The sequence below is a fragment of the Cucumis melo genome, chromosome 8 (assembly GCF_025177605.1).
Source record: "Cucumis melo cultivar AY chromosome 8, USDA_Cmelo_AY_1.0, whole genome shotgun sequence".
NCBI classification, from domain to species: Eukaryota; Viridiplantae; Streptophyta; class Magnoliopsida; order Cucurbitales; family Cucurbitaceae; genus Cucumis; species Cucumis melo.
This window is the reverse complement of record NC_066864.1, coordinates 30,917,118-30,988,008: the sequence shown is the minus strand read 5'-3', so window position 1 is coordinate 30,988,008 and position 70,891 is coordinate 30,917,118. Positions and strand designations below refer to the sequence as shown.

At 31.6% G+C, this 70,891-nt stretch overlaps 8 protein-coding genes and 1 non-coding gene across 12 annotated transcripts; 6 read left to right on the top strand and 3 right to left on the bottom strand.

Annotated features, from left to right (window-relative positions):
* Positions 1–6,893: 6,893 nt before the first annotated feature.
* Positions 6,894–9,629, top strand: LOC103490118 (uncharacterized). Of its 2 annotated transcripts, none has more exons than XM_008449487.3 (2): positions 6,894–7,141; positions 7,661–9,629. In XM_008449487.3, exon 2 carries the CDS (start codon positions 7,838–7,840, stop codon positions 9,350–9,352), a length of 1,515 nt encoding a protein of 504 aa, XP_008447709.2. In that variant the 5' UTR covers positions 6,894–7,141; positions 7,661–7,837; the 3' UTR covers positions 9,353–9,629. The 2 variants fall into 2 exon arrangements, with proteins under 2 accessions (XP_008447709.2, XP_016900697.2); XM_017045208.2 differs by having other exon boundaries at positions 6,919–7,141; positions 7,781–9,629.
* Positions 9,630–10,959: 1,330 nt separating this feature from the next.
* LOC103490108 (heat shock cognate 70 kDa protein 2) lies at positions 10,960–14,137 on the bottom strand. Its single transcript, XM_008449477.3, has 2 exons — positions 13,608–14,137; positions 10,960–12,958 (listed from the first exon to the last, which is right to left on the bottom strand). Exons 1-2 carry the CDS (start codon positions 13,819–13,821, stop codon positions 11,229–11,231), a joined length of 1,944 nt encoding a protein of 647 aa, XP_008447699.1. The 5' UTR covers positions 13,822–14,137; the 3' UTR covers positions 10,960–11,228.
* Positions 14,138–31,384: 17,247 nt separating this feature from the next.
* LOC103490100 (uncharacterized) lies at positions 31,385–35,870 on the top strand. The gene is made up of 3 exons (XM_008449468.3): positions 31,385–32,137; positions 33,506–33,673; positions 33,950–35,870. The coding sequence occupies exons 1-3, from the start codon at positions 31,595–31,597 to the stop codon at positions 35,678–35,680; spliced, it is 2,442 nt and encodes an 813-aa protein (XP_008447690.3). The 5' UTR covers positions 31,385–31,594; the 3' UTR covers positions 35,681–35,870.
* Positions 35,871–37,884: 2,014 nt separating this feature from the next.
* Positions 37,885–40,135, top strand: LOC103490091 (uncharacterized). Of its 2 annotated transcripts, none has more exons than XM_008449460.3 (5): positions 37,885–38,457; positions 38,793–38,880; positions 39,025–39,236; positions 39,327–39,503; positions 39,884–40,135. In XM_008449460.3, exons 1-5 carry the CDS (start codon positions 38,263–38,265, stop codon positions 39,959–39,961), a joined length of 750 nt encoding a protein of 249 aa, XP_008447682.1. In that variant the 5' UTR covers positions 37,885–38,262; the 3' UTR covers positions 39,962–40,135. The 2 variants fall into 2 exon arrangements, with proteins under 2 accessions (XP_008447682.1, XP_008447686.1); XM_008449464.3 differs by having other exon boundaries at positions 37,898–38,457; positions 39,644–40,135.
* A 1,281-nt stretch (positions 40,136–41,416) lies between these two features.
* LOC103490064 (kinetochore-associated protein KNL-2 homolog) lies at positions 41,417–45,025 on the top strand. The gene is made up of 10 exons (XM_008449442.3): positions 41,417–41,622; positions 41,710–41,795; positions 41,912–42,056; positions 42,158–42,305; positions 43,309–43,371; positions 43,543–43,721; positions 43,886–43,970; positions 44,066–44,124; positions 44,634–44,697; positions 44,783–45,025. The coding sequence occupies exons 1-10, from the start codon at positions 41,545–41,547 to the stop codon at positions 44,818–44,820; spliced, it is 945 nt and encodes a 314-aa protein (XP_008447664.2). The 5' UTR covers positions 41,417–41,544; the 3' UTR covers positions 44,821–45,025.
* A 561-nt stretch (positions 45,026–45,586) lies between these two features.
* Positions 45,587–46,820, bottom strand: LOC103490081 (ATP synthase small subunit 6, mitochondrial-like). Of its 2 annotated transcripts, XM_008449453.3 has the most exons (3): positions 46,584–46,820; positions 46,404–46,446; positions 45,587–45,923 (listed from the first exon to the last, which is right to left on the bottom strand). In XM_008449453.3, exons 1-3 carry the CDS (start codon positions 46,702–46,704, stop codon positions 45,920–45,922), a joined length of 168 nt encoding a protein of 55 aa, XP_008447675.1. In that variant the 5' UTR covers positions 46,705–46,820; the 3' UTR covers positions 45,587–45,919. The 2 variants fall into 2 exon arrangements, with proteins under 2 accessions (XP_008447675.1, XP_050945226.1); XM_051089269.1 differs by having other exon boundaries at positions 45,587–46,446; positions 46,584–46,760.
* Positions 46,821–48,343: 1,523 nt separating this feature from the next.
* Positions 48,344–48,417, top strand: TRNAV-AAC (transfer RNA valine (anticodon AAC)). Its single transcript has one exon. It is a non-coding gene; the product is annotated as a tRNA-Val (tRNA).
* Positions 48,418–57,880: 9,463 nt separating this feature from the next.
* LOC103490056 (cation/H(+) antiporter 20) lies at positions 57,881–64,595 on the top strand. Its single transcript, XM_008449429.3, has 4 exons — positions 57,881–58,172; positions 58,268–59,296; positions 61,221–62,180; positions 62,953–64,595. The coding sequence occupies exons 1-4, from the start codon at positions 57,987–57,989 to the stop codon at positions 63,349–63,351; spliced, it is 2,574 nt and encodes an 857-aa protein (XP_008447651.1). The 5' UTR covers positions 57,881–57,986; the 3' UTR covers positions 63,352–64,595.
* A 2,803-nt stretch (positions 64,596–67,398) lies between these two features.
* Positions 67,399–70,228, bottom strand: LOC103490047 (pentatricopeptide repeat-containing protein At3g53700, chloroplastic). The gene has a single exon (XM_008449420.3). It carries the CDS (start codon positions 69,820–69,822, stop codon positions 67,522–67,524), a length of 2,301 nt encoding a protein of 766 aa, XP_008447642.2. The 5' UTR covers positions 69,823–70,228; the 3' UTR covers positions 67,399–67,521.
* Between the last annotated feature and the right edge of the window lie 663 nt (positions 70,229–70,891).

Below are 70,891 nucleotides of genomic sequence, written 5' to 3'. Positions count from 1 at the left end.
AAAGTCTTATGGCGGAATCACCGGGTGGAAGAGGCTACATGGGAGCGAAAAGATGACATGAGATCCAGTTATCCCGAGCTGTTCGAGGAATAAAACTTTCGAAGACGAAAGTTCCCTAAGGAGGGAAGAATGTAACGCCCCGAAGTTCGAGGAAAAATTTTAGCATTTTAAGTGAATTGTTCGGAAATTTGAGTTTTGGTAAAACGATAAAATAATAATATAATATTGATTAGATTATTATTATCGGGAATTTTTATTACAATTTTTAATGTTAATATTTTCTTTTATTTATTTAAAATAAATATTAATATTTTTATTAATATTATTATAATTAATTAATATTAATATTTTATTTTGAATTTATATTAATTTTATTCAATTTATATATATATATATATCATTATTTATTTTTATTATATTTAATATTATTATTATTATTATTATTTATATATATATATATTTATTTATTTTCAAAAAAAAAAGGGAACCCTAGCATCCCGCGCGCCGCCCCCCCCCATCTTCTTTTTCGCTTTCTTCTTCCTCACGTCGCGCCGCCGCCCTCTCTCCATTTTCTCCTTCTTTTTCGTTTCTTTATCTGCCGACAACCATCCACTCGATTTCTCCTTCTCCTTCTTCGTCTTCAGCTCGCACCTCCATCTCCGTTTCCGTTTCCATCGTCGGCAGCTTCAAATCTCCACCGTCGTCCGTCGCGGTTCCCCATCCATTTCCGATTCGCTTCCAACCGCCGGCAGCCGATAGCCCTCCCTCTTCCTCCGTCTCTGTCACCGTCGACGGCCCCACTTCTGTCTGTGTTCCCGACGCAGCCCTGAACGCCGAGGAAAGCCACCCACGTCCGCCGTCGACGTCTCTCACTCGAGCGTTGTCGGGTGGAGCAAAAACCAGACCCGAGCCACGGATCCGATTCGAGCAAGCCGCGGCTGGAGCCGAGTGAGCCGGGTGAGCCGAGCCGAGTCGGGTGAGCCGAGCCGAGCCGAGTGAGCCGCGTGAGCCGAGCCGAGTGATCCGCGTGAGCCGCGAGCCGAGTGAGCCGAGCCGCGAGCCGAGTGAGCCGAGCCGCGAGCCGAGTGAGCCGAGCCGCGAGCCGAGTTGAGCCGAGCCGAGCCGAGGCCAAGCCGAGCCGAGCCGAGGTGGAGCCGAGCCGAGCCGAGCCGAACGCCTTCAAGCCGAGCCGAGCTCCTTGTTTCACCAAGCCACCTAAGCCTTCCTTCCTCCGCTCCGGGTCACGGTGAGTCTTCGGTAAGGATTGTTTTCGATGAATTCCTTAATGTTGCTACATCCGATTAGAGTTTGAATATTGGAATAAGATATGGCCCTACTTTTCCCCCTTGAAGGTAGTACAGAGTTGACGCTTGAGTTCTCGGGTCTCGCGGTAGGCTTGTTTGGAGATAGCTTTCCTTTCCTTGGGTAAGTCAACGGGTGTCGATTCGGACCTTTTAAAATGACTTCTACTAAAGTCATCAACTAAAACCTTCGTGTTTTCGTTTTAGGTTGAGCTGTTGAGCGTGGATTCGATCGAGGGGCATAACCGAGTATCAGGTAAGGGTTTTCCTACTACTGGACCTCGGGTCGAGGCCGGAAACGTAGTAATCCACAGGGGATTACACGTTAGTGATTATACTGGATAAGTGTATCTATGTTGACTGTTAAGCACTGTTATTATGTTTCTGTCTGATGTAACTGAACCGCAACCGCTAATTGTAGATTGAAATTTTAGATTGATGGACGTTGATCATGGGATTAGACGGGGAAGGACAGTGAGTTCAGTTGGTTATTTAGTTGTTTGAGTCTTGGGGCTCTTCCATAATGGTATACGAATAGTTGACGCGTATAGCAACTGAGGGTGTAATGGTTTAAGCTTATACTACCTGGCCAGTAAAGCCTTTAGGGGAATTGTAAATGATTGATGATTGTGGTATGACTGTGGTAGACGATTAAGTATAGACCGAGGGGTAACGGTTAGCTTCATCTATGGGGTAGTGTGCCTTACTTATATGTGCATCCTTCGGAAGCACTAGACTGATGTGTGCACCCTTCGGGAGCACTAGACTGATGTGTGCATCCTCCGGGAGCACTAGACTGATATGTGCATCCTTCGGGAGCACTAGACTGATATGTGCGTCCTTCGAGAGCACTAGACTGATGTGTGCATCCTTCGGGAGCACTAGACTGAGATGTGCATCCTTCGGGAGCACTAGACTGATATGTGCGTTCTACGGGACCACTAGACTGTTATGTAGGGTACCCCCGAATAGGAAGTTAACTGTTGTCCCCTAACGGGCCCAGTAGTGGGTCCCTTACTGGGTATGTTTATACTCACCCTTTTCTCTTTTTAAACTTTTCAGGTAAGGGCACAGCGAGGGGCAGACCGACGAGAGGCAGGAAGGACGCGTGAAGGCCATATGGACGCGTCTGGTTTTCTTATCGCTTCCGCTATGTATTTTGTCAGAATATTTGGTTTGTGCTTTTGGAACTGATGACTTGAGTTTTTTTGTTTGAGACTTTTTATGATTGAATTTAAAATAGGGCCCGAAACTGTCTTTTTGTAATGTTTCTAATGCTTTTAATGAATCGTAACTGGTCCGTTTTAAATTTTATGTTGAATGGTCGAGTTTTGGTATTTGGTAGTGACCTCAGCTTAGTCCGGAAAGTTGGGTCGTTACAATTTTAACTTTTGACCTTCCTTTAATTAGTCAAAATTTCCCATTTATTCCATTTGAAAATGCACATTTTCCCCCTTAAAGATAAGTCATATGGAAAAATGATAATAAGTAATAATACTGAATGAGTCATATGGCACATTGATATTAAAGAGTGTAAAATATCTATTGGGGGAAAATACTAAGATATTTTTCAAGCCCAACCCATTGTCTTGGCATTTAAATTTAAAACCTTGTCAATGTCATTTGCTTTCAAAGCTTCTTCTTTATTTAGCAATTTGGATTGATATTAATATATATATATATATATATATACAATCATAAAATATTATCCAATAATAGTGAAAAAAAGGTCACCATATATAAAATATATATATATATATATATGATGTGGAGATTAACAAAAGGTCACCATTGGGTTTAAAAAATATTATCCAATAAGAGTGAAAAGTTATTTTTGAGCATCACATTGATAACCATCATAAAATATAAAATAAAATAAATACATCTTTTTACCTTCTAATTATTTGGTTATCCACTAACTATACATACACACTCTTTATTTTCTTTATAGAATTTGATTAAATAATTACATACATATATATGTATGTATATGCTTCTTTAGGAAATGTGAATTGGTTGTGTGAAAATAAATGTGAATTAAAGTTTGCCTTTATTTTGATTTTGAAAAAAAAAAAAAAAGAAGTCACATCTTAAACTGGAAAAAGGAAAAAAAATTAAAAAAAGTAAGAGTAAGTGGAAAAGGAAAATATGTCATCCAATGAGATATTTGAGTTTGCAAAAGATTTGGTTCCAACAAAATCAATGGAATGGTCCAACTAAATGGGAGTGGCTTTGCTTTTCCATTTTCCATATGTATAAATTATCTTAGCTTTTTGGATTTGTGATATACAACTTGGAATGATATATAATTACCACTACTCCTCTAAACTAATTGGATTGCTTTTTTAAAAAAAAATTAAGTTTTCAAATATTCATTTTTTATTATCCATTTTTTATTATTATCTTATTGTTTAAAATAATTTGATTTTCTAAAATTGTTTATTTTAGAATTTTGACGTTTTAAATTTAATTCTTGTTATTACGAACTAATATTAATATTTTTTTTCATTTGGATAAAGAAATTTAGTCTTGTATTATGAAATTGGGCTATGAAAGATTTTCTTTTAGTCTTATAGTTAAAAAATTCATCTTTTTTTCTTTTTTTAGATTCAAATCCAATAAAGCTTTCTAGTTTTTAATATTTTAATTCCTGAGTTTTCAGAGTTGTTTCAAGAAGGAATTCTCTTACTCGTTTTGGGGAAGAAAAATAGAGGTGATAGTGATGAAATGGGAGAAAAAAAAAAGAGAAGAGGATGAAATGTTATGTTTCCATACATACATACATACAAAAGACGGAACATATAATTAAATCATTTTCCAAGTCTCAAATTCAAATGTTAAGTCCTTATTTAAGTAGATGCTCGCAAGGTCAAAGTTCGAAATTTAACTTTTCCTGAATAGGGAGAATATGATAAAAAGTTTAAGTGATTATTTAAACTTCAAAATAGAGTATAATTATTGGATGCATAGGTCCGGTCATTTGCTAAACAATTATATGCAGTTGAGTGATTAAACAATAGAAACCTAGACGTTAGTTACCAAATTCAAATCTTAAGAGAAAAGTGTATTTTTCTCCAAATATTTTGAATAATCTTTCATCTATTTTTATCACTATAGCTTGTACATGAATTGAGCATTTAAACATTTGAACTCTATTTGATAAAAAAAAAAATTGTATTTTATTATCTATTTTTAAAACTATTCATATATTTTATAATTTCTAGAGTAATTGTCTCTTATAAATTCCTTTTTTTATTATTATTAATATAAGAAGTTCAAATTTGCATACTCTAAATCAATTATTTTACTAAAAAATGTTTTCAATACCATGTTTGAGTCAAATTTATATAAAAAAAATAATAATTAAAATAAGAATAAAATAAAATAAAAATAATATATTTTTTAAGTCTTCATAAGATGTACTTGAACCACATATATCTAATATTTAATAAAAGAAATTAAAACATTTTTCAACTTTATAAAAATCTTTCTTTTAGGTTTGTAATTGGATAACTTTGTGTTGTTTGTCCTAATTCTTAATAAATTAGGTTTAATTTTTGTTTTCCTTTTGTATAATGTTTCATCTTTTTCCAACCAATCCCACTTGAAGATTGAAGACATCACAACAACCACTTCCAATGCATATCTAACCTCCACTATAACTAATTACCTTCAAAACTCTATCCTTTTTTTTCTTTCTTCTTGTCCTCTTTCTTCAATTATCCAAATTAATAAAAACATTTTCTCTTTCTAAAAAAAAAAAACATTGCTACACTTCTTATTTTTAATACAGATTTATTTATTTATTTATTTATTTATTTATGAAACATATGAGCTCCCAACTAATTATTCCCATCTATATGGAAAATCACTTTTATATATTAATTATTACCTTTCTTAATATTTAAATTTTGTTCATCTGGTCTCAAACTTTTAAGAATAAATGCATTCCGTTCTTGAATTTTTACAATATTTCTTTATCAAGTTGGGTTTTAAAAAATCCTTAAAGCGATTATGTATTATTTTTAATAATTAGATGATATTTTAAATTAATAAAAATAAAAAAAAAAATAGGAAAACTTTTACATATATTATTAAAAAAATATTTACAAAATATATATAAAAAAGAAAAAGATTAAATAAACTACGAAGAGTTTAGTAGATTTTACTCTATTTTGTAAACAATTTTAATATTTTGCTATTTTTTAAAATACTCTAAAATAATATGTCTAAGATTATTTTTTTAATTATTTTCTAATTTAATATATCATATAATAATAATAAATTACTCACTACAAAATTACATTTTGAAAATTCATGTACCAATTTTTTTATTTTCTTTTTCCTTTTCCAAGGGTCTAAAGTTTGAATTTTATCTTTATTTTCTGTCTTTATTGGGCAAGAGCTAAGATTTGGGGTGAAAATGAAAGAAAAGTCCAAGTTTTAAAACAAACCCTTAACATACCCCATTATTATTATTATTATTATTATTATTATTATTATTATTATTATTATTATTATTATTATTATTATTATTATTATTATTATTATTATTTTTCCCTTATATTAAAAAATAAAAATAAAAAATTCCATATTTATCCTTTATTAGTCGAAATATCTCATAATCAATTTGGAGAGCACATACCTACCTAGGAATGTTCAAAACCCCTTCTTTCATTTTCCTATGAAGCACATGTAAAGTTTGGCAAAACCCCCCAACAAATATCTCTCTTATATTTTTAACCTTTTTTCCTTATTTATCAATTTTATTTTTTAAATAATAATTATCATAATAATTGGCTGAGTTTTTTCCTACACGAATAATAATATAATTTTAAGGAAAATGATTGAAATGATATTCTTGGATCAAAATAAACTTTGTTGTACGTAAATAAAGTGCAAATTGTAATAAAATATTTAAACACATTTATCATTTTTAATATCAAAACAAGAAAATTTATGGAATAATCATATTATTTTCAAATCAAAATATTTTCAATATAATAAAATATCACTAATAGATATTAGTGGATAAAAATAATTATTTTATAATCAAAATAAAATATCTAACTATATAAAATTTAAGATAAATATCAACTCTTTCAAAGAAATTATAATTTTCTCTAAATGTTAGGAATCAATTTTTATTTATTGTAATTAAATTAGGAAAGAAATGTAAGAACAAAATATATCTTTTCAAATTTCAAACAATTTTTTCTTAAAAAAAAAGGAACATATATCTTTAAAAATTGGTTTAGTAAGCAAAAATTGAGTAATATGTCTTAACGGCCACACAAATATTATAAAAACGTCCAAAAAACTAAACAAAATAGAATTTATAAATATAATGATTACTTAAAAGAAATTAAAAGGAAAATCTAAAGAGGAAAAATCAGGTGCGGTCGAGTAGATATTAAAGGAAGATCCGGAAAGCATAGAAGAATTACACGTATCGCCGTGTGTCGAAATCTGAAGTTTTGACCTTTCTTTGTGAAATGGCATCGTCACCGTTAACAAACAGCGAAGCAGCTTTTTTGGGTGTCATCCAGTGAAGGTTTTAACCCACGAAGGCCCCCTTCTTTATAATAAGATGCTGCTTCACGCCTCTCTTCTCTTCCTCTGTTCACACCTTCACTTTCCCATTAATTTTTTTTCATCTGGGTTTTCTTTTTTCTTCCTTTTTCTTGAAGGGGGGAGAAGAAAAATTAGTTGTTTTTGGTGTTTTTTGTTGTTGTTGTTGTTGTTTGAGAAATGGTTTTTGATGATTTAATGAAGACTTGCATCATGGTTGGTTATGGAGGTCACTCATCTTCTGTATTCCCTGATGTTTATACCAAAAGGTACTCTCATTGAAGATCCAATTCCATTTTGTTCTTCCTGGGTCATTGGAAATCTAGAAATTACTTTATTCAATTAGCTTAGTAGTTTGTTTCCTTATTTCTTGTGCATATGGGTGAGTTTTTTTGATTTGAAAAGAAAAAGAAACAAGGGTAGTTTCTGGAGATCTTGTTGGAATTTTGGAAATTAGAATGGATTTGATGAGTCTGATTCAGTGTTTTCCTCCTACGTGTGGAGGATATCAAGAGATTTTAGGGTTAGGGTTGGATATTGTGTTTCTATAGCGTCTGTAAAATCTGTTCTTAGATAAGGATTTGTGTTCTACTCTATCCTTTTTTTTTCTTTTTTCTTTTTTTTTTTTTGTATATGATTTCACCTCCTTGTTGACTCTGTTCTGTTCTGTTCTGTTCTGTTCTTTTTTCTTCTTTTGGAATTCTTTTTCTATATGGTTTTTTGTTTGTGTTGTGTTAAATTTCTTGTGAGTTTGTGAGGTTTGTGTTATTTTCATTTGATAAATCTAGGGTTTTGATGGAGGGAAGATATTGTGGGGATTGATATATATAAGCCACAGCTGTTTATAAGGGTTTCTTCTTTCTTGAATTGTGTCTTTGGGAATGGCTATGTTTGATATAACCCATCAGCTTCAAAACTTACTACCACCGAGGAGATGATGACGATGTTGATGATGATGAGCTGAAATGGGAGGTTCTAGACTTACAGCTCTTACAATGGAGAGTCATCACCCTTCCACACTCTTGTCTATGGATTCCAGCGCTTCTTCTCATGATGAATTGGATTTGGAAATGAATCGCCAAGTCGTACTTTTGCGCCCGCCGGATATCAATCTTCCTTTGTCTGCTGAGCGCAGCCCACCGCAGCAGCCGTGGAGTTCTGATCCATGTGATATTTTAGATGTTGGGCTTGGTTCACAGGTTTATGAGACTGAGAGCTTCCTTACTGCCCCTAAGGTCGGCCGGAAATTAGTGAAGCGTGTTGATTCTATATGGGGTGCTTGGTTTTTCTTCAGTTTCTACTTCAAGCCCGCAATGAATGATAAGTCGAAAGCTAAGATCATCAGGGATAGCAATGGGGTTTCTGGCTTTGAGAAGTCTGATCTCAATCTTGATACTTTCATGGTGCAACATGATATGGAGAATATGTACATGTGGGTCTTTAAAGAGAGGCCCGAGAATGCACTGGGGAAAATGCAGCTTCGGAGTTATATGAATGGTCATTCTCGTCAAGGGGAGCGCCCCTTTCCGTTTAGTGTTGATAAAGGTTTTGTTCGATCTCACAGAATGCAGCGTAAGCATTATCGGGGTCTCTCCAATCCTCAGTGTGTTCACGGAGTTGAGGTTGTTCCGTCTCCTAATTTGATGAGCCTTGACGAAGAAGACAGGAAGAGGTGGGCGGAACTCACAGGCAGGGATTTGAATTTCACCATCCCTCCTGAGGCAAGTGACTTCAGTTCATGGAGAAATCTTCCAAATACCGATTTTGAACTTGAAAGGCCTCCCACTCTTAAGAGTGCCTCGAATTCTCATTCTCATTCGAAGAAACTGCTCAATGGATCTGTGCTGAATTTATCTACTCAACCATCAAACCACAGTAACTGCGATGGGATGGATTTATCACCTGTCAGCAGCAAGAGGAAGAAGGATTTCTTCTCGAACGGCAACGATGATGATTGCTACTTGGCTGTGAATAACCATACGTCTGATCGCATTTCCGATATGGAGGTCCACCCAACGGAACCACACTGGTTGAACGACTTTAGCGGGGTAATGAAGAATGCTTATGGGCCAGTAACAGCTGCTAAATCGATATACGAGGATGAAGAAGGTTATTTAATCATCATCAGCTTGCCTTTTGTTGATCTTCCAAGTGTTAAAGTCTCGTGGAGGAACACTCTCACACACGGTATTATAAAAGTATCTTGTGTGAGCACGTCGGGACTGCCCTTCATCAAGAGACATGATAGAACATTCAAGCTCACAGATCCATTTCCCGAACACTGTCCCCCTGGTGAATTTGTGAGGGAGATCCCTCTAGCAACTCGAATTCCTGAAGATGCTAATATAGAAGCATATTACGACGGTCCAGGATCTGTCCTTGAGATTATGGTGCCGAGGCTCCGTGTCGGTCCAGAGGAACATGAAGTTCGCGTCTGCCGTCGTCCCCATCTCGGGGGTAATGATCTTATGTTAACTTGAGATGTCCCATCTGTTTAGATCAAATAACAGTTGTTGCTGGAGGTAGGCATTCACTTCACTGTTTACTAACTAAGCTTCATTTTAGTGTTCTTTTATGGGAAGAGAATGTACTTTTTTTTTTTTTTTCTATCTGTTTCTTTTGTGATTCTTTGCTCACTAAATTTATGCATCATATTTAGAAATTGATTGCAATTTATACTGAGCATATATATGAACTTGTATTTTATTTTATTTTTTCCTTTCTCCATTTATACAAATAACATTCCTTTCTCCACTACGCTTACGCTTATTGGAAAACCAAACTTCTATTGTTCTCAATGAAATGCTTATAACTATTATTTTATATTAATGTTGTTCATGATGGTAATAAATCACCATATGGAAATATATGTTCTTTGTTCGTGATTTGTTGTATCAAATTGGTAAGAGAGTTGGGCGAGATCACGGGAATGCATAATGGTATCCTGATGTTCTATTGACAAAGTTAAATTGGTTTGGTGGTTTTTGTGTAAAAGCCTCATTCTAGCGAAATTTAAAGCAAGTGTAAATTGGGATTTTCTATTAATTCTTGTATGGATTTGATTTGGAAATGGTTGCGTGTCCTTTCAGTTTCCCTTTTCTTAATATTCAAATTTGATAACTTATCTTTTATCAATTCATCTTTTTCTACAGTTTTTACTATTGTTTCTCTCCAAAATCAATCCACATTATCAGTTCCATAAAGTTTGAATATTATCACCGACATTTGACCTTAAAAAAACAATAATTATATAAATTCCATCAAAATTGACTAAATTAATTGAATAATTGCTAAAAGCTAAATGGGATAAGTTTTAAAATTAAAGTCATTGAATTTAAACGAACAGACCGTTTGAACACACCGCTATTTAGTATTTTCCTAATCTTTGCCTGAACTAAATTTAAATTATATAGTAGAAAAACATATTAAAATAGATAAATGAAAGGGTATGTCAAAGATATTTAAAAGGCTCAAGGAACATATTAAAATAGATAAATGAAAGGAGAATAGTAGTATGTCAAAGATGTAGATGAAAAGGCAAAGGCTTGTTGTAGGAAACTTTTCAAGATAGGCAACAGCCACGGTTCAAACTAATGGTGAAGAAGAGTCGAGGTTGGATGGCGCATTAGATAAGGGTTACCACATTTCTAAACCAATTAATAACCTCTCAATTATTCTCTTCTATCAAAAAAAAATATAAAATATATATTATATTTATATATATATATATATTGTTTCCTTTTATTATTCTAAACCATGATTTTGTGGACAGCTCACACCGCGTATTATTATTATTACTAGTTATCTTTTTGCCTGTCTCTTTGACATACTCGTGTGTGTGTGTGTGTGTGTTACATAACAATATGATTCTAATTCATTTTCTTCTTTTCCTGCCCCTTTATGATAAAATGACAAATATTGTCAACTAAAGGGCCCCAAATCGGATATTTATAAAAGCACATCAACCACGACCAAAATACCTAATGGGCTCGATAATACATGAAACAAAGCCCATTCCATATGGCGCCTTCGACCTAGAAATAAAAAATAAAAAAAAAAAAAAAAAAAAAAAAAAAATAGAGATATATGACCACCAAAAAAGTGTATGAGATAATAATTTCATAATGAAAGATAAAAGAAAAGCAGAATGTTTCTTTTTGTGGCCAAAGTAATTTCCACCACTAAAATGTCTTCAAAAACTTAACAATAACAGATAGAGAGAGAGAGAAAAAAATTACGCCGGTAAACAGTGGCTTCCACTACTAATTAAAGCCACGAAATCAAAAATCGATTGTTCCAAAAAAAAAAAAAAAAGAGAAGGTAAGACCCGATCGATACTGTAGAGAGAGGGAGAGCTTAGTCGACTTCCTCAATCTTGGGTCCAGCACCGCTACCGCCGGAAGGAGCACTGTCGTCTGCACCGCCGCCCATATCAGCTCCTGCACCTTGGTACATCTTGGCGATGATTGGGTTGCAAATGCTCTCCAACTCCTTCATCTTGTCCTCGAATTCGTCGGCCTCAGCGAGCTGGTTGGCGTCCAGCCATTGGATGGACTGCTCGATGGCATCGTCGATCTTCTTCTTGTCGGCCGGGGAAAGCTTAGCACCAATCTTCTCGTCGTTCACTGTGTTCCTCATGTTGTAAGCGTAGTTCTCCAAAGCATTCTTTGCTTCAACCTTCTTCTTGTGCTCCTCATCTTCAGACTTGTACTTCTCTGCCTCTTGAACCATCTTCTCGATCTCCTCCTTGGAGAGTCTTCCCTTGTCGTTAGTAATGGTGATTTTGTTCTTTTGACCGGTGGTCTTGTCTTCGGCAGAGACGTTCAAGATACCGTTGGCGTCGATATCAAAGCACACTGTGATTTGTGGAACACCCCTGGGAGCTGGAGGGATACCGGAAAGTTCGAATTTTCCAAGCAAGTTGTTGTCGCGTGTTCTTGTCCTTTCACCTTCGTATACTTGGATCAACACACCGGGCTGGTTGTCGGAGTAGGTAGAGAAGACTTGTTCCTTCTTCGTGGGAATTGTGGTGTTTCTTGGGATCAAAACAGTCATGACTCCACCGGCGGTTTCCAAGCCAAGTGAAAGAGGGGTGACATCCAATAGAAGAAGATCCTGCACCTTCTCATTGCCTTCACCGCTCAAGATGGCAGCTTGTACAGCAGCACCATAGGCAACGGCTTCATCGGGGTTAATGCTCTTGCAAAGTTCCTTGCCATTGAAGAAGTCTTGCAACAACTGTTGGACCTTAGGAATTCTAGTAGAACCACCAACAAGTACAACATCATGAACAGTGCTCTTGTCCATCTTAGCATCTCTCAAACACTTCTCGACGGGTTCCATACACTTTCTGAAAAGATCCATGTTCAATTCCTCGAATCTAGCACGAGTAATGGTGGAGTAAAAGTCAATTCCTTCATACAAAGAATCAATCTCAATGGTGGTCTGAGCAGTGGATGAGAGAGTTCTCTTGGCTCTCTCACAAGAAGTTCTCAGCCTTCTAAGAGCTCTGGGGTTGCCACTGATGTCCTTCTTGTGCTTCCTCTTGAATTCTTGAACAAAGTGGTTGACAAGTCTGTTGTCAAAATCTTCACCACCAAGATGAGTGTCTCCAGCAGTGGCCTTCACCTCGAAGATACCCTCTTCAATGGTGAGAAGAGAGACATCAAAAGTACCACCACCAAGATCGAAGATCAAGACATTCTTTTCACCGACACTTGTTGCCTTCTTGTCAAGACCGTAGGCAATGGCGGCAGCGGTGGGTTCATTGATAATTCTCATGACGTTGAGACCAGCAATGACACCAGCATCCTTGGTGGCTTGACGTTGGGAGTCGTTGAAGTAAGCAGGAACAGTGACAACGGCGTTCTTCACTGTGGAACCGAGGTAAGCTTCGGCAATTTCACGCATCTTAATAAGAACCATGGAAGAGATTTCTTCAGCAGCGAACTGCTTCTCTTCACCCTTGTAGTTGACAACGATCATGGGCTTGTCACCTGGTCCAGGGATGACCTTGAATGGCCACAACTTGATGTCACTTTGGACTGAAGAGTCGCTGAATCTTCTACCGATCAACCTCTTTGCGTCTGTTGACAATCCAATAAGATCATTTTGTAAGCAACTCAGATCAAAAAGTGAATATCAAACAGCAATCTAATAACATAAACAGAGTAGGATTTCAATTCAACGAAACCATACGATTGGAGAAATACATGCTCGAATCAATACAAGAAAACCAAGACTTATTAGACACTACATCAAATCAACAGAAAGACATTACGAATAAAGATCCTTCAAATCCATGAACATTCACGATTAAGGAAATGAATATCACTTGAGATTAAAGATCATACGTGACCGAATCAACAGGTGCAATTATTCTTTCAGATTCATAAATCCATGAAATGAAAAATTAACGATCAACAGTATCTAAATATAATTCATACGTGGTTCCTACGTTCAAATAACTATTCACGTCAATCAAATATAAATGCTAAATAACATACATGACAAATCTCTAACTAGCGGTATAACTAAATATATCACCAGATCCAGATTATAGCTCAATACAAGACTCAGATCCAAAGAACTATCAAGAAAGAAAAAGAACTAGATCTACAGACAGAAAGTATATTCAGAGCCAAACACATTCCTCAAATAATAACAACAAAACGAAAGAAACACAATAGATCCAACACGAAAGAAAGAAATGAAAGCCAAGAAGTTAGATCTCACCAAAGACGGTGTTAATCGGGTTCATGGCGACCTGGTTCTTAGCAGCATCACCAATCAAACGCTCAGTATCGGTGAAGGCAACATAGGAAGGAGTAGTCCTGTTACCCTGGTCATTGGCAATGATCTCAACACGATCGTGCTGCCAAACACCAACACAAGAGTAAGTGGTTCCGAGATCAATACCGATAGCCGGACCTTCTCCCTTGCCGGCCATTATGGAGGATAAGAAAAGTGATAGAGAGGAAGAAGAGAAAAAAGGAAATGAAGAAAGAAGTAGCGGAGATCTGGGAAGAAGAGGGGCAAAAACTAGGTTATGTGAAGTGGAGGTAGAGGAGGGGGAAAGAGATGTATATATAGGGAGAGAATTCAAAAAATTCGAGAAGGTTCGGAACCCTAAAAGAGGTTAAGAGCCGTTGGATTGGAAAGAGGATGAAGGGTGAGATCGGAAGAGACAAGGTCGGCGTAGACTTGAGATTTCCCACTTTCCCTCTCGCTCCATGTAATTTTCCTCAGCCCTTCCCTTGCGCATCACATCCACCGAATCCACAACAAAATATTCATTTTCTTTCTCTTTATTCCCTTCTTTTCATTTTTATTTATAAGTTAATTGTCATTTTAATGTCTATTAATGTTGCTTTCATACTATTATTAATTACCTGTATTTTCTTATATAACACTACAAAATTTTCCTACCATCTTTCTTTTTTTTTTACAGAAAATACATATAATACATATACCTTATTCTGGTGTTGTGTTTCCTAAAAACTAATCTTAACCATTTTTATTATACTTTCTAACCACTTCTAAAATCACCTTCTTTTTACATGTAAATAAATATAAGATTTATTTTATTTATTTATCTATTTTTTCCGTCTAATATTTAAGATCAAATGGTTATCAGATGTTTAAGATTTAAATTAAGACATGCAACACAATGATTCAAACAAATATATATTGTTGATATATTAAGAGAAATTGAATATTTACATTATCGTACTTTGTTAAACTTGAGGAGAAAAGAAAACAACCTCATTTTGTAATAAATTCTTAATAATAAATTATATGATATGTGTTAAGGTTATCGTGATGGATGTGGAATTATCAATTGGTATTTATCATCAAGCAACACGTATTTTCTCTCATTATTGTATCCTCTAAATCACACTACCTTCCACCGTGGGTTTCATTGGGGTTAACTATCTTTCTTTCCAACAAATAATCTTACTGTTGTCACATTATCAAACTTCACCACTAACGAAAACGAACACAACGACTGAGCCCACGACCTAAAATTTGTCTACAATCACCCAAACTTTCGAAATAAATAAATTGCCGTATTCAATTCACATTGACACACATAACACCATAGCTCCTCATAAAAGCCAATAAGCTACAATTAGCGTTGAGTTCTCGCATAGATATGGAGATGCACTGAATTGAGAAGATTCAAGCGACAATATTTGATCAGAAGCTTTACAATAGATTTCATCGTTACTACAAGATGAAATCAATTAAACTTTGTTAGATTTTTAATTTACATTTTCTTCTAATTTCCAAGAACATACCTTAATTTTTTAGTACTATCATTATTGGACTCATATATGTTTTATCTGAGTTTTTAGTATTTCGGGTTTGGGGTAGAATGGACTTTATAAAGTCTCTTTTGATTAAATAGGATTATTATTTTTTTTTTTTCCTATTGGGAGGGTTGAGGGAGAAAATGCATTAAAAATTCATGATATATGACACAGTGTCATCCCGTCCTTTGCAATATTTAAAATAAGGTTGTATGCTAAGAGCATTTTAGGCAAGTTTGTTCGTCCTACTTATGAAGAGTTTGAACTTGGATCAAGAAACTATTTCTCTTTATCCCTACTTCCTCAATCATAGAGTTTCCAAGTCTAATTATTTTTCCCTTTGGATTGTTGTCAAATTGATTAGGGATTTTAGAATTTGATATTAATGATTCAACAATTTGGTACCTAATTTTCAAATCTTGGAGTTTTTATATCACAAAAACTCGATTAGTGTCATTCTCAATTTTAGTAAAATGAAAGCCTGCATTACTCAAGCTCGTGTTTATACTAGTCATAAATAGAGGTTTATCAACAGACGGCTTTAAATGTGCATAATAAATCTTTCTAATTGTAGTTGAAACAAAAACTCGACCAAATATGAAAATTAATAAAGTTATCACTATTTGAAGTTTAAGTTAACAAGAACAAGGGTTTGTGTCACACCCCCTCTCAGAGTCCCTTCTCTAACTCCTAACCTAATCCCAAAAGAGGGTGTGAGGACCGGCAAGTATCACCATACTTTGACTTTGACAACACTCACCAACCAACCATCTAACTTATCTGACTCGACCAATAGTCACAACACAAATAATACAAGCTCAAAAGATATAACATAAGCTAAATGTTTTTGCAAACAACTCGAACTACCAACTACAACCTTAATATAACTTTAGCGAAAACATAGACTTGATAACAACTTACTATTTAGGCCCATAACTTGAAATTCATACTATAAACATACAACCTATGAAAATATAATGACCTCAACTCACAAATAGCGACTAGCAACTATAGGGCATGCTAGACACGATGATTACTACCTGGAAAGTGAAAAAACATTTGAAAGAATAAGTCGAAAGACTTAGTAAGTGACGATTTTATAAAACATGTTTTACTTAAATAGTTATGCACAAATATTTGACTTGAAAAAACATTTAAGTAGTTAAATCACATTCCATGAATATATATCTTGAAACTTTCAAACACGTGAAATACATATCATAAACTTAATTTACTTGATTGTTAATTTATAACTCGTCCTTAACATGAAGCATGAGTGTTGGTACACCGCATCGTCAATGACACAATTCTCTCAACATAGGTATCATTATAAATGTATCCTTCTCCACGTAGGCACAACGAATTGCACCTTCACTACTTATGTATAAGGAACATAGGTCGTCACCCTTCACATTAGTAACAGAAAACCACTATGCACCCTTAAACTGGTCATAGAGAGTAACATAGAACATGCTGGCATTGATTCATGAAAACATACTTGAAATCTTAACTTTAAATACATGCTTGCTTTAAATTTCTTTCAGATCTCTTCAAATATCATATTCATACAATATGTTTGGAAATAATTTATAAATCACGCTTACGTAAACTCATGCTTTTAAACACATTTTTGAACTTAAACTTCTATTCGTGCTTTGCAAAATGTTTACTAAATCAGTAATGGAATATCATTCAGAATTTTCAAACATTCTCGGAAACATTTAGCTTTAAATTCATGTTTGCAAATAAACATTAAAAATCATTTTGTCAGTCACAAACTTGTGGCTCAACTCTTTAGTTCGAAAATCTCCAAACTCCTATACATTTTTATTTCAAAATTAAAAAAATAGAAGAAAGATCGGCTAAAATTCGACAGTTAAAATCTCAATTCAGTTATGTTTTAATTCCAAAACCAACTAATAAAAATACATTGCATTTCAAAAATTCGACTACCATATCCATATACTCCAAATCTAGGGGCAAAATGAGAATATTAAAAAAGTATAGCACGTGCATGGCACACTTCTGTCAAAAAAAACCTTATTTTTACAAAGATGACAAACTAAGCTAAGATGATCCATCATATTCAAGCCCATTTTTTTTTTCTTTTTTCTTGTTTCTTGTTTCTTTTAAATTATAAATATTCCATTTTTAAAAGAAGAAAAAAACATTAATCTTAAATCCTAAACTATGATACTCTTACTTTCGGTTTATGTACCATTAATATAATGGAAATGGAAATATTAAGATATGTTTGGTTGAAAATATAAATTATGTTTTTAGAATTAGTTTTGGGATTATGTGATCTAAAACAGTACAATTTTTTTAACGTAACATATTTACCTTTTCATTATATATAGATTGAATTTTAATATTTTCAAATGCATAACTACATTAAATAAAGATAAAAACAAATATTTAAAAATACAACATGTCATGTTATAAACTCAATTTACTTTTAAATTACGTAATTTATTATAAATTATATCGTGGGTTGAATAATATGCGATCGGGATTATAATTAATTTTATCGTGAGTCTGAGCTACAAGTAGGATTATTTGTGGATCATTTAAGCATCCACTAGACTCTTAAAACTCTCTCTATGCTTTTTCATGAGTTGGTTAAGCTCCCTCACGAATTCTCATAGCTCATTTTAGACTTTCTCATGAATTCTTCGAGTCTTTACTAGATTCTCAAAGCTCTATTTGTCTGTCTATAAGCTTCCATTTCCTTAGCCTCTAAAACTCAACATATCTCGATAAATCTAGCCATAATATTGTTAATCAACGCAATTAGTTTTAAGAAAAAACTTTACTACTCTTCGTTCTTAGATTTCAAATTTAATTACTGTTCGGTTCATATGTTTTAAAATGCTACTATTTAGTCTTTAAATTTTGAGTTGAATTTCGATTTAGTTTCAAAAAATTGATTGCATGAATAAAGATACAATATTATCTTTGAGATTTGAGTTTCGTTTCAATTTATGAAATTGGTTGCCTCTTCTTTTTTTTTTTTTTTTTTTGTCGATTCTTAATTATCAAATTTCTAAGATGTAGTTTTCCAAATATGGGACGACTATGTAGTTTTCCAAATTCTTAATTACAAATTTTTCTAAATAAATAATTCAATCAACATATACAGTAGGAAGCTAAAATGACATTCTGAGTAAAATTAAATAATAGAATATATTAAACAAGGATAAAGTAGTTTGGATGATTCTTTTCAAATTTCTTAAATTAAAAGCTATAATTGATAGCAACCATCAATAATTAACATTTAACGTTGATAGTTGCTATGACTAATTGTTACTATCAGTTGTTATCATTATCACTAATAACAGTTATTATTATCGATAGCTACTATCAATTATTATCGTTAATAGCCACTGTGAGTGATAACTTATATTTGTCAATTTCAACAATTCTCTTAAATTAAAAGTTATCCTTAGTAACGCTATCAGCAACAACCATTAACAATAGCAATTAATATCTACTATAAGTTACTATCACCAATAGATGTTATTAGTGATAATTATTAATTTGAAAAATATATTATCGGTTGCTATCATTGACATCGATTATCGGTGGTAGCTTCTATCGATGATAGACACTAGATACTTTTATCTTTATACGATAGTTTTAGTTTATTTCCTAAATAAAATAAAAGATAAATCCAAAAAGCTAATAGGAGCAATGGTGACTATCTATGTTGCTTCCCACTAATTGGGTTTGAGAAATGGGCCGTAGAATTTGGGCGACATTATGTGGAAGCTGACCCATAAAAGTTGGCCCATCACATCTACTACTCATTATAATGGATTTTATTGTATCATTCAATTTAATCGATAACATATCGGGGAAACCACAAAACCAACATTAAAAAAGAAAGTATTTATTATTAGAAACAACATGCATCAAACAATTACCATGATCATGATGCAAAATCTACCTCACCAAAAGATAGAGCTAATTAGTTAAATTATCGACCGTCAATGATAATCTACTTCATCTTTTGTCCAACGAGCTAACCTTTTACCACCGTATTATAGATAGTCGAACACGATGAAATGGGATCTCTTGTTGTGCTCCTATGTAAGAAATATCTTTTGTCAAACAACACTTTGACTTTAGAAGGGGAGACATGGTTAAGAATTACTTGCAAAAATTGGAAGTCGTTACCTATACTAAAAAAGTGCACCTTCTTTTTCGGTGGCTCAACCATAGGAATTAAAAAAATTAAGTGTGTTTGGCTTAGAGCATGTTGGGTGACTATATGGAAAATTTTCTATAAAACATGTGAGTGAAGAAAGCACCCGTGTTAGTTTATATAGGACAACTTTCACTATAATAAACCTTTAAGACAAACAAGAATTATGATATCAAGTTGCAGAGATGACGCAGGGGAATGTCAAGGCCATCGGTTGCCGAATCCTAGGCCTAGCTAAGGATTAAAAATATTTCACCATAGTTAACATGTCTTCCTCTCTTAACTATAATCGCATTGTTGTCATGTTGTTCGGCCCATGACGGAAGTGCAAATTAGGGTCTATTTTTCATTAATTTAAAAGTGCAATTACTTTTAACCGTCCACAAATAATCTATAACTAAAAGAAATAACATGCAAAAAAGATAACTATACACACACATGCTTAAGGTACTATGGAGTGATATTAGTATGATATTAATAGGGTTAGGGAGTTAGCATAATTTGTAACGATGTTTGAAAAGTTGTATTAGAAAAGAGATAAAAACTTAATACGGTTCATCGATAAGGGACAAGATTGTATTTTCATTTTCCACCACGTAGGAATCTCTACTCAAACTCTAAAAAGAATAATAATAAAAGGTTAGAGGTTAGAAAAAATAGTTTTTTTCAACTAATTAATTGTGTTAGGCAAAACCATTTTGAAGTTAAAAATAAGAATTTTCCAAAGATGGTACGTGAGTCTCGGGAGACATTTGTTGAGTGAGATTTAGAGCATGTATTAGCATATTCTAGAGTCTAAATGGAAGGTTTCGAATGTCTTTTTACTCGGATTATCTTCTATATATTTTCATCTTCATATCTCGATATATTTTAGATCTTATTCCAGTTGAATGGTTGATACCATAAAGATGAGCATCAATGATTTGAATAAGAAAAACAGCCAGAGAAGCTTCATTTTTTAATGAGTTGGGAATGTTTTTAATTTTAGCATAAAGCATTTGATTATGGAGCAGTCCTGTCTACAAACCACCATTGTCAATTAATAGATATGGTTTGGAGATTTTGATGCAATAATATTTTGCCATATCTAAATGAATAGAATAAGGAATTGTGTGCAATAGGCACATCTCATAATGGTAAAATCTTTTAATGAATGATAATTAACTAACTATTTAGGAATTTAAAATTTAACTCACATTTGTTCATCAATTTTACGTCCATCTTCTCTCAACTTTTCTACCTATATTTGAACGTTGTTGTTCGGACTTAATAATCGCCTAAATTATATGCTCCACGATACACCATATGTCATACATTGAGTTTTGTTTTAAAAAATTCTACACATCAATCATACTAAAATAGTAACATCTTTTTCTGTTCTCTAAAACGATAATTCTTAATCAACTATTTTAAAATTTTCGAAATTTACGGTAGCTTGATTTTTTAAAACATTGATAAAGTGAAAAAAAACAACATTTATAAGTTTTTCCTCAAAATTTTTGCTATGAATCAAATACTTAACCGTACAAACGCTAACTTGAAAAATATGAAGAGAAAATTTTTTTTTGCTCTACGTTTACAAGAACTAATGAACAAGTGAAACTCATCAAATTTTCTATACTCGTTACACTTGTTAGTCACAGTTGTTTATAAATAAATAAAATAGAAAAAGAAAGATTAGTACAAATGTAATAATACTATAAATTTGGTGGCCTTTCTGATTATAAGCAATGTCCAAAGAAACAAACTTTGTGTTGATGTGTTGTTCAGCAGTGGTAGGTATCAATAATTATTGTTGATAATGTTTAATGCAATCATGTGTTGTGTGAAATTTGAAAGGTAGATGTCCACAATTCTCAAATAATATCCTTTTGCAATATACAACATAACAACAACAAGAACAAAACAAATTACACTAACACTTTTTCTCAATTTTCTTTCTTCTTTTCTATACGTGGTTGGAAATAATTTTCTCATCGACTAATTTGTGTTCCATGTCTTTTTTTGTTTTTTAAAAAGAAAATCCCTATTTCTGGTTTTATTTTGTTTATTAAAATTTTGGGTTGGGTCAATGTGGAATAATAGAATTTGACTATTTTGGTTGTAAAAATGGCAAAAACGTTTTAGAAGTGGTGAAATGAGTAATAAAAAATAATTAATTACAAATATACAAATGTGATAAATACCTTTGATATAATTAATTGAGGATAATTGAATCACATTACAAATATACAATGTTTACTTTTATATTTAGATTATTAGACTTTAGGTTCATCGTGATATCTAAATTGATAAATAACTAAGAAATATTTGCTAGTTTATTCGATAAGTCTTTTATGTCAACATATAAACATAAGCAACATATTTATCGACGATATTTATTATTTTAATAAACAATGACAAAAATAGTAGAGAAAAAAATATTTGACAAAAATAGGTGTCGAAGTAAAAAATTGCATAAATAGTAGAAAAAAAAAATAAAAAGAAACAAACCGCTTGTGAGGAAATGAAGTACTACTTGTGTTAAGGGCAAAAAAATCACTAAGCCAATGATACCTTTAATTCACAAATTCTATATGGATAGTCCATGATTATAACACCTATTTTTGTGTTATAATAAATTTGCTAATAATCCTATTTTTGTCAATTTTTTAAACAATTATATTATTTTTTAAAAATCCAAAAATTAATTTTGTTCCTTTCTAAGTTTTTTCTTTTCCAAAACTTAGATCTCTCGGCATCTTCGCCACCTTTACTATTTTTCTTTTCAAATTGGAGTCTTGGAGTAAATCCAAAGAACCATTGAATAAAATAAAATAAAATTAGCATATTGACATTAACATCTATTGCGAGGAAAAAAATAAAATAAGTACAGCATATAGAAAATAAACTTTACGAAATTGCAAATAAATATTTCTACAATCTATAATAATTGGAAGGAAGAAAAAAACACATCAATTAATCATAAAATATCATAAACTTGAAACACTAAAAAAGTTTGTATGTTGATGAAATTGTTGTAGAATGTAAATGTATTGAAATGGTGACGATCAAAATCAATATTTTATTTGACAGTTTAGTCATCTGCGTATAAAAATTATTTCATCATTCTACTAAAGAGTTAATTTTATTAAAAAGCAATTAAAAGATGCTATTTTTTAAAATTATTTTATTTATTTATTTTAGGGATGAAAGTAAAAGATATTACAAAAGCTGAATGGAACAAACAAGGATTTAAACCAAAATATAATAATTAAAACATATTTTCAAAGGTCAGCAAAATACATTTAAAATTAAATAGAATAACCATTAGGTTTCCACTTTCCCAATTCCACACCTTTTATTCTTCAACAATGGTCAGTGAAGTCACGTTTGAATATAGATTTATTTTTCGTTTTAATGAACAAAATGCACAAAAAAAAAAAAAAAGAAACAATTAAAACTTATTTGATATATTTATTTTTTCAAATAACTTGGGTAAAAAATAATGATTTTTTTTACTATTTTCTTTAAAGTTTGTTTTTAAAAGTAGTAAAATAGAACGAAAATTATATGAATTCTTTATATTCTAAAAGAGTTTTGAAATCACGAATCAAACGAGAACTAAATCTTCTATTTCTCGATTATCTTACTGTTGAATCCTCCAAACCTAAAGAGCTTTATGAAGTCAATTTCCTCCCACTTAAAATGGAATAATGTTTGCAGGAAGGTAGAGTTTTGAAGATAAAAAGAAATCACAAGGGGAGAAAAATAAGACACAAAACCCTATTTGAAGAGGAAAAGAAATGGAAGACAATATGAGACTTTCTTTCTTTTTAAAAAAATGATTGGATTTAATTTTAACATTCAAAACATTGGGTGAAGAAATTTGGGATGAAAATCAATTATGTGATTTGAAAGATTTTGTGGATTTTAAAATCACTTAAATTAAATTGGATGTGTTGTCTTGTTCAATTTATGACACTTTCTTAATAAATAAAAGAAAAAAAAAAGGTAAATTTTGAGTTCAGAATCCACACAAGTGATATTCAACTTCGACACGTTGAAGTTAAATTTGTCCTTAAAGAGTATTTTGGATAAATATAATTTAATTACCGAAATTTCAAAGTGAAACCTAAATTGATGTATACAACCAATTTCCCTAATCAAATATAAAAAATAAAGTTCATTAGATCTTATTTTCTTTTTCTCTTAAAATACTTAAGATATAATCACTTCCAAAAGTGTTATCAACTACTCAAAACCACTTTTAACAGTATAAAAATTAATTTACTAAAACCTTTTTTTAAATCACCATATGGGATAACTCCAAAATACACCCAAAGTTTAAGAATACGAATATTCAATTTGATACATATACCTTAACTATTTAATTCATACTAAATTCAACTAAAGATAGTAATACAATACTTTTTCTAAAATAGGAATGTTAGTATAAAGCTTTCCTAACAATTTCAAAACTACAAGTTTTATGTATATATATTGGGAATGAATTGCAGTTTTATTAGCTGAGAGCCAAAGAGATGGTGCCACGTAAAGTACACGTGTAAGATGAGTGTTCCCCGCCATCGGCGCAAAGGCAAACTTCCGGAAGGCTGGGGACTCATCTGAGCCGTCGGTTTCCATGAACAATATAAAACTGACCGACAAGTAGTAGGCGACTTGGCATAGAGTGAATGAAAAAGTGACACGTGGATAATGTATCCTATTCCCAGGGGTAGAGGGATTATTTTGCTCCATATATTTGAGGTTGTTACCAATATTACTCAAAAATTAAATTAATTATAATTACTGTGGGCCAGACCAAGGCTCATGTGGGCCTTGAAATAAACAGATCCATTGAACCCATAGAGAGAAGCCACACCACTAATCACACACACAAACCTAAATTTTGCAAAAATCACATCAATCTAATCACTCTTTTACTCCCCTTAAATTTCTACCTTCAAATCATTCAAATTCAATCTTAAAATTTATATAAATTTATATATTTTGAAAAGTTCGAGAACATAATTGTAATTAAAAAGTAAATTATAGAAAAGTTTTGCAATATACGTTTCTTTTTTTTTTTTTTTTATATATAAAGATATCATTTCAAAATAATTAAAAATTTAGAAACTAAGGTCGTTTTAACATAATATTATGTTTTCTTTATATATGTTTAATATTTGATATCTATATTATCGTTATGAGTATTATGCTGAAGATTAAAAAAAAAACATATCAAAACGAAGGTTTTTTTAGATTAGCACAAAAAGATGTTTTAAGTCCAATTGTAAAGTAAGATCTAGAAAGAATTAGTAAGACTGAGGTTTTAAGGTAATTAGTGGTGACTAATTGATATGCAATCTCTTCTTTGAAATTAGAAATTTTGTACCTACAAGTTTTGCAATTCACAAAATTAAAAGAAGAAAAATCATTGTAAACTTTTTTCTTTTTTGGTTGGAATTTGATGAAAATCATTGTACCTTCGGTCGTTAAATTAAAAGAAGAAGAAGAAGAAGAAGAAGAAGAAGTCAACTTCAGCTATTGCTAAGTTCCAAGTAAACGAAATTGAATTGATTAAATACGAGAGAGAAATATTTTAAAACGTTGGGATAATTCTAGAAATTGCTTTTGAAGAGGTTGTTTTTTTAGTAAAAAAATCATTTATGTGATCTTGAATTAAAACAAATTAAAAGTACTTAATATATATATATATATATATATATATATATATATATATATATATATATATATATATATAAAAAGTTTTAGGTTGATGATGAGGAAAATTGACAAAAAATAAGCCTTCACATTAATGTTGGGGCATGCACAAGTGGTGTAGTGCCATTTAATTAACTCAGTAAGTATTTGGCATCTAAATCTTAATTACAGACTAAATAATGTAAATTAATGATACATTCAATACAAAGTTGAAATTTGATTAACCTCATCGTAGATATTTTTGTTTTCTTCTAAGTCCAATCATTCCAAATTGTTGAAATTCCAAAAGTAAAATCTTTTATATCAACTTTTATTTATTTATTTATTAATATGTCATTGAACTCATATTCAATTGCTTACTTACTCTTCTAAAACTTTCTGTAATTTTTCATGATTCAAATTTAATTTTCTATGGTTTTAACTACATTGAATTATTTTGTATTCTTGTTCTCATATAATTATTTATTTTGAAACTAAGTCAGCAATTTTAAATGAAGATTACCGTCAGATTAGAAAAAGGATAGATATTTCGTAAAATTCAAAGACGAGAATATAGTATTGTATTACGTAAGTTAAATTATAGACATGACGGAAGAAATTTACTCGTTAGTGTTAAAATTAATTAAGAAAATTAAGAAAAACCTATTCATATGCTTTATTTTATATTAATAATACTGAGAAATATTATAAGGGTGTGAGAATTTTTTTTTTCTCTTCACAATGTATATATTTATTTTTTTAAAAAAAATTACAATCAATTTATAATAAAAAATAGTTTATTTTATTTTTCCCAAGAGAGGAAATTTTATAAGAAGTGTATTTATGAAAAAGATGAGTTGAAAATGAAAAGTTATTAGTATATTTGATATTATTATTGTCATTTGTGTATTTGTACAAATGTACTTTTAATTAGTTGCAAATTGTAACTTTTCTTTTTATTTTATAGTTACGTTCATGTACTCATAATCACTTTTTTTTCATATTAATAGTCGATATATACTTTTGTGTGTGTGGGAGATCTTTTCATCTATTTATTTTAAATATAACAATGCAATTAAAAAGGAAAATAGTTTGCCATAGATAATTAGATTCAATATAATTAAGTATATAGTAATATTTTTAAAAATTTACTAAATATAACAAAATTGGTCAAAATTGATAGACCATGTTGTAAATATGGGTCTATCACTAATAGATCATAGGAGTCTATTATCATCGATAGATTTTGCTATATTTACAATTTTTTTTTAATATATTCCTATTTACTTAGTTATTATTCCTAAAATTGTTATATAATTACCCTAAATTACTTTCTAGTCATCCTCTTTTTTTTTTTTTAACAAATTGTGTGAAGTGATATATTTGTTGAATTCTTAGTTAAATTTTTTAAAAAAAATTTCTAAAACCTATTTTTTTTTTTAGTTTTTAGATTTAATTTGGATGACTTTTTTTTAGACAATTACCGAAAAGTATACAACAAATAAAAGATTTGGTGATAAAAAAAACAGTGTTTATAGATTTATTTTTCAAAAATTGAAAAAACTAAATGGCTACCAAGCGTGATTATGTAGTAGTTGAGCTTTCTAAATGTAGAAATTTTTTAAATTTTATGAATAGATGCATTTACTATGTAAGTTTTTTATTTTTCTTTTAATATTGGTGTTTGAATTGGTTATTATAGTTTGTACGTTATAATACCGTGTTTTGGGTGCTAGATTATTTTATTCTATAGTTATAATAGTTTGTAATTTGTGTGCAAACTATTTTGATATGAGTTGGAAATAGTAAAGGCTCTAACAAAGAGAAATTTGAAACAATAATATTATTAAAACTTGAAAGTTACTATTGTAGTTGGAAACACAAACTAAACTACTATAATTGGAGCCACATATAAGAACTATTTATTCCACCCCACTTGAAAGTTGGTGGACCAAACATCCTTTGAGAAGGTGTTTGAAGTAAGAAGTGAGTTATTATAGTTATTGGTTATTGTAGAATAGTTTCTATTTGTTGTGTATGTTATTTTAGTCTGGATTATAATAATATATGTTTGTAGTATAGATTATTTTAGTTTGAAAAGGAAATAGTAAACAATGTAGTAAATAATAATAAATATCAAATAGTAAAAACCATAGCAAATGATAAATATTGTACTAAATTGGAGATTTTAAAATGGTGTTTATCGTAGTTAATGGGAGATTTTTAAATAGTATTGTTTACTGTAGCTAAAGATGATTATAATGAAGTCCCGTAATATTCATCTCAAATGACCTCTAAGTTTTTATGAGTACATTAAATTATGAAAACTCAAAGAACAACAATTATATTTATTCTTACATATTTCTCAAATACAAGAAGTGAAACTCGAGATTAAAAGCACAACTTTAATTTATATAGCAATTGAATTATATTTATATTGACGTACGTTACTCCATTATGGCCCCATTATGAGGAAACTCCATTTATTTAGAGAAGAAAGTTGAAAAATAGTTTGGTTATATTAATGGTTGTTTTTATAAGATTGGTAACAAAATTTATTGAGAGAGTGTTCGAAACGTTTATACAATGTTCGTACTTAATTGTTTAAACTAATAACTCCCTTACTTAGGCAAGTGGTGAAAGTGCTCATTGATACGGAGGAAAAACATACAAACCACAAATTATTTTAGTCAATAACATATATGTTTTAATTAAGTTGAGTTATCATATCCAAGTTGACAATTAACATATATATATATGTCTTAATAAAAACAACTTTAGAGACGAGGAATCAAATATTAAACCTCTAACTTAATATTATGTAAATTATCATTGAGTTAATAATTTTTTTTCTTTTTCTAAACTAAAATAAATCATGTAGTAAGAAAAAGAACATTTGTAACCCTCAAACAAATCCAACCCTACATTAGGTGATGTAAAATAATTCATCTTTCTAATATATGGCTACAAATTTACTTTCTCAATCACATAAGTAAAGAAAAAAAAACTATTAAATGATCTAATTATTGTGGCTTGTGAGAGAGTTGCATATAATAAATCAATTATTTAAGGGTGAGGTTTATTTATTTATTTACAATAAGTGGGACATTGTATTCATGTGGTGAATTACCTTTATTCATATCAATTTCCCTAATTACTCTCTTTTATAATTATTACCGACTCATCTTTAAAAATAACCCCAACCAACCATGTTTGGTTGAAAAAACTTTAAAAATTAACTTCAACTAGGTTGAATATTTTATACGATTTTGATGGATGAAAGAGAAATTGAAACTTAATTAGATGATTTACATATTCCAATTAATCTCTTTAATAAAGAGGAGGTTTCTGGAATAAAAAATATTAACGTCAAACTAACAAAATTTAAGTTCACCTAATAAAAAAATTCAAAGAGAGAAGAATACATTCAAGTCGACACAAACTAATTACTTCTCTCCTTACTTTTTTCTCGCTTGAAATTTTAAAAAAAATGACAAATTTGATAAAATATTTATAAAATATAACAAAATTTTAAATTTTATTAATAATAGATATCGATAGACGTTTATATGCATATTGATAGACAATAATACAAATGTATCCGTACTTATCATGAATAGAAATCAAAATTTTATTCTATTTTATAAATATTTTAGTTTATTTTCCTAGATTTGAAAATGCCATTTTTTTTCTTCACTAAACTCGTGAGGTAATTTGTTTAAGCTCAAAGAAAAACTAACAAAGATTGTTTAAAACTAATTGTTATTTCAAATGTTTCCCTTAATTCCCCATTAATATAGAAAAGAGAAAAAAAAAAAAAAACAAAATGTATCATTTTAAATAATTATTTAACGATTATAAAAAATTAATTATAATTTATTTTTATGAAAAATTAGTATAAATGACACATCGTTGAAAATATTTACAAATATAATAAAATATATTATGATTGGTCAAAAATGAAAAAAAAAAGAAAACAAACTATTTACCATGACAAAATAAAATAACTTTTTGTCCTTAGTGGTTTTTAGCCATAAAATTTATTATTCTTAAAAAAAATCATTTCATATTCTATAAATAATATAAATTTATAAATATTTTGATTAGTTTTGTTATATTAAAAATATCCTTTAAATATCTAAAAACACCCTAAAATATAATTTATTTATAAGTACCATAATTAACTAAATAAACTCGAATTTACTCCACTCTAATTTAATTTGCCTTTGTTATTACAACTAGTTTTTTTTTAATAGTTGCATGATAGCAATTGTTTAAAAATTCCACCAATAAATTATCAAACTACTACTTTATAAATAATAATAATAATAATTCTTAATAGATTTTAATGTAATAGTAAATCATAGAGAAAATAGTAATAAAAAATCATCAAAATATGATAAAAATCATGAATAAATGTAAATTTTCTATCAAAGAGTCAAAGTTTGAAGCAATAGTGAAAGATTAGAGAGCAATGAAAACAATGATTTTTGTTTGTCTTTTGCAACAAAAAGAGAGAAGTAGTTCACTACAACAATTGGTAAGTTTTTGCCACATGGATTACAATTGCAATGTTATCATTTTTTAGCTTCTCAAGTAATCAACAAGGGATTTTAAAAAGAATTAAAACTGTGTATTCACCAATCAAAACAAAACCAAATTAATTCATGATTCATATAGATACAATTTAGTTAAGAGCAAACTAGTTTTAATGTGTTAACATTAACAACCAATTCCAACATGACTTACTATGTAAATACAAAAAAAAAAAAAAAAAAAAAAGACATTCATAGATAAATATATAAATTATCATTATAAATATTTATTGATGTTCAACAAAATGGTAATTATCTATTAGCGATCATTGTCATTTGATTTTTGTCATTGATAGACGGTGAAATTTAAATGTACTTGTAAATAATTTAACTTAGAACTCATCTAAATACAACTATTTAATTGAAACCCAACAAAAATCGGGGCAAATTTCTTAGCAACAACATCGCAAAAAAAGAAAAAAGATTAAAAACAACAATTTACAAAATATAACAAAAGGCTTAAATAAGTTAAAAAGTGTTGTAGTAGTAATGTGTAGGCTTTGGATGTATGAGAGTGACAACTATTTCACACATCCTCCCTTTAGTTCAATTTTAATTACATTTAGTGTAAGGGGTTGTGACATCCATCCATCATTAATTTAATCCAATACTTTAAGAAGTTTTAATAAATTTATAATTAACTTTAATTGTATAGTTATGTCTATATAGTCTCCTTAATTATACTTTGAAAAGTTTTTAATAATTCTAAATTCTTGTGACATGAGACACACCCTTAAATCTATTAGCCTTTAAGTTTTTAACCCTTTAATTTACACGACAAATTGGAGTTAGGCTAAAATTAAATTTACCTGCTTTATATCATATTATCCTTAAAAGTTATAGAGCATATAGTTAAGTACTGTGAAATAATCATGATATGTAATTGTTTTAACATAAAAGTTTGTATTGTACAAATATTTATTTGCAAGGGTTGATGGACCAAATTCTAATTACATTTACAATTTGGGTTTGTGTTTTCTAATTTATGATTCATTCTTTTACTACAATCATTTAGTTCTCCATAATTTTAACTCCATACTTTGGAAACATTTGTTTAATTTCATTTACTTCTAAAACTGACTATTTTGCCCTTTTATTCTTATTCTTTATGAAACTTTGTAGTGTAAAACAGTTAAAATTATTTCTAAAATATAAAATAATTTTAGATTTTATCATTTATAAACATCGATAATAGTTAACTATGGAATATAATATAAATTTTTGTTATATTTTGTAAATAATTTGATTCATTTTGCTATATTTAAAAATGTTAATTTTTTAATCTTTTATCACGTGAATTTGATTATCATACTTTGTACTTCATTTACTAAAACTTTAAAATATAATCATAAATTTTTACGAAGATTTAAGAAAATAAACCAAAACTATATGGACTAAACTTGTAACATCTAAGGCTAAAGCTAAAGTTTACGATTATTATATAGAAAAGTTTTGATGGATAACAAATAATTGAAACTATTTACAAAATTAGATAGATTTTGATATATTTTATAAATAACTTTTAATCATTTGTTATATTATATAAATATATTAATAAATTTCTCCAAGTCTTTGGTCTTCCTCTACTGTATATATATACATGAATCTTTAGTTTTTTTAAAGAAATTAAATGGTAAATATATTTATATTCCAATCCCATTATTCTCCCAACATGTAGTTATAAAATCTATGTAAGTGTGTATTCCCCACTCTTCTTCCATTGTGCCACCAAACATTTTGCCTTATATATTAATTCCAAAGTTAAAATTTTGTGACAGACCATAATCTCATATCTCTCTTTCTTTTTACAGAGACCTAAAGTTTTGTCAAGTTCTTCCCTTTCCATCTTCATCTTCTCTTTCTTTCAACTACATTTTCCCCCGATCTTATATACAATACATAATTAAAACCGCCTATAATTAAATGGCGGTCACGGCGGCGACCATGATTGTGTGGCGAATGCGCCTAGGCTTAGCTCTACGAGCGGCTTTGGCATGTGGCATAGTCGGCGCCGTCACGGTTTTCGGCCCAGCACCTGTTAGACGGTTACTGGCCTTCTCAGCTTTCTCCTACTTCACCACCATTTCTATAGTACTTTCCGACGCTGTTTCCCTCGGTGACGCTGTGAGGGGTGTGTGGCACGTGATGTGGGCAGTGGTGTTTGTGGTCGTCTCGTCTCTGCCGTGCTTGTGGCTGATCGGACCGGGACGGTTCACCAGTGCGGCATCGGCGGCGGTTGCAGTGGCTGTCAGTGCGTTTGTGGTGGCCCTGCCGGAGCGGACACACTTGCTGACGAAGCGAATCGCGTTTGGACAGCTGGTGATTGTGTACGTTGGGACAGTGATTCACGGCGGTCAGATCAGTTTTGTTAAGCACCCAATACGTGTTGCGTCTAGTACGGCTGCCGGAGCTCTGGCCGCCGTCGCCGCCATGATGATTCCCTTTCCACGCCTCGCTTTCTTCCAGGTAAAATCAAGCCTACGTCCATAAATAATTTTCATAATTACAACAAAAGATTTTGTTAAAATTTTAATTATACATACATGCATATACAATACATACATATATACAGGACAAATAATAATGGTTATAATTTCCTTGTTGGTTTTGAGTATTCATATTGGATTTTGGTGTGATAAAATATCTATTATATCACTATTTAATTTTAATTCTTTTGGAATACTTTGCATCACAGTTATGAAAGCATGTTGTGAACTTTTTAAACCGTATCCAAATAATTTGTCTTTCAAATATGAAAAACACATTTATACACTTTCGGTTGAACTCATCTTTACTTCTTTTTTTCTTGGTTAATCCTAATTTATCAAGAAATAATCTCTTTTCATAAAATATTTTGTTTTCTTTTTTTTTTTTGACATAGTTAGAATGGAGGATAGAATGATAAGTATAACTTAAGATACACTCCTATATTAAAGTTTAATTGGTGTGAAATATGAGTAAAGTAAAGTAATTAAATAAATAATTTCTTCTTTTAAAAAATAAAGTGATATAGACTATGGGAGACATATAACTTAAAAATATTAAATATTTTTAAAACGTTTGACTCTTTAAAATCAATTTTGTTTCATCTCAAAATTAAATTATTTTAGAGGTAGAAAATAAATCAATCAAACATGGTAAGATTAGAGATCACTATAAAAAATATAATAATTAAATGAATAAGTATGAGTAATTAAATTATATTGTATAGTTACTTAGTCTTGGTTGTTAAAAAAAACCCACGACAATACTCAAATATGTACGATAAAAAAAATTAGTTGATTTTATTTTAATAAAGTCAAGAAAATAAAACAAATATATTTGTCAATAAAAACATTTTCAAATAGAGTAAAAAAAAATCAAAATACTAATAAAATTACTATATTTTATAAACATTTTAAACAATTATGTCATTTACAACTATTTTTCAATTTATAAATAAACACATAATAAAACTTTGGAAGAAAATTAGATAAAATGATTTAAAGAAGTTTAGTTGATTTTACCTTAACAATTGGTGTAATTCCAATCCAATCCGTCAAAATTCATCCCATCTAACTACAAAATTCAGCGGTACATTTATCTTCACGTGTTCTTAACTTCAATTTTGTTTTGACTATAACGTTTTCTTTCATTTCCTTAACAAATATAAGAATAGGATTTGACACCTTCGACCCCGATAAAAAGAAATAACTTATCACACATAAATGACGATGAACTTATTAATCGTCCATGGAATAAAATAAGAATATTGTAAAAATAAAAATAAAAGAGAGAATATTATATTTTGATATATATTGTATATATGTTTTTAAATTTGGGATGTGGATGCAGATAAGGAAACTTAGTAAGGGTTATTGTGAGAATGGTTGGAAGAGAGTAGAGGCAATGGTGGAAGGAGTGGGTGCAAAGACCAAAGGAGAGGCAGTTGCATTTATGGTTGAAGCCAAGTCTCTATCAACCAACGCAACTAAGCTTCTTCAAACTATCAAATCCAATATGGTATCATTTCTCTTCACCTTTTTTTTTTCTTTTCATTTTTTCATCAATCAAAATCAAATCTTTAATTTTAGTTTCAATCATACTATTTTCTTTCAATTTACTTTTCGTTTTGGTTTTTTTTCGTCTTGTATTTTTAGATTAATTTTAATCTTTTAATATTTTTCTTATTTTGTTTTATGTGAATGGTGATGCATTGCAAAAGATGAGTGATGTCTCGATGGGCATTCAAATTTTTAATTTTTGTTCGAATCATGATCATTTTTCTTATGAACACAGAGAGGGGTGATTTGGGAGAGACGACAAATGGGCTTCGACGTTGAAGAAAAATTGGAAGAAATGGAAGTTGCAATGAAAGGAATGGAAGCCGCTTTAACTTCCCCTTCCATGGTCTTCGGATCAATGGACGAACAGCTCTCCAATTTCCTCAACAATCTCAAACCCAAAGCCATCTCAAAGCTACAACAATTCAAGATCACCGTTCCTCCTACTTCCACCACCGCGCCGGAGACAAAACCCACCTTCTCAACCCCTTTACCTCTCAATATTTCTCCCATCACCCCTCAGATTCTTCCCACTTCCTTCTTCTTGCGCTGTATGGAAATCCTCCTATACGACTCAACCGCCGGCCGGAATCTCGTTTCCGACGTGGAAATTGGTCGGAGAGTCAACGGAGAAAAAGCAACTCAGTTGGGAGATCATTGTACCACAAAAACTTGTTGGGGCACTTTGTCGAACATGTTGCCTACAAACCAGAGTTTGTGTTTTGCGCTGAAATGCTCGATTACATTGGGGCTTGCTGTGTTTCTGGGATTGACTTATACAAAACCAAATGGGTATTGGTCAGGATTGACGGTTGCTATCAGTTTTGCAACGGAGAGACAAGCTGTTTTTACCGTTGCAAATGCTCGAGCTCAAGGGACGGCCATTGGGTCAATCTATGGAGTTTTATGCTGTTTTATTTTAAAGAAATATGAGTATTTATGGCTCTTACCTCTTCTTCCTTGGGTTGTTTTTACTAGCTTTCTTGTTCATAGTAGAATGTATGGTCAATCTGGTGGGATAGCATCAGCATTAGGCGCATTGTTAGTTCTTGGGAGGAAGGATTATGGCGTTCCATCTGAGTTTGCAAATGCTAGACTCACTGAAGCTTGCATTGGATTACTCTGTTTTCTTACAGTGGAGATTATATTCAACCCAACAAGAACAGCTACTTTAGCAAAAACAGAATTCTCAACAACTTTGGTGGCACTTGAAGATTTCATCAAAAGGGTAATCCTTGTTCCTCAAAAGAACTTGAATCATGAAACTTCTAATTTCGTTTCATTGATACAACACCACAAAATCCTGAAATCCCATGTTAGTCAATTAGAAAAATTCATTGTTGAAGCTGGGTTTGAGCCTAATTTCTGGTTCACACCTTTCCAAGGTGGTTGCTATGAGAAAATTTTGAAATCCCTTCAGAAAACATTGGATATCTTACAAATTATGCTGCATGAAATAAAGTTTCTGTCTCTAGAACTCAATAGTTCTGGTCTTATTGTGAAGGAACTTCATGATAGTTTAACTGAAGACATGGAAATTTTCAGCAAAAAACTTGGATGTTCTTTGAAGTTCATGGAGATGTTGAGCTCAATAAAGTCCTTAAAAGAATTGCAGAACAAAAACCAAAACCAATGTCTAGAAATGGAAATGGGGAAGAAGGGTTCAAATGATGGATGCAAAGCTTTTGCTCTTATTGAAGAAGATGTTGAGAAAATTGTGGGTTCTTTCAGCCAACATGCTAATGAAATATTGAGCAAAGCTTACACAAACGACGAAGTGGAGGGAAATTTGAAAGGCCAAATGACACTATGTTTGAGTTCAATTGGGTTTTGTATGGAATGTTTGATGAGAGAAACAATGGTGATGGAGAAAGAAGTGCTTCAAGTGCTGAAACTGGAGAATCCATCTATTCATATTAATTTGCAAGAACTTTCAACAAGACTAAACGCTTACTGTACAAAGTAAACTGACTAGAAATCAAATCTATAGTGATATACTTATAAAGATATACTGAGTTTACTTTGCAGCAATTCAGCAAAGTTTATGGTCTGAGTTGGTGCAAAAGCTTGACATCCTTCTATGTGTACTAAGTTCAAATAAAATAATTTAAATGCCTTGATTGTTTTTTAAATCAAAAGGCAAACAACACATGACATGAACCGTCGTTTCTGACATTGAATTATCAATTTTATGGTCTGAGTTTGTGCCTTCTAAGTTGAAATAAATGGTTTTGAATGACTTTGATTGTCTTTTTTTGTTTATTTTTTAAACCAAATGGCAAACAAACATATTATATCTAATGTATCTTGATTTGTACATAAGTTTACTTTATTTGCCGTAGTTGTGTTATTAACAAAAAGAAAAATTGTAAGTCTCATGATTACATATAGCTTTTGGTCCATTAATCTTTATTAGAGGCAACTTGCACCGCAGCAAAGTAGTAATGCCAGCGTGTGCAAAGCCATGCATACTTAAATGTACAAACTTTAAAAGGTGCCTACTAAATCTTGAAACTTTGATTTTGTGTCATAATTAAGTCATTGAACTTTTGTAATAGGTTGGGGATAAGTTTTTTTCTTTTTGGAAAGGACTTTTAATTACGACTTGGAGTGGTAGGATTTGAAAGCGTGACCTCGTGTCTTAAGAAACATACAAATGTCACTTAAACTAAGCACATGTTGACTGTTATTAATAAGTTTAACCACAAGATAAAATAACTTTTAAAGAAAAAAAATGTATAAGTGTATTTTAAAAATATTATTATAATTAAACTAAAAGTATATTTAGAACAACTTAGATAAAGGATTTTAAAAATTATTTAAAACCCTTCTTAAAACACACTTTTTTATGAAAGCATTTGTATATATAAATTTTTTCGTTTGTTATATATACTAAAAATATTTTTATTACAATTTTTTTGAGACTGATAAGTGGCGACAGTCGTAGTAGTTGGTTGTCAAAATTTGTTAGTAGATTCACCAGTTCGTGGTGGTTGGAGATTGGCCGACGACGGTCACCGGAGATTAGCCTAAACCCTAAAAATATGTTTGTTAAAAAAATTTTAAGGTTATGGTAGCATAGAAGATGGGTTGGCAATGGTCGCCATAATTGATTTTCGGAAGTTTGTCGGTAGAGTCACCAGAGGTGGTGATCAGAGATCGAATGAAACAGTCAACGAAGATTAGTCTAAACCCTAAAAATATTTTTATAAATAATTTTCAAGGTTGATCGATGGTGATTGGAGGTTGGTTGGCGATGGTCCCGGAGTTGGTTGTTGGAAGTTCGTCGGTAGAGTCACCAAAGGTGGTAGTCAGAGATTGGTCGGGGATGATCACCAGAGGAGGCGTCCGAAAGTTGGTCGACGAACGTTTCAAGACTTTGAAACAAATACCCTAGAGTTGAATGACTTGTGAGTTGTTTTAAATCATAATCTTCAATTAAACCTTGCTTTAAACAATAACTTATTATATTATAACCCACCCTACTTTGCTCATATAGTCAGTCATATGATACCCTTAACAAAATCTACTTCACTCGTATTATAGCCACTCTATGCACATGTCCAAATATATCCTTAGTTCTTAAGGCACATGAATGCTTGTAGCTCTTATTGACTTCAAGTCGACTAACTAAGTCCATACAAAGATAAAAGTTTAATAACTTGCTAGATAACAAAAATATTATGTTTAAATGACTCATAAATTTTAAGAACAAATTGGAATTCTTTTAATCTTGTATTAAATTTTTGTAGACATATATATATCGATATTCTCAAAATTCTTTTTAGAATATTTCTATGTGTTTGATATCTGTAGGTGAATTGTCATTTGTGTTAAAAAAATTTAAGATAAAGGTAAATCTTTTATTTTTCTTTAAATAAGAAGAAACTAATTTCATATTTATCGTGTCCATATCAATATTTTTATCAAAGGATCATCAAACATTCTACCAAAATCCAACCCTTCAAATTTTTGTCAATATTAAAAATTTATGCTTTCTATCAAACACAAAATTAAAATAAAAAATAAAAGAAAGAAGATTAAATATTAGAAAAATAAGGAAACAAAATTTGTCATCTAAACTGCATGCAATTTTTAATAAAAAATAATTAGTAAAATAATGAATTTAGGATCATTTGTTTAATTGGGGTGTCCACTATGTTGTGCAGAGGTACTTTATCTTTTTCTTGCATCTACCGTAACTGTAAACTTCAATGGTGGAAATATCCAAAGATTCCAACCCCCATTAAACGCCAAAACCTTCTCTTCTTTCAACCTTCTCCTCCTCCTCCACCTCCTCCCCTCCTTCCTCAAAACCCTATTCCTTCAATTTCACCTCCACATTTCTTTTCTCTGTTCCTACCTTTTCCGAACACTTCTTTTCAACCACCAATTCCACTCGCCCTCTCTGTTTCCAGATCCATTTCAATTCCTTCGCTTCTGATTTCCCAAGTGGGTGGGGTTTCCCCCCTTTTTGCCTATTTGGGTATTTCGTTTTAGGGTTTTTGATCCCATAATTTTTCTGCGTTTAAGAAGATTCGGCAACCCATGTCGGCTGGAGTCTGTGGAAAGCGTGTGGGGTTTGAAGAGATCTTTGGATCTTCTTCTTCTCCGACGGCCTGTTCTTCCGCTAAGAGGTCTCGTTGGTCCACTTTCGGATCCCCGACCCGATCGGACTTCGGGTCTGGACCTGACGATTCTGCTTCGGTTTTGCTTCAAATGTTCCCTGGAGTTGGTGCAGAGGTTCGTTGATAGGATCGTTAGTTTTTCTTTATGTTTTATGAGTTCTGTTTTTAGTTTCTTTTGGGTTTTGATTGCAAGTTTCTATAGATATGTTTGTTTATGTTAAAGGAATCATTCATGAATAATGCTACTAGATGCAATCAGAAAGGAATTGCATTAGGATAGTTTGATTTCGAGACATCCATAAGAATTATAGTTAAACCATGTTGTTATTCATTTAAAGCTCTTGGAAGATCTGGTTATCCTTTGTATGTATGTTTATCAGGTCTAAATCGAAACTATTATTAGGACTCATAACATGAAGATTAAACTAAAGATGCAATTATGTTCTATAGGTGCCTTCCTTCGATGATTTTAGTGCTCGTGGTGACTCTGCGACGATAGGAAATTGTTCTACTGTTCTGGATGAGAGAACAGCTACATGTAAGTTGTTATTATGCATATGCTTGCATATCATCTGACATTAGTTTAAAAAAAGTTTGATCATTGAAAACACATACCTGGCCTGGATATCTTATAATACAAGAGAATGAGGGGGTTTTGTTTTGGGGGGATTTCTGAAATTAGGCAGCCAAATGTCACATGAGAAGATCGAAGAAGCTAAAGATGTTAGTTCGGCCGTTGCTGAAGGGAATGGAATGCATGGGTCCAAATGGGTTGACATGTTTGTGCAAGAAATGGCGGGGGCAGTGGATGTTGGCGATGCTAGAATTCGAGCTGCAAGGATTTTAGAAGCTTTTGAACATAATGTAACTGTGAATTCAAGAGAATCGGAGGAGGTAATGTGGAAGTATCATTCATAGATTTTTCAATCTCCTTTCGATGAAGTATCAAAGGTAAAATTTGCGTTTCTCCATATTGTGTTGCAGTTAAAGCATGCTTCTTTGAAGGAGCATTTGCAAAGTTTGGTAAATGACAACCAAATTTTAAAGAGAGCGGTAGCCATTCAACACGAGCGGAATCTCGAGCAAGAGGAGAAGACAAGAGAAGTCCATCAGTTAAAGCATGTCTTATGTCAGTATCAAGAACAAATTCAAAGTTTAGAGGTAAGCATACTTGCTCATTCATAGCTTGCTTCCTTAGAGTAATCACAGGATGCACCAAAATCCATGTGATTTTTAAACCTTATTACATCATTATCTTCATGTTTGTCAGTTTTTACGTTTTCTCTCACATCATGTTGCAGTTAAATGTATAGATTAGAACACCATAGCTCGGGAATCTTATATACCGACTCGATGAAGATTTAGAGAAGTTAGACTGTTGAATACACAGCTAGCTGTCGGCTTATAATCTGAGTAGTCGATGACCATCCTTCGTTGGTTGTTACTCAGATGCAAGATTAAGAGAAGTTGTGCTGAAAGTTTGCTTTTGTAGTAAATGCCACAATTTCTCATGTTGCTATGAACAATTTGTTTCTTTGCAGGTTAGAAATTACACGTTAAATCTCCATCTGCAGAGGGCACAATCTGTTTCAGGACCCTTCCACCAAGACATATTTTAATGTTGTTTTTGTTTCATTAATTTTCTCTCTATACCTTTTCTTTAACCAACGTTGAGTTGATGCCAATATATTATAAAGTCATTTGGGTTGTGATTGTGATATTCTCAAGCCAAAGCCACTTTGGCAAGTTTGTTGTGATGAAATGTTCAATGCTGAGCCCTACTTTGTTTGAAAGTGTTTTGATGCAACTCAAGATGAAAAGCTATGTGTTGCCTTCAATTTAATATGTTAATGCCACTCCTAATTTATGTATTCATATTTGATATTGGCCTTTTCTCTCCTTTGCACAGCAACATTCTTTACCATGGGTGTACGGCTTAGATTTTGCACCTCTCAAGTTGTCCCACAATGTTATTGTCTTGAAACGTTAGATCCTCGTTTGGTAATTATTTGTGTTTTGTCTTTGGTTTCTGAAAATTAAGCCTATCAACTCTCATTTGACCTCTAATTTAATTATTGTTGGATAACTATGTATTTTTTACCAATAGAATTATCTAAACTTACTTTAAAAATAGATGCAAATACGCCTTTACTTATGAGCTTTGAAGGCATCTTTGTCTACATGTTTTGGAGTGTACTTGAATCTTGGATTTTGCCATTGTTCTTATGGACAAATCTTGTAAAATGGACGAAGTAATCCAACTCTTAAAAATGCATCAGAATGCTTTGTATGTTATTCTAATAGTTCATCGTTCGATCTCTTACTTCACATACTACGATAGTTAACAAATAACTAAATAATTTTGAATTCGATTGGTTTGGAGGATATCATTTAATAGAATGTTAAAGTTAAAGTCCGGTAACATTTTTTAGCTTTGGTACATATATTTTTCACTACACTATTGAGTCTTTGAAATTAGAAATTTCACCCAATCAAATTATAATTTGATACCGAGTAATCAATCACGTTACTCAATTAGTACATAAATCGTTCTCGAGCATAACTAACTAACTAAAATTGGCTAATCTAAGTTTAAATCCGAAACTTAAAAGATTTTAGTGAAGGTAATAGGGTAACATAGGACTCTACTTGATTAGACTAACTGATCAAAGTTAAACAAATGGATTAATAATCAAAGCAATCAGTTTTGATCCCATTGACTTGGGTTGATTCGGTTCGTCGAGACCAAAAATCAATAAAGCAAAATTGGTTATTATTTATTATGATAGAACTCAAGTATATTGCGCAACAATGAATTAAAATTGCAAGAGATAAACCGTTGCTTTGATCGTCAAATTAAACCAAACTTTAACTCACTCGCCGAAATAAGTTCTCGCATTAAGCTCCTTCGTTTATTACTAATATACCCTTTATATCTCAATAATACACTAACAATATAGATTACATAGAGAGGAAGATAAAGTTGTCATATAAGAAATTTTGTAAGGGCAAATGTGGGATATGGAAAGGATAATATTGTAAATTTAGGGAACTATAAACTTCACATCGAGCTTTAAAGCATTCCCGCGCGAGTTCAATTTCCATCTTCTTCTCATCTAAAAATTGTCGAAACTTTCCGAAGAAAAAACCTAATGTAAACCAATTTCTCTTTCGAAATCTCTACAGAATTTATCAAACGATCATGGCTTCTTCTCCAGAATTCCGTGGAACAACAACCCCCAACAGCTGCGGCGCTTCAGTTTCTCACTTCCAGAAAACAGTAAGCTCTTCCTCAAACTTCTCTTCAATTACTTTTACTGATTCGATACTGATTGTGTGTCTTATTGGTTGAATCAAACAATTAAAGGTTCGCTTGCTCGATTGGTGGTTAACCAGAGCTGAAAGTAACTCCAATGGGAAAACCCTAGCCGTTGCCGGCTTAACATCCACACCGTAATGACATTTTCCCCTCTCGTTCTGGGGTTTTCTCTCTAATTGTTTCTGTTTTCTTTCACTTTTTGCTGTAGTCTTTCGCCAAATCGCGAGACAGTTTTATCGTTTTGTTTTAGGGGACAACCTGTTCGAGTATTTTCTTCTGCTCCCATCGTTAAGAGACACGATGTTTTCACTCTGGAGACTGCTGATGGAATCTGTGTTGTTCTCAAGGGTTTCATAAACAAACTGCGTACAACTGATAATGGGTTCACGCCTCAGGTTTGCGTGTCAAATAAACAATTTCTGGTCATTTGATTTTCCACTCGTTTTCTTTACTTATTTGTATATTCTTGGTGCTTTGATTTGGGTTTTGCCGACAGGTTTTCAAGCATTTTTTGTTTGGGTTTCCTCCCAACTGGGAAACTCATGCAGCTAATTGCTTTGAGGGAGGAGCTTCTGATAGTACTGCTCCTGGGGGAAATGTTTCTCATAAAGATAATTTGCCCTGTACATCAAAAAGTGTTACTGGTATACTCTTCTACTTGTTGGTTTTGTGTCAAACGCTTTCTAAGCGCGACATGTGCATTTTAGACACCACGTGGATATTTGAATATGATTCCGATAATTGCACGTGCCACCTCTTGAATACACTAACCGCATATGTTTATTAGAATTAGTAAAAGTTGTCGTAACTTCTCAATTATGTTTGTTATTTTGTTAGATGATATTCCTGTTTTTTGTAGAATCATACCTGTCAAATCTTGTGATAAATGGATGTTCAGTCTTAGGTTGTAAATCATCAAATACAAAGAGCAAAGTCTTAAGAATAACTATGTTCAATCTTGGTATTAAGATTGGGCATAAGGAGGTATAGAGTTATCGAGATGTCCAAACAGAGCATGAGTGAAAAAATGGCTGATATTTGGAATTTCCATTGCTCATAGTCTGTGGAATCAAGCCTAATAGGGACAAGATTGCAAATGTTTGAGAGAAGGCCATAGATTTGAGGGTTGGAGACAGCCGGATTTGATTGAGAAAGGGAGGAAGCCATTTCGGCAAGGAAGAAAACTAAAACAAAAGTTGGTCAAGGCAGCTCTGATACCAAGATTGAAGAGTCCTTAAGACTCTGCTCTTTGCGTTTGATTATTTACAACGTAAGAGAGAACATTCATTTATAGTAGGATGTGAACAAGATTTGACAGGTATGATTCTACACAAAAATAGGAATATCATCTAACAAATATGAATTGAGGAGGCAAAACAACTTTTATTAATTCATCATATAGCCAACTTAATGTATAGCTAAATCGACCAAAAAGGTCAAAGGTACGTGGGATTTTTTAAAAATGATGGATATAAGAAATAAAGAAGTTTCGAGTGTAAAAGAATATCAAACTTACTTTTTAGCTGACACGCATCTTTTAATTAATGTCGATTGTATGCAACGTCCTAAAATTATTATCAAACAATGCATTGATGTCTTGTACATGTCCCATTCCTAACATTTCTCTTCAACTTTGAATGGCTGCAGATGCCGACATGAACAACGGTACACTTACCAATATGAATTCTCCATTGCGTGAGATTTCTCCAAGTACGCTTAAAAATCCTAAATATATACGTTTAAATGTTGGATCACATAGAAAAATATCTGTTTGGTTTTGAGTTTTCTTGAATTCTTTGATCATATGGCATTGTGGTATTAGAAATATGCAGTTGATTTCAACTTTATGAATGTAAGATCTAAGAAAAGGTTGTCAATAAGGTAATGGATTGGATCATGGAGATTCTATGGCCGAAGAAACAATGCAGACTACTAGTGCAACTGAAACTCCAGTACCATTCACGGGTGCTAACGTTCAAGATGAAGAAGTTGACAACAAAGGAAAAAAAGAGACAGAATCGCGGAAGAAGGTCAAGAAGAAAATTATTTTTTATTCACCTGTAAGTTATTTCTGCCATTCATGCTGTTTTTCCACTGCTTCTCTAATATTAGTAGTAGCAATCTTCTTTTTGAATGTCTAGATTTTAATTTCTGTATTTGTTTGTCGGATTTCTGTAGTATATTTGGTTCCTTGAATTGTGCATGGATGGTGGTTGTTATTCAGGGAAGTAGTGTTAGTATGAATACAAGAGGAAGGAAGGAGTGTCTAATATCTCCAGAATGTAGGAGTTATGGGCGATCCCGATCAGGTGAGAATAAGATATAACAAAGTTGATTGAGGCTGATGGGGTGTTCGTTTTGTTACGGTTAATGGAATTGGATTAATGATGAATGATGTTTGCAGGGCGAGTCCTTCTGCCGACAATGGAGTTTTGGCGCAACCAATTACCTGTTTACGACTCGGTAACTTATTTTCAGATAGTTTTCTGTTCATTCAAAATTTAATTTTCCATGGTTTATATTGAACCCTTTAGTTAATTTTAGAATAAACTGTTGGTCTCTTAAACATTCATTTTTTTGTCTCACATACGTGTCTGGTATTCGATTTTTGTGAGTAGACCTATTGTACACTTCTTCTTCTTCTTCTTCTTCTTTTTTTTTAAATAACGAATCTACTAAACTGTAAGATAGGAGTTGTTGAGATTCCAACCATAGACTTAGGGGTTTCTAACATATGTTATATGCTAGTTGAGTTGCTTTTATATATTATATATTGGTTGGTTTTTAACTTATACATGGTTCTTCTGGTATGAATTGAAATAAAAGATGTTTTTCTTTTAAGGTTATTGTCAGCCGATTTCTCTCTGAATTCGAATAAGAGGTCAAAATGAAGGGACTAAGATTTATAGAGACGAAAAAAACATATATTTGGTTATTTTTTAAATCGAAAAACTCATATAATGGGACAACAGGATCGAAAGTTAAGAGGAATACGTGAAGATCAGCAGGACAAAAAACAACAATCACAACCAAGAGGTCTTTTTGTTAATTATGTATTCTGTTTTCTTATTAATTAATTTTGGAAACAAGAACTAACAAAAGGTTGGCTTACCTTGTGCAGGCAGGAAGAGCACAGGTGAAAAGAAAGCGAAAAGATAGTTAAAGTGAGAATGTGATCATGGTATCAAATATAGGTTTCTACTTATTCCCAAACTTTGAAGTCCAAACCAAATGTATAATTGTGTTTATATTTTTGTACGTTTTGCCCCTTGTAGTTTGTTTTGAGCATTTGCACCTATGTACTAGTCTCATAATAACTTAATCTACCTAATTAATCATCGATACACGTCCATCTTCTTTCTCACTACATGTCTCGCTTCATTCTCTACTCAACAAAAATCCACATTCAAATAAAGATGTGCATACACGCCCGGTATTTTGTTTCCGATGACTCTCCTTCGAAGTTTTACTAATGAGCTGAGTTCGAGTCGATTCCAAAATTATTCTCACTCATGTTGAATCCAAACTTCTTATTTATCATAAAAGCAAAGTTTGATTTTATACGCACTAAAGGCCTTATTTTGACAATTCAGCAATCGTGTAAAAGAATGTTCTTTGGTTTAATAGAACTGTTCAAAACTCAAAAAGGTAAATTCGCAAAAACATTCTTCAACAGTTGAGCCGTTTCATAAAAAGCTTTAAAGTTATCTGTTAGTACAAATCTAAAAGTTTTAAATTAAGACGATGGCCTAATACAAAAAAAAAAAACTGTTTCAATTTTTTATTTAAAGACACTACCACACTGTTCTAAGTATGAATGTTTAGAAGAGAGTATGAGTACTTTTTCAAACATCACCAAAATGAAATCAAAAAACTACTAACATTTTGCTCTTACGAAAAATAAAATAGTTCTATGAAGAATTCCTTGATCTCAGCCAGTCCAGATGAGAGTTACCCAATCTGGAAATTCATGTAAGCTTTTATACGACAAGTACTAATCAGTACATGAACAGGTTTCTAGCATTCCAAATTAAAGAAGGGAAAAGCTTGCAACCCAGATGCTACGAAAAAAGAATTCATGTTCATATATAAGAAGTAAACAACATCACAAAAAATCCATCCAAGTATTGATACATACTGAGAAGTACCAATAAAGCTTGATTCAAACGGCTGGTAAACTAACAGCAGCATCTGTTATTTTGCACAAATGAAAAACATCTCACATTTTCCAATGCCACTAATCTCCCCATTAAAGGATTCACCTGCAGCAGGCACAGCATTAGCTTGTCAAGCACATTCCTATATTCTAAATCAACAATCTAGAGAACAATTACTGAAAAACCAAATATATCTGTCAGCTGTAGAAATATAAGTATGCTCGAATGTAAAATCTCTAGAACATAAACAATATATGTGATTCTACAATAACATCTAGAGAAAAAGAAGCTTAATTACTACAAGATTATGGTAAAAATGCTCAATTCTCACTAAAAAAGAATAGCCATTAGTGAGAAATAAGCAACATTGAAACAATTTATGACTGCCACACTCATGTAAATGTAGAAACCCCAAATCAGAAATCAGAAACCCAATATCAAAATCTACAATCATCTTCAAAAGATTTGTGGATTTTACATATTAAAAACACAAATCAACAGACAAACGAAACCATATGAGATACTAGATCTAATTGATATGCAAATCCAAGAAGATGTGCGCAAATTAGGGTTCCGAGAAAATACCGATTGTGCCTCTGCACGAAGGGAGAATTCTTCACCTCTTCCTCTGAAAATTAATCCACGAGAGAATCAGTAACATAAAGAAGTGAAGGATTCAAATTAAACTAAACAAATAACCAAAAAAAAAAAAGAACGAAGAATCGAGAAGAAATAACAAGAAAGAATGATAATCGACGATCGTACCAGAAAATCCGGCAGTCATCTTGGTAATTGCGGCGCCAGTTATGGCGAAACCAACAAGGAACGGCCAGTTCCTCTTCCATTCTCGCCTGAAAAACACCGGCCATGGATCGAATTTCCTCATCTTCCTTCGACTGTTTTGCGTTTGTTCGTCTCTTTCGCAAGTGAAAGAAAGGGGATTTCTTCGAAGCTCAGACTCGTTTGCTCATTATAAATAGACGATTCGAAAAGGCCCAGCCCAAACCTCATGGGCCAGGCCCCATGAATCAACAAAATTGTTTTTAAATTAAGGAAAATGTAATTTCCCTCTTAGTTTTAATTTGTTTATCATTTAATCAAAGGTTTTAAAATATTGAAAATATTTAGGTACAGTCGGGTTACAACGATATGCAGTTTGAGTTGCACTCAAAAAATTGTCAGGTAACAATTTAAAAAAATGATTTTTTATAACTTTTTTACGTGATAAATAAGTGGAAAGCACCTAATCATTGCTTTTAAAAAAATCTCAAAATTTTAGATGATTAAATCAATTAGTTGAAACTCAACGTTTAACCTTCAAAGACTAGGAGTAAGCCTTAGTTGTTTAAAGGTATTAGTGTAAAATATGAAAATGCAAGGAAGGAAAATTAAACCCAAAATATAAAAGGAAAAAGGTGATATTTTAAAATTTATAGGTCAAATGAAAACTAAACTAAAGGATTATTGATAAAAGTGTAACCTTAGCAAACAAATGAAAATTATACTAAAAAAGAACTTAGGAATTAAAATGATTTTTTCTTAAAATAATGTTTAAATATTACTTTCGTCCATAGTCTTAATTGTTTTATTTTCGTCCAATGTGCTCTCAATTAAATGAACCACTTTAGTGTAATAAACCCCATGAGGAGAGAGTGCAAAATTAAATGAAAGCACCTTAATAACCACGACAAGGCCATTGGCTTCCACCCAAATATCCAAACCTAACTCTTCAATCAACAAACAACCTTTCAACTGAGCAATAGTTTATGCCATTTTGATTTCAAGTTATCTATTGATGAACGTCCCTTGAGTAACAACAATAATGGCACAAGGATCATGTTGAATCAATCACCCTTCTACTCCGATCCAATTCTTGTTAGAAATTTTGTTCACTATACTTTTAACGGTTAAGACTATTTTAATTTATACACGTGATGGAGACTCTTTAATAAAATATAATGACTACATTTTAGGATCTTTAACAACTAAAGTCTAATACTAAAATTTCGATTAAAAAATGAAACAAATTTATGGATAAAACCATAAAAAAAATCTTAATTTTTAAAAGTACATAATAAAAATAAACATTCTTGAGAGTATATGAAAAAAAAAATGTAATTAATGTCAAATTATTACATTGAAAAAGAAAACCATATCAAAATGTGTTTAGCATAAACTCGACGTATCACTATCAATTATCATTTTAGTAACATATTCCAACATATCCACCCAAATAAATTAATCTCGATAAGTAACAATCAAATTTTGTTTATAACAATTTAACGTAGAACATAGCTTAACCCTTTCACTAAATATAAAAGAAAAGGTTTAACTAAAAAGAAAGAATTGATTTTTGTTAATTAGCATGTGAGTGCTATATTATTGATACACTCAACATCAATTTGGAAATTTAAACCCATAGAAATTGGTTTTTCTCAAAAAAAAAAAGAAGAAGAAGAAGTAGTAGTAGTAGTAGTAATAATAATATTAGACAAATAAAATAAATTTTGTTCATGTATCAAAACGGTGTCGTGGTGTAGTTGGTTATCACGTCAGTCTAACACACTGAAGGTCTCCGGTTCGAGTCCGGGCGACGCCAATATTTTCCCTATACTTTTTTTTACCTATTTATTTAATAGAAAATTAGGTACAATTAAGAATTTAGTTTTATCACAGCAAACCAAATTGAAACTGGAATCGAAATTTAATTAATATGCGATTTAAGATAATTTAAAATCTGATTTCTCAGTTTCGATTCCGATTGTCTTCACGTCATTCAAGAGATTTGACATTTTTCTCTTTTATCTCATCAGCCATCCTCACTCAGATTTACCCCTAATCTCTTAAATGGACTTTCAAGATGTTTATTTTTTTGGAGAATTAAATTTATAAAATAAAAAAACATAAATTATAGAAAGATAAACGCGAAACCACGCCACATCACATAGTGCCAATTTCGATGCAGTTTAAATTAAACATGTGATTTGGTTCGACTTTAACTCTAAATCAAACTGAGCACGAACACCCTAATAAGCCGAAATAAATGTAAGAATGAAAAGTGAGTGATAGCTTAACCTAATAAAAAAAATAAGAAGTATATAAAAAAGAAAACTTGATGACACAAACAAAGAAAAAATTTTCATATGTGTATATATGATTGATTAAAAAACACAAGAAGAAGAATAGTGTGTACGCAATAGTTTTTTCATATGAAATTAACCATAATTAATTATCCAAATAAAACTATATATACTCTTTCTTTATCTTTGTTCATATAACAAACAAAATAGTCATCAATAAATCTTAATTTGGACAAAAGAAAAAAATCAAATCAAATCATATCATGTTCATATCCAACTTCTATATATATAAACTTTGTACATATCGAAAGAAAGAAAGAATGTGTTAAAAATTCCAAAATTTGAAGCAGTTTAATTAGTCCATAAAAATAGGTAATTAAGAATCTCTATTTGAATCATATATAAACGTTTTTGTCTCCAATTACTTTAACTAATTATTTCTTAATCAATCACATACACAAATATTAATCATCATCATTTTCAATGTTGATTTCGTATCAAATCACAATACTTATCCTAATCTTACTTCTTACTCTCATATATAAAATGTTAGTTAATTACCTCTTCCCCACACATACACAGCCACACGTTTTCATATTGATCCCATGAATCTATTAAAAGTTTAGAAAAGTTAATTAAAACATTAAATCGATAAAATCTAGTTTATTCAGATAACATTATCCTCAAAAACCCTTTTCCTCTTCTCCAATCTATTATCTGTAAAGATTCAATTATTTCATTTTAATATATACCAAAGCCACGTTGACAATGTTCTTGATAGAAGTTGGATTTTTAAATTTCAATATTAGATGTAATAAAACCTAAACACATATTATAAATCAAGTTCTACAAATTATTATAAAAACCTACAAATGAAACACATATCACATAGCTAGGGCTGCACACCAACCCAAAATTCTAGTCATTTTTTCAACAAACCTAAACTTCATAAAAATATGACAGTTCTAAGTCATCTGCATTAATTAATAATTAAGTTGGTAATTGACGAGAATAAATTGCTATATTTTATAAATATTTTAGTTCAATTTTACCAAAATTTCTATCATTGTTCTTTTTTTTTTTTTTTTTCTTTTCAAAAAGTTATATGTACAATAAACTCTAAACTAATCATGCATTAAATTAGAAAATCTTTTAAACTTCAAAAGTGAATCAAAATTTATAGAATTATATCTGTAAATTTTAATAGGTAGATTAATTTACGTAGATCCTAAGTTTGAAAATTAAATTGTTCATACATCAATTCAAAGCCACCATTGGAAAAAATGAAAGAAAGACTTTGAAAGGTTGAATAATATAAAGAAAAGGTTATTAATGGGAGTCAAGTTAGGCCACATTCGGAAGCTACAAAAAGCTTAGGCTAGAAAATGTAACCGCATGTGAAGAGCCCAACCACATTTATACATTACCCTTTTATGATATGATATGATATGATATTTGGTACCTTACCATTATTATTCATCTTTTTACATCATTTTCCTCATCTTTTATTATTTATTTATCTTCAAATATGTATTCACAGAATGAGAATATTTGTAAAACAGAAATTCGATTAATTGATATATTCATTAAATATGTACATAAAATACAAAAATCATCATTTCTTAATATATTAAGATGGATATATATATGTCAAAAAGAATATGAGTGAAGATAAATATGCATTCATATATTCGTAAAATTAGAATATTAATATAGATATTTTATTTCTTGATCCAAAAAAACATTTCCTACAAACATGGAAACAAAATAGGAAGGAATAGCTATTTTAATTTTAATTTGTTAAAAATTTTATTTTCATGTAATGAAAATAATAAAACTTGGTGTCTTGGAAACTATAGGAATTGGTTGAATTTTTTAATTCTAATTTATTGGGATGCATTTGGACATATCAACGTTTAAAAGTCAAATGTACGCGTGGGATGGTTTTGTAATAAGTCAAATCACATGTTCTAATTAATTATCCCTTTATATATAGAATTTTTGACTTCAAAAATTAGCAAAATTTTAAAATCTATCGATAAACTTTTATACATTTTAAAATTTTACTATATTTTTATATATTTTCTTTTAAATCCATCCTTCTTAATAATTTCTCTTATTATATATCAACATCTACGTTCATATATATATATATATATAAAGTTGTGTTTAGGTAATTATTTAGTTTTTTACTTTTAATCTTTAAATTTTTTATTTATTTTCTCTCAACTTTTTTTAAAAAATTTTAGCTTCTTACAAGAAAAAAATTATTTGAATTTTTAGGTAATTATATAAAAAAAATAAATTCATGAAAAATAAACAATAATGAAATATTTTATGTTTACCAACAATAACATAACTCAATTGACATAAAGTATGAACCGTAAACTTAAAGTTTAAGATTCATATTTGAGCCCACATGTTATCAAACCCTAAGAAAAGAAAAATCAAACAAAATTGCGTTTGTAAAATTATTATAAAAAAAAAAATCCTAAAATAAATTGAGATGTTATGTTGAATGGAAAGATAATCTCATTGATCAAATTTTAGAGTTTAATCAACTTGTGAGTTTGTTGTATCTTTTGTTATAAATTCTCTTGTTCGTACCATGGACAAACAATAAAAAAAGAAATTGTATGTGCTTAGTATAGTTGAATATTTTGTTTTTCCAAAAAAACGAAGCATTAAGAAGAACAAGAATGAAATTACTCTTTTGAATTTCAAACTTCTAAATTGAATTATATACTTTCTGTTGCATTGCATGTTAGTAAGTTTTATTTTAATTAATTTATGGTTTGTACAAAATTTTGAAATTACCATAAACTATTTAATAAGTAAGATGAACAATTTTTAAAATTAGTTTTATAATAACTTTTATTTCATTTTAAATACAACAACGATGCTGATGGATCAAACCTTCAATTTTTAAAAGGAAAGTAATGTCAAATATTATGAAGAACTAAGTCTCTACTTTTGAAACTTTTTGTTAGTTTAATTAAGAAAATGCACCCAAGTATGGGTATAATTAATATATATATATATATATATATATATATATATATATATATATATATATATATATATATATATATATATATATATATATATATATATATATATATATATATATATATATATAATTTAAGAAATAGAAAAAGTCAATGGTTTTTTTATAAATGGAAAAAACCAATCACATGACATGAGAGTGATGTGTACCCTTTTTCTAGGAGATGCTTTGGCTCACAGACACCTTGCAGTTTCATTGTTCATTGTTCATTGCTTAGTGGCACCCATCAAATTAATTTCATTATTTTATTAACTTTCAAACCTCCACCTCCACCCTCCATTTTCCTTTTTCTTTTTCTTTTCTTTCCCCTAATTAAATAAATATTTAGATTTCCAAAATTTTCAACCCTAACTTCCGATGTTACCGATAAAGCATCGAGAGTTTCCCATAACTCCGGACGTTTAAATAGAGGTGTCGGGAGTTTGCTACATGCATAGTGTTGGACAATATACAAAATCATTTTTAAAATTTTTTATTTTCGCCCGACACCTCATAGTATGCATCGGCCATTTCTTGTAACTTGCGACGACCAAATGCGTCCATCGTGAGTTCGTCCTATCTCTTAATGTTGTCATAGATTCATAGTACTGTTCATGCATGTTTTAATTGTTGGGAGATGAAGTACCTCTTTATCTCCCGATGCAATAACTGGAGCGTTGGAGATACCATATCTTCCGACGCCTGTTCTTTCGATGGTGTAAACTAACGTTGGAAGATCCAGAATTTCTTTTAGTGGGTTATTCTTTTAAGAAAACGATACCTAGGGTTAACAAAAACAAGAGACCTATTGATCAAATTACTGCATTCCTATATTATTGAGATAACTATAAATAACAATTTATATCCCTAATAATTATTGATTGATACAATTATTAGTTTAAAGTTTTAATTAATACAACACTTAAAATTTAGAGTTTTTTTTTTTTCATTTTTAGCTTTCTTATAACATATGAATTGCTGAGAAAAATTGAACATCTAACTTTGAAGTTAAGATAATACAAATCTTAGATTAGTTGAGTTATGTTCCTGTTGGCCCTAAACATAGTTTATAACTTAACATTGTTCGAACGAAAATTACATCTCTACTCTGTAAGATCATTTTTTTTTTAAAAAAAAAGAGGGCTTGATTAGAGTAAAATAGCATTTTCAATAATTAGGTTTGTAAATTACAAATTGAATTTTGAGAAAATAATTAATATAATGTTATGTCCTAAAAGAATGATTGAACATTATTTTAAGAAAACAGGAGGAAGGAAGAAAAGAAAAGAAAAGAGAAGCGAAGAATAGGAATGAAAAGTGGGGAATTAGAGAAGAACAAAAGATTGATCCTTAGATTTAGGAGAAGTAGTTGTCTCTTAGGACTTACACTTGAACTTTACAACTAATAAAGCAACTTGGAAAAACAGTGTTTTAAAAGTTTGTCAATTAATAATCAACAAAATCCTCTTTAGCCTACCTCACATATTATTGTTAACTTCTACCCACATCAACTTCCTCTCTTTTTGGAGAATTTTATTATTGTTATTGTTATTATTTTTTTAAAAAAAAACATTAGTTTGATTGATCAACATCTTTCATGTAAAAATTAGACTAAAATTAGGGTCGAGATTAAGTCACTACAAGAAATCAGAATTTTTTCGACGCCGAAAAACGTCGGGGGAAGTGAAAAATACGTCGGGAAAGGATCTCCCGACGCAATCCATGGCGTCGGAAAAGCCTCGTCTGCTTTTCCGACGCCATGTACTACGTCGGGAAAGCCTCCTCTGACAGACTTTATCGTGCATCTTTGTTAAAGAACCGTTTTGCCGACACTATACTGAAAGCTCGAGAAAAGGCATTTGAAAAGGTTCGTTAAACTTGAGATTTTTCTTGTTTGTCCAATGTTAGGCCAACCCTATGATGCACAGATGCACACATATTCATTCAATCAAAGTTGTTTCAATAAAAAAAATATTCATTTAAGATATATTTGTTTGGAAAGTCATTGACTGACTTAGCTACATGGTGACAAACGAGATTTTGAAAAAGTGAGAATGGAGAGAGAAGAACTTGAAAGACAGCAAAGAGAAGGTTGGCGGCGAGCTACGGACGGAGGAAGGCTGAAGCTGAAGTTGCGGCCGTGGCGACGGACGACAACGACGATGGAACAGACGACGGCGAGCTACGGACGGCGACAAATGTTTCTCTCTTCTCCGAACCCTTTCCCTTTCGCTTTCTGTTATGTGTAAAACAGAAACGAAATAAATATTCAGGGGATCTCCCGACGCACTACTTACGACGTCGGGAAAACCTAGGCCTTTCTCGACGCACTACTTGCCTTTCCCGGCGCATACTTACGGCGTCGGAAAAACCTAGCCTTGGGAACACCCTTTATTTCCCACGTGAGACTTTTTCCGATGCACTACTTATGGCGTTGGGAATATCCCTTATTTCCCGACGTCTTGTGCCCGACGCGTGAATGGTGAGTCGGGAAAACCTCTTATTCCCGACGTCTTACTTTATGCATCGAGAGAACCTCTTATTTCCAACGTCTTTTATGACGGCGTCGAAAAAAGCCTGATTTCTTGTAGTGAGTGTCAGTAGGAAATTTTGATCTTTTAGATATAATATGTAACTTAACCCGTTGATGTAGTATATATTTATAAAGAATAATTTATTTGATTATATATACATATAATATTCTATCAATCTACCTTTTTTTTTTTAGAAAAAGAAAATACTTCCACTAGCAAAAGCTTTGTTTGCCCTAGGATTCTTGTTTTAGTAGTTTGATGAATCAAAATAAGACTTGAAAAATAAAATTTAAATGTTTATTCTCCGAATTAAAGTTAACTATATATCCAATTATAACTTTTAGTTTCATCAATTATAAACTTGGGTTAAATATTGGAATGTTTTAGCTAACATAAAAATCCTCAGAAACCTATACTACCACTTTCAATATAGTTAGAATAATTAATTTATAAAAAAGCTTACAAAATTTAATGAAGCTTTATAGCTCAAATGTTTGTTTTTATTTGGATGATTATCATTTATGTATCAAACACACATATTTTGTAATGAATTTAAAGCACATATGTATGAGAATGGTTTTTTTAGAAACAACAGTTCAAATGAAAACTCAGAAGAGGGTAGAAATTCAAATATTCTTTTTAGTTTAAGATTTATATCTATTGACACACTTATCTAAAATTGTAGTACAATTCGACTAAAAAGATCGATACAACTCTAGTAAAGTTTAGAGGGAGAAAATTTTAAAAAAATTATGAATCAAACTAAACTTCTTACTGAATTAAAATTTTAAATTATCCTAAAAAAAACTTGACCAGTCTTTTCTCTTCTAATAAATAAAACAAAAAGCTAATTACTACGACAAAACAAAATCAATGACAAGTAAAGACAATGTAAATAGTAAAAAACAATATATAAATTTGTTTATGGGTTTACTAATAATAATTAGCTATACATCTGTAGAGAAACAATGAGATTCATACGTATATAGTCATTTGAAACATCATATAACAAATCATTCGAGACGTCACCCCAAAACAAAACTCCATAATTTTATATTAAATTTTGATCAAGATATCAACTTTTTTATATCGATATTTTTAGATATACGTATACATAATCTTTAATAATACAAAATCGAATCAAATAGAGTGACTATTGTTATTTTATTTGACATATTTAGAGAAAAACATATGTACGTATATGAGAGTCTACTACTTTTGCGAACTTCTCGTGATAATAAAAGAATGCATGCATCAAAATATATTTCTCAAAGGCAACTCTCATACTTTTCTTTCAAAAGAAATACTACTTTTCAAGGTTTTCTTTCAATGTTTGCATGTGAACTCTTTTCTCAAATCCCTTTTATGAAAAAGAAACCCACTAATAATTGTTAATCAATTTCAGCCTTTAAAAAAGTAAATTATATATTCATCTATATTATTGTAAACCATGAATTTAATTTCTAATTTTATATATTATTATAATATACCTTGTAAGTCATATGACTTGTATCTATATCATTGAATAAAGTCAAAATTTAGAAAAAAGAAAAAGAAAAACAAAACACCCACTTGGTCGAAAGTGGTCGATTACAATAAAATTGAATATCTATAATCTCTAAATTTTTTCATTTGTTCTATTTCATCTAAATAAAAAATAAGGATCAAGATTAGATAGAATTAAAATTTTCAAAATTAAAACAGTTTTTTTTCTTTTTTTTGAACACTTGAGAGCTAAAATGGATGGGAAAGTAATGGATAATCTGAAAAGAACCAACCTTGCATTAATGATGACAATATGATAAACTTTGTTGGGAACTGTCCCAAATAAATTTTCTCTTTCACTTTTTGAAGACAAGGACAGGAAAATATATAATTTCACTAAACCTTAAACTCAAAAATGTTCTTAGTATTACCATAAATATATATGAACCTAATTTATGCTTGTTAAATTATGATGTGAGCAGAAATTATTGTAAATAAATAAATAAATGACAAGGAGAAAGTTGGTCGTAAAATTGTGGGTAGGAAATTTCTGCCATGGAATTGTAAATAAACTTTTGTTCGTTTTTTAAGATTATAAAAATCAGTTGATTTCACGATTTTTTCAAAAATTAAGAAAATATATGTATTTTTAATTTTGATTTAGGTAAATTAATTTATCGACATTTAAGATAGAAAATTTGGATGTGATAGACCTAATTTTTAAGTGTGTAATATGAAGATAAAAATTATCATAGTCAAAGATGAGCAATCCATCTTCAACTTTATCTCTTACCTTATATAAATATAAATTTTATGAAAGAAATAAGAAAGTAGCAAATGGAAGAAGATAAACATTGAAAAGGGAAAATTGATGATATTGAAGGGTCAGCTATTTAAGGCTTCAAGTTGGTATGTAGTTTTGGGGAAATCATCTTGTAATTGTATGGTTATTATTATATTGATGTACAATTTTCATTAATTATTTTTAATCACTACAATATAGGCTTAAAAATTTTATTGTGAATGAAAATGTTATACAAAAATTTGTCACAATTATAGAAAATTTCCATTTTGATGGATAGTTTGGATAAACTATTCTTTTTTTTTTTTTTTGACATATTTGATAAAATTTCGAGTATTTTGATTGGTTGTATTTGATGTTTAAGTATATTGTCGTTAAATACTTATTATGGTTTTATTATATTTTTTTATTCTTGAGAAATTATTTTAAATAAAAAATTGTTTAAATATATATTATCCAAACCTACCATTTAGTTTAAAAGGAGAGTTTAATTTTAAAATTGAATTATACATATTCTTCCCTTCCTATATTTTTATAGGAAAAATATAATTGAGGAAAGAATAAAAAACCTAAAACCTTATCTTGATTTAATTACATTCCTATATTTGTTTTCACGGTCGTCTTGACCTTTTAATTATATACTTTGAAAACTATATTACTCAATATTACACCTTATCTACTACACAAAGTTCTTTTAGGAACAATCGAAATTAATTTGCTTATGTAATGTGAATGTTTTTCCATTGGATTTATCAGCCTACCAATATCTATTTTATTTAATTCAGAATTTATATGTTACTTGTTGTAAAGTAATTAATTTATAACTTATAAAATTTGTTATTTGTTAGTTTTTTAGTGATAATAATAATAATACCACATGACAAATCATAGTTAGACAATTGAATAAGCTACAAAATGACGGGTAAAACCAACTTCATTTCATCCAAAAGTAATGACAATAAATTAGAAAAATTAAATCAAATTGAAAATTTAAATTAAAAAAAAAAAAAAAAAAAGAGTACTAAGCACCTATGACTTATGTGAGAGAGAGTGAGACAAGGAAAAAAAAAGTGGATTATTTAAATAAATTTTAGTCTCAAAGTTTGTTCTATAAATGGTATCTAATTCAATACCATTCTCTTTGCCTTCCCCATTAACAAATTCAAGAGAATGACCAAATAAAAAACATAGTTCCTTTCTAAATAACAAAATTTGAAGAACATGAACACGAACATGAACATAAGCTCCATCAAAACTGCCTCCAATGGCATATGGCAAGGTGACAATCCCCTCCATTTCGCCTTCCCTCTCTTAATCCTTCAATCCGTTCTCATCCTCGTTCTCACTCGCTTCCTCGCCCTCCTCCTCAAACCCCTCCGTCAACCCAAAGTCATCGCCGAAATCGTCGTAAGTTCATTCCTTTCTCTCTTTTCTGATATGTGTATATATATATATATATCACTACCTCTTCTCTTCTTTGACCTCTAATTTTCCAATTTCAGGGTGGGATTCTACTGGGTCCATCCGCTTTCGGACGTAACAAAACTTATTTAAACCACATTTTCCCCTCATGGAGTACTCCCATTCTCGAATCAGTCGCCAGTATTGGTCTGTTGTTCTTCCTCTTCCTCGTTGGACTCGAACTCGATTTGTCCTCCATTCGTCGTAGCGGTAAACGAGCATTTGGAATTGCTCTAGCGGGAATCTCCGTCCCATTCTTTTCTGGCATAGGTGTCGCCTTCGTCCTGCGTAAAACCGTCGATGGCGCTGACAAAGTTGGTTACGGTCAGTTCATTGTATTCATGGGTGTCGCTCTATCCATCACTGCTTTTCCTGTTTTAGCTCGCATTTTAGCAGAGCTAAAGCTCCTCACCACCCAAGTTGGGGAAACAGCTATGGCCGCCGCCGCATTCAACGACGTAGCCGCTTGGATCCTCCTGGCACTCGCCGTTGCCTTAGCCGGCAACGGCGGCGAAGGCGGATCCGAGAAGAGTCCATTGGTTTCTGTGTGGGTGTTACTTTCAGGAGCCGGGTTTGTGGTTTTCATGATGGTGGTCACTCGTCCCGGAATGAAATGGGTGGCGCGTCGATGCACGTACGAGCACGATGCCGTAGACGAGGCGTATATCTGTTTGACATTGGTGGGGGTTTTGGTTTCGGGGTTTGTGACGGATTTGATCGGAATTCATTCCATTTTTGGGGGATTTATATTTGGATTGACGATTCCAAAAGGGGGAAGATTTGCAGAGAGATTGATTGAGAGAATTGAAGATTTCGTTTCGGGTCTTCTTCTTCCTCTGTATTTTGCTTCAAGTGGATTAAAGACGGATGTGGCCAAAATTAAAGGGGGGAAAGCTTGGGGGTTGTTGGCGCTGGTTATATCGACGGCGTGCGCCGGTAAGATTCTGGCGACGTTTGTGGCGGCGATGGTGTTTTTGATTCCGACGAGGGAGGCGCTGGCGTTGGGTGTGCTTATGAATACCAAGGGCTTGGTTGAACTCATTGTCCTCAATATTGGGAAGGAGAAAAAGGTTAGTTTTCTTTAAATTTATTAAAATAAAACAGAGAAAATGTATTTTTCACTCTCAAGTCTTCAAAATATTATTTTTGCGTTTTTTTCTTTAAAATAGTTAAATATCGAAACTAACAAAAAAAAAAATTCCATCAAACTTTGTATAGTTGATTTAAATTTTTTCTCACTCTATTTTATAAATAGTTTAACTTTTTCCTTGTTATCTACAACAATTTCTCTATTTTTTTTACATATTTTTATTAAAAATATAATTACATTTACTAAATTTTCAAAAGGTTTAATCCTATTTTTAAAAATGAGTTAAAAAGGTTCGCTAATTTATTTATTTTTATTTCATTTAAAATTAGAAAAATTATTTCGTCAATATTTTCATTTGTTTTCCTGTATCGATCATCATTTTTTTCAATATTTTCATCAAAATTTTCATAAAATTAAAACATTGATATTTTAAACAGTGATGTAGTGTCAATTAATCACCGATTAGTTTAAATTTTTTTAAAATTTAAAATTAAATTACTTTCATGTAAAAAAAATTTTATTTGCAGTAATCATTGGATTCGAAACCTCTATCAATTCTTTTTTATATAGAGAAATTTTTTCTCTAAATACATTTTTTTCCTAATATTATGTAAATAGTTTTATCTTTATCATTCACAAGTTGACTCATTAAGATGCTAAACTTAGAACCCAAGAGATTTAGTAACAACTTTTTCAAATAACAAAGACATTAAATTATATTTTAAAAGAATAAGTTATACATTTGAAAGTTTATATATGTTTGGAATGCAATTTTATTTTACAAAAAGGATTGTTAATTAAACACTAAAATAGAGTTTCTAAGCACTTAAAAAAATTAAATTATCATTCTTGATTAATTATTCATTGAAAATAAATCACATTTTAAAATAAAACTTATATTTCACTTACACCCTGTATATGAGATGTTATTTAATCCAATTCTTACAATTAAGTTGAATAATTTGGATGGATCAAGTCATCGATTCATAATTTGAATATCCATACCATAACTAATTATAATAATAATAAGTTTGAAAATTTTAAATTAAACAATAACAATATAAAACAATTTGGACCTTGAAGAAAGTGATGGATATGGAAATGTAGGTCGAGAAAAATAAACATTTCTTTTAAATCAAATTTAAGTTTGTTTTTCCTTGACCTGCATGTTTAAAATATATAATATATAATTTAGCTCATTTTTTTTTTCTCTTAACTTGTATTAAAAAAATTGTGTAAGTGGATATTGAATTAGAGGTCAGACAAAAGGATAGAGTTCCTTGCAAGTAAATGCAACCTAAATTGAAAAATTTTAGGGAGTGTTCAATTGAAACATCTTGTATTACTTTTATTAAGAGAAATATGTTTAGCTTCATAGGCAACTTTATAATTTTAATTTTAGGGGAATTATACTTTGGGTTTTTACCTGTTAATGGTTTGCTTGTTTTTTTTTTTTTTTTTTAATTATTCTTTTTAAAAAAAAACCATAGTTTTATTAATTAATGATTTGATTCGTCATTTTTCAATAAACCAATAAAGTTAAAATATAAAAATAATGTATGATGTAAGACCAAAATAAACGGCAGGTTACATGGAATTGAAAGTAGACATGTTTGGTTTTAAAACTGTTGTGTTGTCCTAAAACAATATTGTCACAAACAAAATGAAGTACAACACCATAAGGGACATACACATGTTCTCAATTGGAGGCTTTGCTTGCTTCATTTTTTAACCCTTCTAAACAAAATATGATCCCTACATCCCTATTTTAATTATTTTGTTTGATAATTATCTCAAAAACCAATTTCACCTTTAACCTAAAATCTAACTTTATTTGATGAGAAGCAGTAAATATGAACATTGATCGATCTCTTTTTCCAATTCAATCCCTTGATCAAACACAGGTTTTAAACGACGAAGTGTTCGCCATATTAGTGTTAATGGCACTATTCACAACATTCATCACCACCCCCACCGTGATGGCAGTTTACAAGCCAGCCCGAGGTGGCTCCACCCCACCTACCCACCGTAAACTTCGAGACCTCTCCGCCAATGACTCCCCCGTCGAGGACGAGCTCCGGATCCTCGCTTGTGTCCACAGCTCCGGCAACGTGCCGTCCCTCATCACACTGACCGAGTCAACTCGCAGCACCAAAAATTCCTCCCTCAAACTCTTCGTAATGCACTTGGTCGAACTCACCGAGCGATCCTCTTCCATCATGATGGTCCAACGCGCCCGCAAAAACGGCTTCCCTTTCTTCGCCCGGTTCCGCAAGGCCAGCGAGTGGCGAGACCAAATGGCTGCGGCCTTTCAGGCCTATAGCCAATTGGGCCGAGTCAAGGTTCGGCCCACTACGGCCGTCTCTTCCTTAGCTACCATGCATGAGGATATCTGCCACGTCGCGGATGACAAGAGGGTTACGATGATTATCTTGCCGTTTCATCGGAATTGGAGGGCATTTGGCGGCGGCGATGGGGCGGAGGAGGAGGTGGAGGAGAATGTGGGCCATGGTTGGAGAGTTGTGAACCAACGGGTTTTGAAGAATGCGCCTTGCTCTGTGGCGGTTCTTGTGGACCGGGGATTTGGGGCCGGTGTGGCCCAGACGCCTGGGCCTGGGCCTATGATTTGTGTGGGTCAAAGGATTTGTGTTTTGTTTTTTGGTGGGCCAGATGATCGGGAGGCGCTGGAGTTGGGTGGCCGGATGGCGGAGCATCCGGCGGTGAAGGTGACGGTGGTTAGGTTTCGGCCGTCGTCGGCGGATGGTATGGAGGGTAGTAATGTCATTTTGCGTCCGACGCACTCGAAATCAAGCGATAACCATTATAGCTTCATCACCACTCCGATCAACCGGGAAAAAGAAAAGGTACTTCTTTTCCCTATATCTTTAAACAATTTTTATATGGAAAAAAACGATCTTTTTTTCAATTTTTAGTCTTTTCCATTTTACATTAATTAGAGTTAAAAATCATTTTTCTTTAGTAAAACACAACAATTTTGTAATTCTACTCTAAAAATTATAACAAAACTTAATAAATTAATTATCAATTTAGTCAAAGCACCTCATAATTTATAATAATTTAAATTTAAAGAAAATTACTATAAATAGTATAAGAAATGAAACTATTTATAAAATCCAAATTTATTATATTTAATAATTTACTATTTTTTTCAATGTTCCATGATTTAATCTTTATCATAAAAATACTATTAAAAATCAACAAAAATAATTTACTCAAGTAGATTGATAAACTAATCAAGGGGTAAGTTTCTTTACAAATTATAAAAATTTGATCGTTAAATAATAAAAATGACAAATAAGTTTGAAAAAGTTTTGTATGAAAACAACTAAAATGTTACACAATTGATTAAATTATTGTATATTAAAAAATATTGGACTAAATTGTTACCTGTGTTAAAATTTAATAGCTAATTTATTAAAATTTTGAATTAAAAATAACTTTTAACAATAACTTTTTAACAATGATGCATATCATACGCAAGATGTTTACTTTTTCAAAACCAAAATAAATTTAATCAAAGTTGAAAGACTAAACCATTAATTATTTAAAAATTTTAAGGACTAAAAACGAATTTAATTGCTGAGTAAACTGATTAACAAATACAATGGAAAACAGGAACAAGATGAAACAGCATTGGCAGAATTCAAAAGCAAATGGGAAGCAACAGTTGAGTACAAAGAGAAGGAGGTCAGCAGCACAAACATGATAGTTGAAGGGGTGGTAGCCCTTGGGAAGGAAATGAGTTACGACCTAATAGTGGTCGGGAAAGGTCGGGTTCCCTCGAGCTTGGTGATGAAACTAGCGGACCGACCAGCGGAGCACGCAGAGTTGGGGCCAGTGGGAGACATATTGGCCAGCTCTGGCAAGGGAATAGTATCTTCAATATTAATAATTCAACAACATGGAGGAGGTGGCCACGTAGAAGAAACTCCAGTTTTGAAGATAGCACAATCCAATAAGAATGAGAATGAGTTGCCTATGTCAAATGATGGAACCTCAATTGATCATGTATAAATAAAATTATAGGTGTTTTCAACGTTGGTATATAGTTAAAATGGTGCATCATAGTTAGTAGTTTATTGTATCAATTCACAGAAAAATATAGCATAAGCATATTGTTATTCCAATTACAGTTCAATATAAAATCGTCAAGTTCCATTACATGGTTTTAGATTGTGTTTATCTTCTTGAAAATGTAACAAGCAAAGTAAATTAGGCCATTCTTAGTTTTTGGTCCTTTGCAAGGGTGCTTTTTTACGAACCAAATTAAAGATAATCATAAACTCAGAAAGCAGATTCTTTAGAATTGTTGGATTTGTTCTTGGATTTGTTCACAAAATCAAATCGCTTTAAGGTCATCAATTAAGAATCAAAAGTATAATAGAAATTAAACTAGACCTAACTATGAAAATATCATCATAAAAAGGAAATGGTCAATATTTGCAAGGTGTGAAAGAAATGCTCAAAGTAGGCCCAAAAGAGGCACATTAAAGGGCATCATCATTGTCGTCGGCCCATAGGCCCAAAGCCCTAACAAAGCAAGCGGAACCAGCCACTACAACCGCGGCAAAAATAGGAGGAACGATCAAATCAATCCCCGATTTTCTAAACAAACGATCCGGAACGCAAAGAACATCTCCCGGAATATCCATCGGAACCCTAACCAAACCATCGGACTTGCACTCGGCAGCAAAAGACGAGGACGGAGAAATAGCCGAAGCGAAGGCGAGTTCGGGCGCGAAGGAGGCAGCGGCGACGGTGAGCGTCAAAAGAAGGGTCCAGGAGGCGGAGAAGACGAGGAGCGGCCACCGAGATCGGAGACGGCGGTAGAGAAAGCGGAGCATGTTTTTCATTGGATTTTTGAGGAGGGAGTATGGGAAAAGAAATAGGAGAAGAGGAAAGGGATTGGGGAGTGGGTGTGAGTGAGGATTAGGGTTTGGTTTAATGGATGAGCTAATTATTTTAGAAGGAAGAAGATGGATGGATTAGGTTTTGACTGATGATGAGGTATTGGTGGTTGAAATGGAGAAGATTTGTGCGCTTCCCATTCCTTCTTCAATCTTACTTTTCCCCATTCATTTTATTTTATTTTAAGTTTTGACCTTTCAACTTTTTGATTTAGTAGAATTACCAAATTTGTGAAAATATTTATAAAATGTAATACCAAACTTCATATTCTATTACGAAGGAATTCACGAAGTACATAGGTGATGAATAGCTAATTCCACAAAAATAAAAACTTCCCTGATTTGTGTCCACGAATTGAATCAATATTTTAGTTTATTTTACTCAAATGGTCGTTAGTCATATCCGTAGGGTGGTAAAAAAAATCACTTTTTCATTTTTATAGTAAATCACTCTCATTTTTATAATTATAGTATTGTGTTTTTTTTAATTGAGAAATTGTATTGGATGACACAGTAAAAATTTAATTTAGCAATATACTACTGATCTTTTCAATTTTACAAATATAATAATTTTTTAATTTTGATTGATATTTCTTATTTTATTTTTTTTCATTATTCCAAAATTGTTTTTTTCTGCCATTTTTGTTTTCTTTATTGTTCTCTTTCGTTTTCTTCTCTTCTATGTCGTTCTTTTTCACCATTTCTCATATTCACTTCTCTTCGTCTTCTTCTGCCTCTTTTCCATCGTTCTTCTTCACCATTTCTCATATTCACCTACTTCTCTTCGTCTTCTTTTGTCTCTTCTTCACCGTTATTCTCTACCGTCTTTCTCTTCTCTCTTCAATTTCGTTCTTTTATATTTCTCCCTCTTCGTCGGTTTTTTTTTATCATCTTCTCCTCGTCTTCTTCTCCTATTCTCCTCATTTTTTCTTCGGGGAAAACAAGAATTATGTATGTATTTCTTCTCATTTGTTGAAGTCCTAATATTATTTCTATGAATTGCTCATATATTATTTATTAAAATTCGGGCTACGATTTGTTCTTCCTCATCTCTTTTTATTTGTTCCGAATATCTTTTATCGAAAGGAACTTCGTAGATCAGTTTGGTTTTATTTAGTTACGTTCAGTTCTGTTTTTTTTTTTTAATTTGTATCAGTTTTTTATATCAGCGCTATAATATACTTATATTATATGTATTAGTTGACTGATATACTTACTACGTGTTTTTTATTTTCTCAAAATTGTTGCAGTTCATTGTAGTTATGGTTAAATTGACAGTAATTGTTTTTCAGAGTGGTCAATGGGATGAGTAACATTACTACATGGATTACAAAACAAATTGTGTTTTGGTTGATGGAGTGATATCATCATTTTATTATTTTGTGAACTTGATTCATACTGAAATTCAAGTTGAGTCATGTATTGAACTTTCAGTTTTAATTTGTTGACTATAGGCGATAATGATGTTCAACATGTTATTAAGATTGTAAACATACCATAACAACTGTATCAACAATACATAAAGTGTATAATGCTTAGTGCATTAGGTGTATTTAATTAATTGAGTGTATCAACAGTTTCACAAGTGTATCAATAACATATCAAGTGTTTCAAACTAATAATATGTATCAATGAAATTTAGCAAGTGATTAAGTGTATTACATCTATCAAATGTATTAGCAAACAAACAAGTGTATCAACGATATATGAAATGTATCATTCTTAGTGCATCAAATGTATTTAATTGATTAAGTATATCAATAGTTGAGCAAATGTATCAACAACATATCAAGTGTTTCAAACTAATAATATGCATCAATAAAGTTTAGCAAGTGATTAAGTATATTAAATCTATCGAGTGTATCAGGAAACAATAATAAATGTATTAACGATATATAAAGTGTATCATTCTTAGTGCTTCAAGTGTATTTAATTGATTGAGTGTATCAACAACATATTAAGTGTTTTAAACTAATAATATGTATCAGTAAAGTATTAGAGAGTAAAAAAAAATGTACGAGGAGTACATCAACAAAACAAATCAGATGTATCGACGGTATATATTGGTGTATCAATGGTATATATTAGTGTATCAATGGTATACATTGGTGTATCAACCGTATATACTGGTATTAGTAATGACTGAATGGTAGTTTCGTAATTTTGTATTTTTAAAATGCGGGTTGGGCTTCAATTTTGTTATTTTTGCAAATGTAAAAATGATGTGCTATAAGCCTAATTTATGATACTATAATTGTCATATTTGCAAGAGTCCTTTTTGCTAATATAAACTAGGTAAGCTATTTTGGGTGGTTTAATAATTGTTAAACTTAGCAAAATTGGTTTTGTAATAATAAAATAGATTGAAGGTTGGAATTTCCTCTCCATGTGATATTTAAAAATTAAGAAAAGGAAAAAAAAAATGTATAATTTAACCTATGTATGAAATGACTCTTTATTTTTGTCAATAAAATTTAAAATATTAACATTTTGGTTCTTGAAATTTGAGTTTGATGTTAATTTAAGTTCTAGGTATGTTAATGTATATTAATTAATTTAAAATAAATTTAAAGTGAAATTTTAAATTTGATAAGGGAAATAGTAAAACTTCATAGTTGTAATATTTTAGTTAATTAATAGAATAAGATAGAGAAGTGCACTGAGCCAACACTTTTTAGTTCATGATAATTGTAATGAGCTCACACCTATTAGGACATGACATCTTTGAAGAATTGTTAACTGTCTTTGAAGAATTGTAAATGTAGTTAAATTGGTCATCCATAAATTTGTGCAAATAGTTTATAGATTTATATAAGAGGTATCTTCTATAATTAATAGACTATAAAAGTTGAATTCAAGCTATATTTACATTTTTTTTTTCATTATTTGTAAATGCTTATTGCACCTTCATCTTACATCCAATTTTGTTTTTTTGTTCAGGCCAACTGATTCACACATGGACTACCAATGGTGACATAATGTTCTGAGAATAAATTATTCTCGATTGCAGTGACCAAATTTGTAATATAATCAAATTTTAACTTCCATAAGTAGAGCCTTTAGAATAACGATAGTAAATAAAATGTTTCTATCAATATCTAAACTTAAACTTCGATGGAAGAGTATAGGAAAGTTACATGGAGTCAGCTAGATATGATAGCAATGGCAGCAAATTGGCCTCTAAAATTTCTACTAATTTCCAATTACATTTACAAAAACATAATGTTTTTAGTTCGTACAAAATACCTCCATGAGCAGTAAAAACAACAATTCATTCTCATCTTCCTCGATACGATCTTCTGGGATACATATCGTCCAAGATACCTCCAAGAGTTGACAATGCATCTTGAAATTTTCGGATTTTGAGAAAGCCCCTTATAGTAGATATCTCCCTCTCTTTGAACTTAGCTTTCTCCATTATCATATCAACAAGCTTTAAAAGGGTGTCATCCATGGACAAAGTATAGAGACCTTCGGCCAACATAACAAATGATGAGTATTCTGGTATGTTTCCTCTCTCTATCATCTCGACCGTGAAGTCCACTGCTTCTCCAATCGGCCCTCCGCCGTTGCAGAGACCACGATAAACAATCTTATATGTTATTGCATCTGGGGGTTCAGATTTCTCTAACATCTCTCTGAAAAGTCTCATGGCTTCATGAGTTCTGTTCCGTTTGAACAATGCTTGAATGACAGGATTATAGGCCTGTGGTGTCAGAACCATCCCTTTCATTTGAATTGATCGGAGAAGCCGACTTGCAACCTGAACTCTTCCTGCCTTACAGAGACCACTGATAAGAGTACCATAGGTGACGATGTCGGGATTGCATCCACTTGATGTCATAGTTTGAACTATATCTGCTGCCTTTTTAATGTCCCCGGTCTTGCAAAAGTGAGTTAGAAGTGAATTGTAGGTGAACTTATCTGGCCTTAAGCCTTCCATTATCATTTGGTCCATTAATTGAGCAGCATCTTCCACTCTCTTGCTTTTACAAAGCCCATCAATAAGAATGTTGTAGGTCACTGAATCCCTTGAAACCCCCTGAAGTTCCATCTCATCAAATATCTCCTCTGCTTCTTCAATCCTCTTGTTCTTACAAAACCCATCGATTAATGTATTATAGATAACTACATTACGTGCACAGCCACTCAATTCCATTTCCTTTAGCAGATTTAAAGCTTCCTCCAGTTTCCTACTTGAACAAAGACTCTCAATCAACATATTGTATGTAAACTCATCCGGTCGGCATCCTTTACCCTTCATTTCCTCAAAAAGCTCCATAGCATTCTTGTGATTGCTAGACAAGCAAAGACCCTGTATCAAAGAATTGAATGTACAAACATCTGGTAAGACTCCCTTACTTGTGAGAAGACGAGCTATTTCTGTGGCCTCTTCAACTCGATTCTCCTTACACAAGGAGCTAATTATAGTATTATAGGTGACAGCATTTGGAGAGCAATCCCTTGAAACCATCTGATCCAGAATCTTCACTGCTTCCTCAATTTCACCCAGCTTACAAAATCCAGAAATCAGAGAGTTGTATGTGTAGATATCTGGATCAAGTCCTCCTAAAAGCATAGCATCTACAACTTCCATAGCATGCTTGGCATGACCAACCTTGCACAAACCATTCACAAGAGTATTATATGTAAACTGGTCGGGACGAAATCCTTCATTCACCGCTTCTTGAATAAAACTCAAGGCTTGATCAATCCTACCCTGTTTGCAAAACCCATTAATCAAGACATTAACGGTAACGTCAGTACAAGGGCACCCGTATTCTATCATCTGTTCTTTAATTCTCAGTGCACCATCTAAATTTCCCCCCTCAATGTACCCCTGCATTATAGTCGTGAATGTGGTCTCATCTGGAGATAAGCCATAACTTGGCATCTCTTCCATCATCAGAATGGCAGGCCTAACCTGATGAGCTTTACAAAGGGCCTTAATCAAAATATTAAATGTCGAAACATCATGCCTAATTCGTCTTCTAACCATGCTCGAATGTGCAGATTCGACAAGTTTAAGCTTATTTGCATCCACAAGAACATTCAACAGCACATTATAGAAACGGGTATCTGGCTTTATCCTATACTCATCCTCCATTACTTTAACAATGCCCATAACTTCATCATACAACTCGAATTTCCCATAACTCTCAACAAAAATCAAGAAAATACCTCTATCAAACTCACACCCAGAGAGCTTCATCTCCTCCAGGACACGCCTCATGTACTCGAACGACCCTGCTTTTCCAAGCTTGCGAAGAATCTCCTCGTAAACTGAGGAACTGGGCACGAAGTTAGGCTGCTTTGAAGCCCAATTGAAGACACGAAGGGCAGCCACTTCATCAGTCTGGCGACGAAGGGTCTCGATGAGCTGTTTGGGAGTGAAATCAGGAGGAAGCTGATGAACATTTGGTGAAGAGGAAGTGAAATTGGAGGAAGAAGAGGAGGCGAGCTGGTCAGAAACTGAAGCAGAAAAGAAAATGGAGGAATTGGAGATGGGTTTAGAGGAAAAGGAGAGGGGAACGTGAGGGAGAGACCATGGATAACACTTAACACAAGTGAAAGCCATTGAGTCAATTCAACAAACACATTGAACGCAGGAAGGTTCGCCGTCACAGTGAAGAAACCGGAGAGATGTTGAACAATGGCCGGCGAAGTGGTAGTGGAATAGCAGAGAAGAGAGACACTGCAAATCTTTGTGATAGAAATCGATGAGTACGATAGCGGTGGATGAATTCGCAAGCTTCAGCTTTTCCCTTTTTTTCGGAAACTGCTTGATTGCTTCTATTCCCAAATGGGTTTTTTAGGGCAAATATCCAAACTCTATTGTGTTTGATATTTTTTAACTACGAAATTTAGTGAGTGCGTCAGATAAATGACCGAAAGACTCTTTGTTGACGTCAAATTCGAAGGAAAAGTAGTGAAGTCTTGCAATCACTTGTGTCGCTCTTGCTCAATCTTATCTTTTTCACTTTTTCTTGTGCAAAATACAGTGTTGCTCTTGTGCAAAGTCTTCCTAAATTGCTTGGCATGGTTAAGTGTTAGATCCAAGGATTTTGTGGACCGAGGCTTTATAGGCAGAAAAACAATTTGAATCTAGAGAAGGTTGGATGACAATTTTACCACTAAACTAATTAGGAAAATTTTGAGAAGTAGCACATTTTTAGTTTTACATTTCAAAACTAGTACATTTTAAAAAAAACTCGTGATTTGTTTTTTCTAGGTTAATTTTGGCCAATCTCGACACCGAATTCTTCACAAAGTTTAAAAAACTTTTCAATGTGTGTGTGTTTTTTTTTTTAAATTTCATAATAAAGGGTATTCTCAAATGACCAAATTACCATCAAAAGCTCGAACGTTAGATATTCTTAAAACTCTCGACCTTGTACTCATTTCGACCGAGACTAAACAAGTTTGCTCACAAAATCGAAGACATTTCTCTGATTTTTGCTTCCTGAAATTTCAAGAAGTCATCCTTTAACTTGAATCTCTGAAGGTGAATTACTTTGAATGATTTCATAGTTTATGACTGAATTTTAGTTTATGTTATAGTGTTTTTACGTGAAATCTGAAGCCGATGGGAAAAGAAAATATGTAGTTGGTTTGTAGAACTATATTAGGAAATTGCCAAAAATAGG

What these genes read in the sequence shown, in the direction of transcription:
- LOC103490118 (XM_008449487.3), top strand. Translation starts at nt 7,838, where the DNA reads ATGGGAGGTTCTAGACTTACAGCTCTTACAATGGAGAGTCATCACCCT.
- LOC103490108 (XM_008449477.3), bottom strand. Translation starts at nt 13,821, where the DNA reads ATGGCCGGCAAGGGAGAAGGTCCGGCTATCGGTATTGATCTCGGAACC. An exon ending in CCCGATTAACACCGTCTTTG is followed by an intron (nt 12,959 to 13,607) that starts GTGAGATCTAAC and finishes GATTGTCAACAG; the next exon opens with ACGCAAAGAGGTTGATCGGT.
- LOC103490100 (XM_008449468.3), top strand. Translation starts at nt 31,595, where the DNA reads ATGGCGGTCACGGCGGCGACCATGATTGTGTGGCGAATGCGCCTAGGC. An exon ending in CACGCCTCGCTTTCTTCCAG is followed by an intron (nt 32,138 to 33,505) that starts GTAAAATCAAGC and finishes ATGTGGATGCAG; the next exon opens with ATAAGGAAACTTAGTAAGGG. An exon ending in AAACTATCAAATCCAATATG is followed by an intron (nt 33,674 to 33,949) that starts GTATCATTTCTC and finishes TTATGAACACAG; the next exon opens with AGAGGGGTGATTTGGGAGAG.
- LOC103490091 (XM_008449460.3), top strand. Translation starts at nt 38,263, where the DNA reads ATGTCGGCTGGAGTCTGTGGAAAGCGTGTGGGGTTTGAAGAGATCTTT. An exon ending in TCCCTGGAGTTGGTGCAGAG is followed by an intron (nt 38,458 to 38,792) that starts GTTCGTTGATAG and finishes TATGTTCTATAG; the next exon opens with GTGCCTTCCTTCGATGATTT. An exon ending in AACAAATTCAAAGTTTAGAG is followed by an intron (nt 39,504 to 39,883) that starts GTAAGCATACTT and finishes GTTTCTTTGCAG; the next exon opens with GTTAGAAATTACACGTTAAA.
- LOC103490064 (XM_008449442.3), top strand. Translation starts at nt 41,545, where the DNA reads ATGGCTTCTTCTCCAGAATTCCGTGGAACAACAACCCCCAACAGCTGC. An exon ending in ATTGCGTGAGATTTCTCCAA is followed by an intron (nt 43,372 to 43,542) that starts GTACGCTTAAAA and finishes GTTGTCAATAAG; the next exon opens with GTAATGGATTGGATCATGGA. An exon ending in AATTACCTGTTTACGACTCG is followed by an intron (nt 44,125 to 44,633) that starts GTAACTTATTTT and finishes ATGGGACAACAG; the next exon opens with GATCGAAAGTTAAGAGGAAT.
- LOC103490081 (XM_051089269.1), bottom strand. Translation starts at nt 46,704, where the DNA reads ATGAGGAAATTCGATCCATGGCCGGTGTTTTTCAGGCGAGAATGGAAG. An exon ending in GATGACTGCCGGATTTTCTG is followed by an intron (nt 46,447 to 46,583) that starts GTACGATCGTCG and finishes ATTAATTTTCAG; the next exon opens with AGGAAGAGGTGAAGAATTCT.
- LOC103490056 (XM_008449429.3), top strand. Translation starts at nt 57,987, where the DNA reads ATGAACACGAACATGAACATAAGCTCCATCAAAACTGCCTCCAATGGC. An exon ending in AAGTCATCGCCGAAATCGTC is followed by an intron (nt 58,173 to 58,267) that starts GTAAGTTCATTC and finishes TTCCAATTTCAG; the next exon opens with GGTGGGATTCTACTGGGTCC. An exon ending in ATATTGGGAAGGAGAAAAAG is followed by an intron (nt 59,297 to 61,220) that starts GTTAGTTTTCTT and finishes GATCAAACACAG; the next exon opens with GTTTTAAACGACGAAGTGTT.
- LOC103490047 (XM_008449420.3), bottom strand. Translation starts at nt 69,822, where the DNA reads ATGGCTTTCACTTGTGTTAAGTGTTATCCATGGTCTCTCCCTCACGTT.